Source organism: Camellia sinensis, chromosome 9 (assembly GCF_055761805.1).
Source record: "Camellia sinensis isolate YWXY chromosome 9, ASM5576180v1, whole genome shotgun sequence".
In the NCBI taxonomy this organism is placed as follows: domain Eukaryota; kingdom Viridiplantae; phylum Streptophyta; class Magnoliopsida; order Ericales; family Theaceae; genus Camellia; species Camellia sinensis.
The window spans coordinates 32363818-32435906 of record NC_138969.1 but is presented as its reverse complement, the minus strand read 5'-3'; the positions used below and the strand labels follow the sequence as shown (position 1 = coordinate 32435906).

The 72089-nt window shown below is 38.6% G+C and overlaps 1 long non-coding RNA gene across 1 annotated transcript; it reads right to left on the bottom strand.

Annotated features, from left to right (window-relative positions):
- Positions 1-39063: 39063 nt before the first annotated feature.
- On the bottom strand, positions 39064-48084 carry LOC114307474 (uncharacterized). The gene is made up of 5 exons (XR_014339521.1): positions 47965-48084; positions 47118-47207; positions 45096-45276; positions 43741-43814; positions 39064-39270 (listed from the first exon to the last, which is right to left on the bottom strand). It is a non-coding gene; the product is annotated as an uncharacterized LOC114307474 (long non-coding RNA).
- Positions 48085-72089: the final 24005 nt, after the last annotated feature.

Below are 72089 nucleotides of genomic sequence, written 5' to 3'. Positions count from 1 at the left end.
AATCACATTTTATTTTATAAAATGAATTATTTATGGAATATAAAACTAAATCATCTATTTTATAAAACAAAATATAATTTATTCATATGTATGCAGTTGCCTGACTAAATTAATTTTTAACACGAATAACTTCTGCTATGAGGGTCTTTGAGATAAATGGCTCAAATCAATGTCCAAATTGAGGCCCATAAAAAAGATATGGAGAAATATGGAGGGGAGTTCCTCTTAAAAGAAGTCCCACAAATTACAAAAACAAAAAAACTGTTTGCACCTATACCAATCCAAAATCCAAATATAGTACACATATTATGCGATATGTTTCATCATTATTTTAAATACGATAGTTCTTATATCTTGTTTGTTGTGTGAATTCATTTACGTCCTATTATTTTATAGATTTAGTAAATCCTAGATGTACTATTGTGTGAATTTGTATACATACGATGAAAAAAGGTGATAAACTTTATGTGGCCCATGTGTACTTTTTTTTTTTTTTTTTTAGGAACAATTTTCCATCTAAATTATAGCAAGTGGGAATAAATTAGATTAAGGACAGATGCAGGATTCTGAAATTGGGGGCCGAGTGTATATGCAATCAAAAAAATTGAAATGAGCATGTGATATACAGTATCAATTTCTACCCAAATATCACAAAAATATATAATTAGATATTTTCATTCATCGTATATAATTACAAAATATTATAAAAATACAATTGGATATGTTCTAGTAAATCCATATTAATTTTCAAAAAAGCAACTAGTTGCTTTACATATCTACTTAGGCATCTAAAGTTATGCTCGACGTTCTTTCATAATATAAAAAACATCTATGAGGGAATCTACATCAAAATCTCGAGCAATGTCTTTCTCAACATATGTTAACAAGTAGCTTGAAATAAAATCATCCTCCATCCTGTTCCGCAATCTAGTCTTTACAATTTTCATGGCTGAAAATGCACGTTCTGTTGTCACCGTAGAAACTGGTAAAGTTAGAACAAGACGAATTAATCTATCGATAAGAGGATAAATTGTTGACTTCCTTGTTGTTACCAACATTTGGCACAAGTCAGAAATTATCAACAACTACTGAAACTCGTAGTTTTGCAATTGGAATTTCAGATGTATTTTTTCTTTCTCTGTAAAGTCATTAGGATAAAATTGATTTGCAAGCTTGCATATGTCTTCAATTTTGAACGAACTGTAATCATCCCTAAGATTTAAAGCAGAGCTAAGAATAAGCAAATCCATCACATCTTCTTTGAATCTGTTGTTCAATTCTTGTAATTGAGAATCACATATAATTGTAAAAATATCAACCTGAAAATGATGCTCAATAGTAATGTGATCTCTTTGGTGACTGTGGAGAAGTGGTTTGGAAATACTCTTCGGATCCTGGGAGACGCTAGTGATCCTCGACTAGTCACCTGAAAAGATACAAACACTCCAGTCGGGGGTGCCGGAATTAGCACTCCGACGGACAAGTTAGTTCAGACACTCAAGGTAGCTTCTTTACTAAGTTTTGTGAAGTGATTCTTACAAACCTTTCTATAACCGTTGTTCCTGTATTTATACCTATTCTTTTTGATCCTCAAGGCCAGGACCTACTTTTTAATCATTGTCCTTTCTTTTATTCAGCCCTAAGGACTTACACTTATTCGGCACATATATTATATTCGGCTCTCCACTCTCGTAGGATATAGCCGATTAATATCAGTCTTCCAATGGTACGCACCATCTGATTTTTCCATGTATTCAGCCCCCACAATTGCCCCCCGAACTCCCCATTGACGGAAGTTAATCGGCGTGTTTGGTCTTGAATTGGAAAGGTTAAAATAGGTCAGGCGGCTTCGCGTACCCCAATATAGATGTTAGGATGCGCACACCTTTTCGTTCATCATTACGCTTTCCCACCTCAATCGTGCATCTCGCATTTATTGTGATTTGAAATTTCAGTCCTTTCGAATGCACAGTTCGTCGAGTATTCAAGACTCTTGGACCACCAGCAGATATCCCTTCTGTGACTCGCATTCTCTGCAACTCTTCTCCGTCTACCCTCGTCTCCCTTGCTCCTCGTAAGTCTTCTTCTCTTTTCTTTGCAATCTTACTTTTTGTTTATTATTTTCATTTTGGTGAACCCTTTATTCCCCGTGAAAATGGCCAAACACTTGAAAGACCTCCTTTCTGAGGGTCGTGTCTCTGGATTCCAGCGACACTTTTCCATCCCTGACGATGTTCATCTATCTCTAGTGACGGACAACACTCTGGATATGGAGAGAGAGGGTCAAAATTCAATCGTCTTTCCTCTCATATCCATTGTAGAGGGCGGGGTCCATTTTCCCCTACATCCATTCCTTAGGGTCGTCCTCCCCTATTGGGGTCTGATTCTTCTCAGCCCAACGTGAACTTTTTTTGAATCGTAATGGGATTGTAAAGTTAAACCAGCGCCTCAGGATCGATCTTGGGATTTCGGCCATTCGGCGTTGCTATGCTTTAGCCAAATCTTCCGGTCGGCTTGGGCGGTACTTTCTTAGGGCCAAGGATACTGACCATCATTTGGTAACCATGCTCGCCAGTTTTGGCAAGCGTGTGGATGACGCAATGGTCAATATCTGAGGGAACTGGGAATTTGGCGAAGGTGAGGATCTCATAGACCCTATTCCCAGACGGAGGGGTGAACCAGGTTGCCGTGTGTCTCCTTGTGTTTACTGAACTTTTCTTTTACTCGGCTTTCCCCCTGTGTTTAACCCTTTGCCTTTGCAGGCAGTAATTTGAAGAAGATTCTAGTTTCTACCGATGACGTGGTCCTTGCGCAGGTTGCGACTGCACTCGGATACTTCGGCCGTCCAAACTTACAGAAGCAAGGGAGAGCGGCCCACATACTTCTTCGATACGAGCCTACTTACACTACTTTTTCAGTTGCTGACAATATTCCAATTCCATCCGGCGATCGACAGCTTGCGACTCTTATCTTCCCTAGCTTCAAGAGTCTCAGACAAGTTGGTCTCGAACCCTCTGACTCGGGGCAAGACGTCGAGCCGGTGGTAGAGGTAGTCGCCGAACTAGACAGAGAATTCACTGAGGAGGCCGAAGAGGTTGACGAGGCCCTAAACTCCGCGTTTGAGGCAGCCAGACGTAGTCAGCCTACCTCGCCGTCCACTTCGAGTCGGGCGGAGTTTTCTTTTGGAGATATTTTTGGAGGTTTGGGTGACTTACCCGGTGATTTTTTTGAAGGTATGGCTGGGAAAAGCCTCACGCAGATGGCTTAAAAGAAAAATGCCAAGCGTATGGCCGCCCGAAAAAAGGCCGAGGCCGTCCATTCTGGACCTGCCTTGGTTAAGTCTTCCGAACCCGTTATTGAAGAGACGGCTAAGATTGTTGCGGCCGAAACAACGAAAGAGGTTGAATAACCGGTCATTGATGAACGGTTGATTCCGGAAGAGCGGGGCAAGAAGCGTAGCGCTGAGGGAGAGGCCGGTCCAGAAGATAGTCTTGCCGACAAAATGCCTCGCTTAGAAGAATCGGACGTGGTTGTTCCTTTTATTGTTCAGCTAAAGATTAGAGACACGCCGATTCCTTCTGACGCATCCATCATTACCAACCCGGCGGTAGCCTTGAGCCTGACGGCGTCAGTCTCCCTACCAGCTGATAAGGCATCCTTTCATGCCGTGCCGGATTTGGTGGCCATAGCCCTATCTGCGCAGTCGGCCCTTTTGGTAGGTGAACTTTGACTTGTTTTGATTTTGGTTGCCTATGGCATCTAACAACCCAACTCGTTTTAAAGACGGTTGGCAGGATCGCCGACTTGGGCCGCGGCCTACACGATATCCTTGAGAGAATTGACTATTTGCAGTCAGAAGTGGTCGATCAAAAAAGCAGGGCCGAGTTTGAGATGATGAGGGCCGCTGTGGAGGCTACGCGAGCCGAAGCCGAAGTGGAAAGGGCTCGGGCTGCCGATCAGCACCATTCTGATGCCGAAGATAGGGCGAACGCGAGCAAAGAATCGCTTAGGCTAGCCGAGGAGGCGCTTAACAGGATGGAGACTAAGTTAGCAAAGTTGAAGGCAGCCAAGAAAAAGGCAGAATCTAAGGCTTCTGCCGCATTCAAAGCAGGAAAAGGCGTCACCTTCAAAGAATACGTAGATGAAGTCCCCAAGTTTGAGAATCGGGGGTTCAAACACTGGTGGTTCAAGGCCCTTGATGCCGCTGGGGTTACATTGATCTTGCCAATTCCTTATAAGCAGGTGGACGTTGAGCCACTTGAGTCTAACCCCGAGGATTGATCTGGGAGTCATTCGAATTTTATGAAATACTTTCTCTTTTAATGTATGTTTCTGTTTTTAGGACTTTTGTTGGTTCCGAGTAGTTTTCATGTATAAATTGGCTACTGTTTGCGCTCAATTTATTAATGAAAATTATCTTCTTGTTTCACTACTGATGCGCAGTTTGTGATGTTATGTTGGTGTAGAATGTTTGCCTTTCACTACTTTAGTTAGAATGACTACTCTGTTGACCTTTTTATGATTGAATATCATGGCAATCTTATCATTCGTATGCCAAATAGTCATTGGTATTATACTGAAACGAGTTATGGGCTGGCTGGGGCATTTAATCCAAATAGATTGATTAATCTGCCCTTGCCCCAGGCGGTGCATGATCATTCGAGCGCCGGAGGAGGCGAACTTAGTTTTGTTGTCGATTCATGGGCCGTTTGGGGCACTTAAGCTGAATGTATTGATAAATCTATCACGCCCTTGCCCTAGGCGGCGCATGATAATTTTGAAGTCAATTCATGAGCCAACTGGGTATTATGCTGAAACGGGTTATGGGCCGACTGGGGAATTTAATCCGAATAGATTGATTAATCTGCCCTTGCCCCAGCCGGTGCATGATCATTCGGGCGCCGGAGGAGGCGAACTTAGTTTTGTTGTCGATTCATGGGCCGGCTGGGGCACTTAAGCCAAATGTATTGATAAATCTATCACGCCCTTGCCCCAGGCGACACATGATAATTCGGGCACCAGCGGGTCTATCCAGTCAGCGCTGGGTGATTGAGGTTTTCACAATTAATGAAATTGCCTCGAGGGTGCTGCCTCTGTAAAGGATAAATGATTAAGGGTACAACTTTTATGAATACAGTAAACAACTGACTCCAGCTTTTGAAGGTATTGTGCGAATGTCAAACAGACTTTTCTTTAACAGCAGAGGGGAAGCAAGGACGCTAGCTGTGCTGGGTGGAGACATGCATCAAGGTAGTGACCCTTCGCGCACAGGGAGTAAGAGTTCTAGGGATCAAGAGAGGCGTCAGTCTCCTCGACGTCAAAGCAGGTCGCCCAGACGGGACAAGCAGTCGTAGGGCAGATCTTCTCAACCTCGAGTCGAGAAGGGATCTGACTTGAATCCGTGCCCATTAAGCTTTGCGGTATTTGTGGGGAATAGACCCATGACAGAGGCGGACTCGATCGTTCGGGGCCCAAATGTAGCGGTCGAGTTTGCTCGACAAATTTTTCCTCTTGAGGTTCAGCAATCGATGGTAGGTCGTCAGGACTATGAAGTATTTCGTGAAGGTATTCACGGGGCGGTGAAGGGGCTTTACACTGCCTATGAAATCGGCGTGCGGTTGTGCGCCACCCGCTGAGAAATAGAGAAGAAAGAGGAACGTATTCGAAGTTTGGAGTCTCGCACGGAGGCGGCTGAGCGCGAGTTAAGGAAGACCAAGGTGGCGCAGGCATAACCCGCTGGGCACGAAAACCAATCGTGGAAGAAAGGGTTACCAGTCGGCTCATCAGTTCCGCGCTTGCCGATCATGAGACGACGAGTATGTTCGCAATGGAGAACGTGAAGGGGAGGGCCTATGAGAAAGGTTTTCATGACGGCCAAAAAGTTGGAATCGAAATGACCAAGGAAAAACTTGCCGAAGAAGTTTACCGATGTGAAAATCGTGGATTTAGGCATGGTTGGATCAAGGCATCTCAAGCCGTAGAAGCTCTTCGAGCGTCGGGCATTGATTCGGCATCGCCACTCTACCACAGTAAACATTTTCCGTTTTCTGCTTTTGAAGTCGAGAAGAGTGAGGATAAGGGTGATGCCGTATAAGTATACTTATTGTAAGGTTGAAACACAGATCGTGTTCAAAACTATGTAATACATTGCTTGTTTTATCGAATAAAAAACGTTCTATGATAAATGTTTTGTTGCAGTTCGTATTTGGTATGTATGCGTATCGTTTTACTGTATATGTTTGAATGAATGTATAAACATTGATCGGCAGGGTCGACCCATACGTGATAGCCGTTTATCCCTGAATGAGGCTATTGTAACTTGAGGAAGCCGAAAGCCAATTTCGTATTTGGTATGTATGCGTTTCGTTTTACTGTATTTGTTTGAATGAATGTATAAACGTTGATCGGCAGGGTCGACCCATACGTGATAGTCGTTTATCCCTGAATGAGGCCATTGTAACTTGAGGAAGCCGAAAGCTAGTGGGTATAGTGGCTGCAGCAAATTCAACTCAGCTCGGGGCCTAGATTTTCGGCCAGTGCACGTGCTTCAAAAAGTCGTTTGGATAACTATGCCGTGGTGAATGTCAACCGACGTTTTTCTCATAGAGTTTAGTGTTAGTGAAATCGCCTCGGGATTCGGACCTCGAGATCGCTACTAGTATTGAAAATAAAAGGAGTGGGCGCTTCGCGTAGATAAACAATCACTCATGTGTGGTGGGATAAGTGGGGATGTTAGTTAGAGAGATTGGAGTTCAGCCAATCTTGGTGTTGCCATGGAGCGCGGCAGAGGACCCATCCGTATGGGAAGTAGGGCGTCCAAAAGTTGGCATGAATCTTCAAGTCGTCGAAGCAGATCACCCCGAAAGGAAAGGCAACGACCGCTGGGTTTTTATCCTTGTCCTGGATCTTTGCCTTGACATTGTCAATGGTATCAGGGGAGGACTTGGGCACAGTTGGCTCAAGGCATTGCAAACTGCAGAGGACTTCCGGGTGACGGGAGTTGATTCGGCTCTGCCGCTTTACCAATGCGTCTTCCCCCTTTTTTAGCTTTTGAGTTTGGAAATGGGTATTGTAATGCTCAAATGCAAGTTGCATTTATGAAACAACTGTGTGATCAAATAAAAATTGTAATGCTCAAATGCGGGTTGCGTTTATGTAACAACTGTTTGATCGAATAAAAAGCTTTATTTCGAACATTTGCGTCTTTTTTTGAATTTTTTATATGCTTAGTTAAGCACCTTATTTGTGTCTTATTCTGAATTTTCTATATGCTCAATTAAGCACCTTATTTCTGATGTTGGCGAGTTTTGTTTTGTTCGTGCCAAAGGGTACTCCGAATCCGGAGGCTAAATCGGCACTTAGGTGCCATGCACCAACGGGGGCTCTGAATCCGGAGTCTTAGTCGGCCCTAAGGTGTCATGCACCCAAGGGGGCTCCGAATCCGGAGACTTAGTTTGGCCAATTGTGATATCCACGAAGGGCGCTCTAAATCCGGAGACTTAGTCGGCCTTAAGGTGTCATGCACCAAAGGGGGGGGCTCCGAATCCGGAAACTTAGTTTCGCCAATCATGATATCTACGAAGGGCGCTCCGAATCTGGAGACTTTAATCGGCCCTAAGGTGTCATGCACCCAAGGGGGCTCCGAATCCGGAGACTTGGTTTGGCCAATCGTGATATCCACGAAGGGCGCTCCGAATCCGGAGACTTTAATCGGCCCTAAGGTGTCATGCACCCAAGGAGGCTTCGAATCCGGAGACTTAGTCGGCCCTAAGGTGTCATGCACCCAAGGGGGGCTCCGAATTCGGAGACATAGTTTGGCCAATCATGATATCCACGAAGGGCGCTCCGCATCCGGAGACTTTAATCGGCCCTAAGGTGTCATGCACCCAAGGGGGCTCCGAATCCGGAGACTTGGTTTGGCCAATCGTGATATCCACGAAGGGCGCTCCGAATCCGGAGACTTTAATCGGCCCTAAGGTGTCATGCACCCAAGGGGGCTTCGAATCCAGAGACTTAGTCGGCCCTAAGGTGTCATGCACCCAAGGGGGGCTCCGAATCTGGAGACTTGGTTTGGCCAATCATGATATCCACGAAGGTCGCTCCGAATCTGGAGACTTTAATCGGCCCTAAGGTGTTATGCACCCAAGGGGGCTCCGAATCCGGAGACTTAGTCGGCCCTAAGTTGTCATGCATCCAAGGGGGCTCCGAATCCGCGGACTTGGTTTGGCCAATCGTGATATCCACCAAGGGCGCTCTGAATCCGGAGACCTTAATCGGCCCTAAGGTGACATGCACCCAAGGGGCCTCCGAATCCAGAGACTTGGTTTGGCCAATCGTGATATCCACGAAGGGTGCTCCGAATCCAGAGACTTTAATTGGCCCTATGGTGTCATGCACCCAAGGGGGCTTCGAATCCGAAGACTTGGTTTGGCCAATCGTGATATCCACGAAGGGCGTTCCGAATCCGGAGACTTTAATTGGCCCTAAGGTGTCATGCACCCAAGGGGCTCCAAATCTGGAGACTTTAATTGGCCCTAAGGTGTCATGCACCCAAGGGGGCTCCAAATCCGGAGACTTGGTTTGGCCAATCGTGATATCCACGAAGGGCGCTCCGAATCTGGAGACATTAATCGCCCCTAAGGTGTCATGCACCAAAGGGGGGGCCTCCGAATCCGGAGACTTAGTTTGGCCAATTGTGATATCCACGAAAGTCGCTCCGAATCCGGAGACTTTAATCGGCCGTAAGTTGTCATGCACCCCAGGGGGCTCCGAATCTAGAGACTTAGTCAGCCTTAAGGTGTCATGCACCCAAGGGGGGCTTCGAATCCGAAGATTTAGTTTGGCCAATCGTGATATCCATGAAGGGCGCTCCGAATTCAGAGACTTTAATCAACCCTAAGGTGTAATGCACCCAAGGGAGCTCCGAATTCGGAGACTTTAATCGGCCCTAAGGTGTCATGCACCCAAAGGGGCTCCGAATCTGGAGACTTGGTTTGGCCAACCGTGATATCCACGAAGGGCGCTCCGAATCCGGAGACTTTAATCAGCCCTAAGGTGTCATGCACCCACGGTGGTTCCGAATCTAGAGACTTAGTCGGCCCTAAGGTGTCATGCACCAAAGGGGGGGGCTTCGAATATGGAGACTTAGTTTGGCCAATTGTGATATCCACAAAGGGCGCTCCGAATCCGGAGACTTTAATCAGTCCTAAGGTGTCATGCATCCAAGGGGGCTCGGAATCCGGAGACTTGGTTTGGCCAATCGTGATATCCACGAAGGGTGCTCCGAATCCAAAGACTTTAATCGGCCCTAAGGTGTCATGCACCCAAGGGGGCTCCGAATCCGGAGAGTTAGTCTGGCCAATCGGGATATCCATGAAGGGTGCTCCGAATCCGGAGACTTTAATCGGCCTTAAGGTGTCATGCACCCAAGGGGGCTCCGAATCCGGAGACTTGGTTTGGCTAATCATGATATCCACGAAGGGCGCTCTGAATCCGGAGACTTTAATCGGCCCTAAGGTGTCATGCACCCACGGGGGCTCCGAATCCGGAGACTTAGTCAGCCTTAAGGTGTCATGCACCAAAAGGGAAGGGCTCCGAATCCAGAGACTTAGTTTGGCCAATCGTGATATCCACGATGGGCGCTCTGAATCCGGAGACTTTAATCGGCCCTAAGGTACCATGCACCCAAGAGGGCTCCAAATCCGGAGACTTTAATCGGCCCTAAGGTGTCATACACCCAAGGGAGCTTCGAATCCGGAGACTTGATTTGGCCAATCATGATATCCACGAAGGGCGCTCCGTATCCGGAGACTTTAATCGGCCCTAAGGTATCATGCACCCAAGGGGGCTCCGAATCCGGAGACTTAGTCAGCCCTAAGGTGTCATGCACCCAAGGGGGGCTCCGAATCCAGAGACTTAGTTTGGCCAATTGTGATATCCACGAAGGGCGCTCCGAATCCGGAGACTTTAATCGGCCCTAAGGTGTCATGCAGCCAAGGGGGCTCCGAATCCGGAGACCTAGTCGGCCCTAAGGTGTCATGCACCCAAGGGGGGCTCCGAATCCGGAGACTTGGTTTGGCCAATCATGATATTCACGAAGGGCGCTCAAAATCCGGAGACTTCAATCGGCCCTAAGGTGTCATGCACCCAAGGGGGCTCCGAATCCGGAGACTTGGTTTGGCCAATCATGATATCCACGAATGGCGCTCCGAATCCAGAGACTTTAATCGGCCCTAAGGTATCATGCACCCAAAGGGCTCCGAATCCGGAGACTTTAATCGGCCCTAAGGTGTCATGCACCCAAAGGGGCTCCGAATCCGGACACTTAGTTTGGCCAATTGTGATATCCATGAAGGGCGCTCCGAATCCGGAGACTTTAATCGACCCTAAGGTGTCATGCACCAAAGGGGGGGGCTCTGAATCCGAAGACATAGTTTGGCCAATCGTGATATCCACGAAGGGCGCTCCGAATCCGGAGACTTTAGTCGGCCCTATGGTGTCATGCACCCATGGGGGCTTTGAGAAATTAATGGAGCCACGAAGAAAAATGGTTTGCATCGCAGAAGTGATATGTATACAAGTATCAAAGCCCACAGGTCGGGTCAGTGATAGGGTTTTCGTTAAATCTCTGCTTGTGCCGATTAGGGGGAGCCACAGATCTCTTCAATGCCATGGGCTGTCGGGAAGCGCACAAGCTGATGATAAGTGCTTGGAACGGCCTTTATAATATGTATCCAGGTTCGCCCCATGATGACATTATACGGGGAAGGGACCTTTACGACCAGGAATTCTACTTCGACCGTTCTGGAGCCCGCTCGAACAGGTAGTATGATCTTCCCTAACGGGTATTCAGGATTCATATTAAAGCCAAACAATGGGTGAGGCGCCGGAGACAGATCTGATTTGTTGAGGCCGAGTTTGATGAAAGTTTGGTAATATATAACCTCTGAAGTACTCCCCGAGTCTACGAGAATGCGTTCAATGATGAACCGATTTATGTGTAATTTAATGACCAACGAATCGATGTGGGAAGCTGTTATGCCGCTAAGATCGGAGTCATTGTAAGTAATTGTCGGAGCTTCTTTGGGCCATTCAGTCAGAATACATTACTTTTGGGGGATTGGATGCGACTGAATTGTGTGCACGGTTAGGGGTGCAGGCAGGCTGTAGATCATACGGATCACGCCAAGTGGAGGTGAGTCTTGCCTCAAGGCCAGTGCCTTGGTTGGCTTTCCCTTTCTTACATATTGTTACAGTCGGTCGTCTTGCACCAGTTCTTCAAGGTGATCTTTTAATGCGTAACAACTTTTTGTTTCGTGGCCGTGATCTTTGTGATATTCACACCGCCTATCCCTTCTTCGCGTGTCGGGCGGCCCCACCATCTTTGACGGCCATTTGAAGAATGGAAGGTGTTGGACTTTGGTCATTATTGCAGTGATTGGTTCGGACAACTCTGTGTACTTCTTGTCGACACGCCTCGAACGCCTACTGTCGACTTGCAGTTGTTCATTCGTCCGGTGGGAGCATTGATCACTTGATCGGCGAGTATCCCACCTTTTGTCTTGTTTAGCGTATTGCCGAGGCTTTGGGCTAGGAGGTGGCGCGGAACTTATTGGTTGAACAATTTCAGGGGGGGCCGTTTTGTTGGACATTTGGCCGGCTTTTATTCTCAAGGCATCATCTTCCACTTTGCAATACTCTTCAACTTTCTTCATCAATGCCCAGACTGTTTTGGGGGGGTCTTCTAGTCAGGGAACTGCGAAAAGGACTGTCAGGATGTAGTCCCATTTTGAAGGTGGTGATGGCCATGGAGTCGTTGCAAGCGTCGTCGACGAGGTTGAAGCACTCCCAATAGCGCGCCGAATACGCTCTGATTCTCCTGGCTAAATCTGCATAGCCCAGAGAGAGTTGGCCTGTTTCGGCTGCACCTCGTTGGTGATGAACCTGGCCCTGAAGGATTTCTGTAATTGATGGAAGCTTTTGATCGAGGCTGGCTCCAACTTGTAATACCACCTGACCGCTAATGGCCTCAGGCTGCTGGGGAATATTCGGCACATGAGGGCTTTGTTGTCTGCATGCAATGTCATGGCCTGCTTGTAGTGACGGATATGATCAGTGGGGTCTGATTTTCCATCGTAGAGAGTGAATGACGGAGCTTTGAACTTCTTGGGCAGGGTCGCCCTTGCAATCCGTCGGACAAAAGGATCGTGCTAGTCCTCTTCGTCTGAACTGCTCCTCTTGCGCTTGTTCCTTGTATGTAGACTCTTTTCGAAGGAGCTGGAAGTTTCAGATCATCCCTTCTTGTTAAGCTTCATGGTTAATGAGTTGGAGTCGCTATCGGTATCCTTTGGTCGGGCTCGAGGTCGTTGTCCACCGGCCCTCGGAGGTCGTTCGGGATACATGGCTTCTCTCGATTTTGTGACTTCGAGGGCCAAATCTTGATGGAGACGTTCATTTTCAACGATCATGTTCTCCAGCCTTTGTTCATTCTGCTTTGCTTGTTCGATGATCGCCTGCATTGTCTCTTGCGCTGAGGTTGTTGGTGAGTTGAAGTTCAAGGCACGTCTTGCAGCGATGGTTTCTTTTCCGAGCATATTTGCTGGAGTGAGGTCATCTCCCTGTGCGGTCTCGTCAATGGCTACCGGAGGATCTTCAGTCACGCCTGCCATGGATATATTTGAGTATTCCCACAGACGGCGCCGATTGTGAAGAAGTGGTTTAGAAATGCTCTTCGGATCCTGGGAGACGCTAGCGATCCTCGGCTAGTCACCTGAAAAGATACAAACACTCTGGTCGGGGGTGCCGAAATTAGCACTCCGACAGACAAGTTAGTTCAGACACTCAGGGTAGCTTCTTTACTAAGTTTTGTAAAGTGATTCTTACATACCTTTCTATAACCGTTGTTCCTGTATTTATACCTGTTCTTTTTTATCCTTGGGGCCAGGGCCTACTTTTTAATCATTGTCCTTTCTTTTATTCGGCCCTAAGGACTTACACTTATTCGGCACATATATTATATTCGGCTCCCCACTCTCGTAGGATATAGCCGATTAATATCAGTCTTCCAATGGTATGCACCATCTGATTTTTCCATGTATTCGGCCCCCACAGTGACAAGCACGACCTCTACCAGATGTGTAACGAGCACTCATATCAGGAATATCTATGTCATATTTTTCACAAAATAGTTGAACATTCTGCAACAAAGGAATCCATCCATCTTCTCTATAATTTTGAACAAGTGCTTTTGTAGTTGACACTAGATGCATTGCATTCAATATATCTTGGAATTTACGTTGCAAAGCTTGGCAAAGATCATCAGTAGTCCCATAATATCTCTCATCAGATGTAAGATAAACGCAACTCAAAAGATGTAATCTTATCATAAACTCCATCTGCATCTGCACGTTGAGTAGAGGTGGCTCCATCATTGATAACATTACTTAAGACTGAACAAGTTGCACTAAACATATTTATCAAACTGAAAATAGATCCCAAGTAAGAACCCCATCAAGTATCTCCAGGTCGTTTCAATGTCCCAACTTAATTTTTTCCTTTACCAGTTTCAACTTCATCAATGGCAAGTTTTGCTGCAATTTCTTCAGCTTGTGCATCTTTTAACTGATCATGCCTTTTACAAGAAGAGCCACCCCACTGTGAGAGCTAGATAAGAAAAAAATTGGGCAATAGGTATAACCTCTTTTGTTGCCGCTACCAATGCTAATTGGAGTCGATGAGCAAAGCAATGAACATAATACGCAAAATGACAATTATGAAGAAATAAGGCATGTAACCCAGTCCACTTTCCACACATATTACTAGCACTATCATATCCTTGACTACAATATTTTGTACACTGAGATTATGACGAGATAGGACAATACATATTTCTTCTTTCAAAGTTGCTGATGTTGTATCCGATACATGAACTATGTCAAAAAAACGCTTCTTCATAAAACCATCTTTATCAACAAATCTTAGAACAATGGCCATTTGTTCCCTCTTTGATTCATCTCGAGCTTCATCCACTATAATGCAAAATTTTTCTTCATCAACCTCCTCGCGAATGAATCTTTGTATTTTGTCAAAGAAGATACTAAGAATCTCTTTTTGAATTCGATGCAAGTAGTATGAAGCATTTTGAGGAGCTTTGTGTAACACAGCATCTGCATCATCCGCATTATAAGATGCCAAGAGCTTTATCAATTCAATAACATTCCCTCGATTATTAGAATCATGACTTTCATCACGACCTCTAAATGCACAAGCCTGAAATGTAAGCCATTTGACAACATCTATTGTAGTCTTCAACCGTAAACAGTTTTTTGCAACTTGTTGAGAAGTTTGTTTCTCAACTATCTTCTTAATGTGTTGCGCGTGATTTGTTAAATCATGGCAAGATTTGACAACAATTCTGTGCGATGAATTAGGACCCTTTCCTATATGAGTTAAGAAAGCACAATTTTTTTCACTATTGACTTTCTTCCATGAAGAAAATCCATCAGAAATGAAAGCGCTAGAAGTAGTGCATCCATTCGATTTTGTAAAAAGATTGCAAGGAAGACAAAAGGCACAATGTTTGGTTGGAGAATATTCTAGCCAATCTGGAAATAACTTGTACCAAGAAGTTAGAAAAGGACGCCCATTCCTCTCTTCAAAAGGTTGGTTGTCAGGTTGGTATGGTCCAAATTTGATATAAGCTTGTTGAATCTCATCACGTTGAGATATCAAATAATCCCAAATTTGTGGTCATAGTCCTGGATCCCTTACCAAAGAAGATGTATCAACTTCTTTGGATTCTATTCTAGGCACTTTACAAGGACATTATTCAGGAATTTAAGCTTCAACATTATCAGTGGAAGGTTTTGTAGTTGCATTAACTTCTATATCTTGAGAGCCTCTTTTCTTAAAGAAAGAATCAATTTTTTTGTTCACCATAATTCACCTAACATTCAACTCAATTTTATTTAAGAACCTGAAAATTATTAAACAATTTTTGTTACTCACTAGGTAAGAAGCACACTAACAATATAATCCAATCTAATAAAGGACATGTCAATTTCAATGCGTAAACAATAAAAATCTTTAGAGTAATAGAATTTCTAACCCTAACGAGGTAAATAGCATCCAAATTGAAGTGAATTGCAACAAAATTTGGGATATTTAAGCCTATTCATCTCTGAGAAATTAAAGATATTTATTATTATTATTATTATTATTATTATTATTATTATTATTATTATTATTATTATTATTTAAGCCTACAGTAAATGCTTGGTTTTGCAACCAAAGCAAGAGAAGATTTCGATTTCATTTTCATTAGTTTTCCTCCAGTTTCTTAGTAACCAAACTGAGTGTATCCCGATTCTTGTTGTTTCCAGAAATGAGATTAATCATTTAAAAAAAAATCAGACAACAAATGAGCGAATAAATTTGAAAAAAAAAATGGAAAAGATTAGTATTACCTAGAAGTGAAAAAGGAACCAGAGGACGCGAGGTCTGATTCACTGTATTGCCTCCATTTGTTGTTTCAATGTGAGCCTGCGAGGTCTGCGAGTTCGTTTCCAAGCTTTCATATCATTTACACACACACACGCACACACACAGAGAGTAACGTGGATAAGGGGGCTTAAACAATTAGGTTAATAAGAATTTGGAGACATTTTCAAGCGTGGGGCAGGTTACACGTGAGTAGTATATATTTATATATTTTTTATTTGGTTATAACCAAACAATTAAAAATTTTGGGCCCTAATCATACAAAAAAGACTTTAATGTATTAACAAATAAATTTTCAATTATTTTAACATTACTAAATTTAAAATAAAAGGTAATCATACATAAAAAATAAATTATTATTATTATTTTTAGTATTTATCAAAAAAATAATTAAAATTTTAAATTTTAAAGTAGAAAATTTTGGGGGTGGTGGTTCTTAAAATTTTTGCAAAAACTTTGGGGTGATGAACTTATATAATTTAAAAATATTTGTAATTTTAATACTATATCTAAGGGATTTTTTCAAAACTTTGGCGGGGCGGTCCCCCCCCCCTCCCCCCTCGGCGCCCGGTTCATCCCTGAATTAGATTGTATTTTAGGAGTGATGGCCAGTATATTGGTATCTCAACAAACCACTAAAATTCAACAATATTATATTCATTTAATTTATTACCTCTAAATAATCTTTAATGATGTGACATTAAAATTAGACATTACATAATAGAATATTTGACAAAAGGTGGCGCTTATGCCACGCATGGAAAGTATGGAGCCACGCACATTTATTGTATAGTAGCTTGAAATGACTCTCTTATCCTCATATGACATCAGCTATAATTTGACTACTCATTTTTTACACAATTTTCCTAAACTGCCCCTTTGTAAGACTTTTTGTTTGCCCAATTACCCAGAATTTCTATCAGTCATTCACTTTTCCTTTCATCCCAATTTGACATGACAATGAATTTTTGACTCAAGAAAATTAGTCTCTCTCTCACCTCTCATGTATATATACTCTAATATCTATCTGTATTTAAATATTTAGAATTGATTTAGTTTATTATTATTATTTATTTTATGTGAGTTTTAGAATTTTCTATGAAGATATATGAATGAACTATATAATTTTTACGCTTACATGATTTATGATTTTTATTTTCTTTGGGGGGTTCATGAGATGATTAACAGTAAAATGAAAAATAAAAAAAATAAATAAGCATTCACTTTGTTTGGTTCCTTTTTTTCAAAAATATTTTTCAGAAAATTCTATTTTTTTGTTTTCCGTATTTTTTATTTTTACTGAATTTTTAAAATATTTTAAGCAATTTTTTTTACTTTTTAGACATACCTAACATAAATATACTTAAAAGGTAAAAAATGTTGTGAAAAAAATATTTTAAAAATTCACTAAATACCAAAAATACAAAAAAAAATACGAAAATCCAGTACATTTTTTGTATTTTTATGTATTTATTAATTTTTTAAATATTTTTTCACAAATTTTTTACTTTTTAGACACATCTAAGTAAGGTGCATCTAAAAAAGTAAAAAAAAAATGTTTAAAATTTTAAAAATATTCTCCAAAAAAAACACGAAAACCAAAAAACTCAGTTTTCAAAAAACTTAATCTAAAAAGCTCAAACCAAACACACTGATTAATTTGAGCTTACCTTTTAACTCTAAGGTAGTGTTTGGTTCAATGAAAGGAAGGTGGATTGAAGTGGAATTATCATTCTTTAGCATCCTTATGAAGTGACTATTCACTTGCAATAGTGAATGATGATTCTATTTGTATAATGTATTTTCTATTTTTTTAGTTAACCGAACATAGGAATGAATATTGATGATCATTATCTTTTTCATTTCATTATAATAAATCAAACATATCGTAAATAGTTGATTTTTAATTATTTATTTATAGAATTATTTTTAATCAATTTTATAACATGAATATGTGACAATTGGTTGTGTATTTCTTTATAATGTAGATCTCGTAAGGAAGAATCATGAATATTGAACAATCAATTGACTGTGTCAATGAAAGGTTATGTGATCAAATTGAACAAGATGGAATAAACATACAAAGTCAGGGAAGGGAAGAAAATGGGCAAATGAGATACTTGGAAATATTGGTTGGAAATTTCAATTTCGTGAAGCGCTCCTTGATACCGTCTGAGAATTTTTCTCAATTCAAGGGTATGCAATATCTATTAAAAACTCCAAAAAAGATAAATATGTGACCATTGGTTGTGATAGAGGTGGTTGTTACCAAAATAAGTGGCATGTTCCATGGAGCATCGACAAAGGCAAACGGCTACTCGCCTTATTAATTGTCCCTTTGAAATTCAAAGTAAGAGACAAAGTGATGGGTTTTGGGTGCTTGAAGTAAAAAATGGCTCACATAATCACGAGCCTTCTAATGACATGTCCGGACATCCTTCTTGTCATCGTTTATCCAAAGAAGAAGTTTTGAGCATTGAAGATATGACTAGATCAGGGATGTCACCGAGCCAAATTGTTTCTTCACTTAGACAAAGGAATCCGAAGCTTCAAGCGGTATCAAGGACTATACACAACATGAAGGCTAAACTTCACAAAGATAACTTGGCAGGGCAAACCATGATTTTTTTTTTTTTTTTTTTTTGATCAGCAAAAAAACTTTATTGATGAAAAGCACAATACATGCAAAATTTTAAATCAGCAAATCGGGGAAGTGCACTAGGCATCATAGCTAACCTCAACAATCCCAACTAGGTTGGCACCGTAAAGGAAGCACAATCATATGCTAGCACTAGACCCAAGATTGGTGAGAAACCAATCAAAAGCAACCAAAGCAAGAAAAAAAAAAAAAAAAAAAAAAACAGAACAATAAAGAACAAATGCAGTAACACCAATCAAAAGCAACCAGGCAACCAATGCAGCAGCATCAACAGCAGATTAGTAATACCAAACCATATCATTAATACCTTAACTTTCTTCTTAAACTTACCTCCGTCCCACCAATGTATTAGAGAAACAACAGATCCACAACAGAGCACAGCAGCAGACAGATCTCAGATCAACCCCATCAGTTCATAATGCAGAACTTCACATGCTACAAATTGAACACAATATCATTGATTGGGTAACAAAAAGAAAGGTAAGAGACTCTGAACCACAGTGCAATCCTTATTTTAATAAGTTCACAGAACTTTTGTAAATCCACCTGTGTGCCATTAAAAAGATCTTCATTTCTCTGCCTCCATATGGACCATAGCACCGCCAATGGAATGATCTTCCAGATTACCTTCTCCCTTTTGTTGCATCTATAAGACACTGACCCCGGTTGCACCCAAGATACTCTTCACCACTTAATAACATTGGACCAAATTCTCCAACTAAAAGGGCAACGCAGCAGCACATGAGTGACAGTTTCCAATTCATTCCAGCAGAAGATACAGTTAACATTTGAAGCATCACTAAGGACGCCAATTTTTTCCAGATAATAGGATGTCTTAATCCTCCATTTCCATGCTAACCACCCAAAAAATTGCACCTTCGGTGGAGCCACATTCTTCCAAATGAAATCCCCTAAGTTTGCAGGCACAACAGATGGTAATTCATTTCACTTATAGGCAGAGGCTACAGTAAACACACCAGACTTATCTGTATTCCATCTCAATCTATCCAACACTCCTTCCCTGGGGACAGGAGCATTTTGTAATAACTCCTTCAACCTCTTCAACTCTTCTAGTTCCCATTGAAACAATGGTCTTCTGAAGGCCTAATCCCACTCTTCATTCCCATTTCTCCTGCTATTAACCACTGCCACTAATTCACCTTGATCAAGGGACACAGAGAATAATTTAGGAAATGCAGTTTTTAAGCACTCATTACCAACCCAAATATCAAGCCAGAATTTTGCGGCCCTGCTATCACCAATAATAATCTTTGTGTTGGTCTTAAAAAACTCTAGCAACTCAAGGCAATTGCCAGTAACCCCCAATATATCTCTCCAAACCATATACAGCCTTGAACCTCTAGCATGTATTGGCCACCAACCCCTTCTAATCTCTGGGTACTTGTTGCAAATCCCTAGTTTCCAGAGAGAGCCTGTAGACGTCCCCGAACGCCCCGGGAGGATGAGTCCCGTTCTGTTCATTTTGGGTCACTACAGTTCGGACTCTCAAATTGTCACGGTTCTAAATCTGAACCAAAGAGTCCAAATCCGACAAATCGTTTTGAGAAAACAGATTTTGAAAGAAGTGCCAAACATGGACTGCTTTGCCAGATACAGAGTCGCCACCTAAATATTTTATTTTGGAAAAATTTAGGAAACCCTGACTCGTTTGCCTAAGGCCACGTGTCCGTCATCACCAAAGTTGCCTCGGCTCGGGAACTTGGGTACGATTGGAGAAGGTCACTTCGTGAGCACCCCCGCTCGCCCGATCAAAGATCGGCCTCTACTAACCATGATATCTAGTTTTTGAAAACATTATTCGTTCTTATTCCGGTTATTAGCCTAGATTTACTATGTGAGGCGCACAACATACAAGTATAGACTGGATCGCCTGAATTGGAACAAAACATTTCATGTTTGTTTATTTGAAAGTGGTTTGCTACTCGCAAGTAGGCTTAAAATGCAGATTTTGCCACCCTCAGGTGGGCTTAGAAAACATGGTTTTGCCACTATCTAGTGGGCTTAAAACTCACAATTGATGAATTGTTCCAATCCAAATAACCCAACCTTCACCCACAAGCATTCAGGCAGATATATCACATAAGCAATTAGCCTCATGGTAAGCATGCTATCATGGCAGTCACTCACACGCATGCAAGGATGCTAAAGCATAAAACTTACCGAGTACTTCAAGCCAAAACAGAAGCTAATTAGAAATCCATGCATGATCCTAATTATACGGAAATGCCTAATGTAACACATGCAAAAGTGCAACTATAGCAGGCTCGGCTATTCTAGACATGGCATATGAAATGCTACAGCTAACATGTATTCAACTTGGATTTGAAAATACAATGCAGTTAGTATGATGCGCCGAGCCCGGTACATGCAAGACAGATGAAATGAATGCAAACATGTTATCATACTGTATGCTAATTGAAACATGCCCTAATCTAACCATCATAAGCGGATAAATAAAAGGGAGAAAGACGTGGGGTTGGAAGACATACATCACACACACGCACACTTATTACAGTTGCGCCCTCACTCGGAGGGTCCGAATAAATAATATACAGTCCCAAATAAATAATTACAGTCCAAATATGTACAAAACCCTAATTAATTAACAAATTAAATTGGGAAAGCAATAAATTGGCATGCAAGCCAAGGACTGCCTCAAATCTGCTCCGGATGATGAATGATGCATGCTCGGGTTGCCTTGTGCGGAGAATCCCTCGCGATGCCCCGGTTTGCCTCTGTTTGCAATTATTCTCGGAATGCGTGCCAAGCTCCGGAAGACTGCTGATTTCTGATTTGCTGCAACAGAGAGCAACAAAGGGGCATGGCAAAGTATTTTCACATATGTATGCATGACTACTCTTCAAGGAGTGTAGTCCCCGATCCTCGTGCCACCAATCACACATATCGATGCATGATGGCCGAAGAGTCGAATTGCACGACTCGATATGAAATGAATGCACATATAAACACAACAAGACCTAAACTTCATCATGGATAATCCGGAGTGTCGGTGACTGGGAATTGAGACACGTTCCGTCACTCGAAGTACGAAACGTCCCTCGTTTCCTATGCTCGGGCTAACTCCTATCCCAAACACAATGCAATATGCATGACATGCATGAATGCCATTCTAACATGCAACCTAGCATACACAATGCTATGAAATGGCATACACGATGCACGAGGTGACATTGCATACACAATGCGCTAACATACGACCTAGCATACACAATGCTATGAAATGAAATGGCATACACAATGCACAATAGACTTACATCAACATGAGTGGACCTCAGCCACACTCACATCAGTAGCCATGAGATGAAAATGAGACTCTCGAAGTACGCGCACGCATGCACGCAAACCGAGGATCGAACCTTAGCATAACATGCAACTCTAACAAGGCATGGCAAGGCATGGAATATGGTATGCAAACATGCAAATTTCAGCGCTGAAATATGCTACAAAACAGCCCCGAAACATGGAAACATGGCACCCGATGCATGGAATGAACCCCGAAATTCGAAACTAGGCACATGGAATGACTTACAGCTATACAAAGCATGCATTATTTGATCATGAATCATGAAGACAGATGCAAGAAAGTCCCAAAACATGCATATTTTCAGTTTATAACAAGCCTCAAAAATGAATGCAAATAGGGCTAATCTATCATGCAAAAATGGCCCTAAAAGAGAGATTAAACACAAAGGGACAGCATCTGGCCCCAAATGACAAAGATCCCTTCAACAAAGTTGGAGAGGGGATCAAAAAAAGGCACTTTACAGTTTACATCAAGCCACGAAAATAATCAAAAATAAGGCCAAACTATCATGCAAGAAAAGGCCTAAAAGAGGGGTAAAGAGACGAGTGGCAACTTCTATTCTCAAACAGAGGACAGCCCTTCAACAATGTTGAAGAGGGGCTCAAAAAAAGTTATTTTACAGTTTATGGAAAGATCCAAAACAGCTCACAAATAGGCCTAAAATACTATGCAAAAATTGGCCTAAAAGAGAGATAAAGAAGCAAGTGATAGCAGGAGGCCTCAAACAGAGGAGAGCCCTTCAAAAATGTTGAAGAGGGGCTCAAAACAAGATATTTTACAGTTTATGGAAAAGTCCAAAACAACTCAGAAATAGGCCTAAAATACTATCCAAAAATAAGGCCTAAAAGAGAGTTAAAGAGGCAAGTGATAGAAGGAGGCCTCAAACAGAGGAAGACCCTTAATAAAACATGAAAAGGGGCTCAAAATAAGGCACTTTAAAGTTTGGCTCAAAGCCCACAAATGCTTACAAACAGGGCTAACATATTATGCAAGAAAAGGGCCAAAAGAGAGATAAAAGGGAAAGGGACAGCAGATGGCCTCAAACTGAGAAAAATCCTTAATCAAACATGAATATTAGCTCAAAATAAGACTATTTCTAGTTTAGGCCGAAGCCCAAAAATTCTTACAAGTAAGGCTTAGATACAAAGCAAGATAAGGCACAAAAGAGGGAAAATGGGACTCACCCTTGTAGAACCAAACTTCAACAGCCTTTGGACCAGGTTTGTGAGCTCTCAACCTCTGGAAATCAGCTTCAAATTGCTGGAATGGAGGATGAAGGCCTTATGCTATGGATTGATGTAGAAATGGTGTAGGAGCAAGGTGGTTTTGAAGGTTGGAATAGAGAGAGAGAGAGACTTCAATGCAAGAGCTCCAATGGATTTTTCTAACCCTTGAAAATGCAGCTGAGGGGCTGGTTATATAGGCAAAGGAGGGGAGGAAAAAAGGGGGGGAAATGAATTCAAATTTCCCCCCAAAAGGGCACCCCCCCCGAATACAGGATCTGGGGGGAAAAAGAGGTCACAGTTGGAAGGAACAGGGAGTGGGGGTCATGGCCGGCCAGGTTTTGGGGGTTCAGGTGGTCGGCCGGCCACCTCCCATGGCCGGCCAACCAAGGGTCAAAAGGGTCGAGCAAAATTACTGGTCGGCCACCTCAAAAAGGTGGCCTCCCATGTGTACACAACACAACTATGTGGTTGAAACCCAGAAAAAGTGAACCAGGAGAGAGAAAAGACCATTTCTTAGAGGGGGTCAAAAGGGTCAGGAACAATTACTGGTCGGCCACCAAATATTGGTGGCCTCCCTGGTGTGTACAACACAAATATGGGGTTTAGGGTTCAAGAAAGTGGCTCCAGGGTGGTCAACATTGGCTTTCAAGTGAGGAAAACGGGCGTCGGAGAGCGATGAAGAAATAAAATTGGTTTTTTTGAACAATTGCTGGTCTCCCACTGTCCTACAAGCTTCCTAACTATGAAAATAAGGTCTCCACCAAAAATAAACCAAAACGGATGCAAAACGGAGGTTCGGGGACTGAAACGCGCGACCCGAGGCCCCGAAAATGGGCTGTTAAGCACCGGAGGTGGCGTTTGACTACGAAGTTGGTCTCTCGGACCCCAGTGTCCCCCAAAGGGAGTAAATAAGGTGTATACCAAAAACCGGAGCAAAGGAGGTGGTTAGGTGGTCCCGAACCAAGGCACACAGCCGTCGGCTCTGAAAAACCAGAAACTGGGCTCCAAACCGGAAAAATGGCCTACGACCACAAAACGTAGCCTACGGCCACTGAGAGATGATCTACGAGACCTCTCCCTCCCTTCGGGAAGAGAAAACAGGACCTGGTTCGCAAACCGAGGCAAAGCACGAAAGAACCTGAAAGTCCGGAGGCAAGGCTTGCAGCCGGGACTTTGCAACTTCTGAACGAGCACAATATGCAATATCACCAAGCGCTCAATCGGTGACGTCTGAGTCTTAAGGTCGGTCAAAAATGGGGTGTCTACAGTTGCCCCTCTTTGACAGAACTCGAAAGTCATGCGTGACGGGAGTGAATGTCAAAGCCCAGAGACGACCCATTTTTGAAAAGGCCGAAGACTTAGACAAACAGGCAAGATAACAAAGATGTGCCCGCAAGCAGTGGGCAAGATGCAAAATGATATGCACAAAGCCGGACGTAACTCATGATTATGCAAAGCAGCAAGCATATACAAATCTAACTACATTTCATGCAGTAAGGATAATGTAAATAAAGCTGTAACGAAGCAAATATTCACAATAAATGCGACAGTTTTAAGCGAGAGGGCAAATCAAACTACATTTCATGCAGTTATGATACAATCTTAGCGAACGTGTGTGATAGATGCACAAAAGTGAAGAGAGCGTGCTGGATACACTATATGAATAAAGTGTGATTGATACACTAAGTGAAGGAAAGTGTGATAGATTCACAAAGCGAAACGAGTGTGATGGATACACTAAGCAAACACGTGATAGATACACTAAGCGAACGTGTGTGATGGATACACAAAGTGAACGCGTGATAGATACACAAAATGAGCATAATGTGAAGCAAGTGTGATGAATACACTATATGAAGCAAAGTGTGATAGACACTAAAAGTGAATACAAAGTGTGATAGATGCACTATGTAAAGCAAAGTATGATGGATATACAAAAAGTGAACACAAAGTGTTATAGATGCACTAAGTGAACAGAGTGTGATTGATACACTGAAGGTGAACACAAAGTGTGATAGATGCACTATGTGAACAAAGTGTGATTGATACACTAAAAGTGAACACAAAGTGTGATAGATGCACTATGTGAACAGAGTGTGATTGATACACTGAAGGTGAACACAAAGTGTGATAGATGCACTATGTGAACAAAGTGTGATTGATACACTAAAAATGAACACAAAGTGTGATAGATGCACTATGTGAACAGAGTGTGATAGATATACTGAAAATGAACACAAAGTGTGATAGATGCACTATGTGAAGCAAAGTATGATTGATATACTAAATGTGAACACGGAGTGTGATAGATGCACTTAGTGAACAAAGTATGATAGATATACTGAAAATGAACACAAAGTGTGATAGATGCACTATGTAAACAGAGTATGATTGATATACTGAAAATGAACACAAAGTGTGATAGATGCACTATGTGAACAGAGTATGATAGATATACTGAAAATGAACACAAAGTGTGATAGATGCACTATGTGAACAGAGTATGATTGATATACTGAAAATGAACACAAAGTGTGATAGATACACTATGTGAACAGAGTATGATAGATATACTAAATGTGAACACGGAGTGTGATAGATGCACTTAGTGAACAGAGTATGACAGATATACTGAAAATGAACACAGAGTGTGATAGATGCACTATGTGAATAGAGTATGATTGATATACTGAAAATGAACACAAAGTGTGATAGATGCACTATGTGAACAGAGTATGATAGATATACTGAAAATGAACACAAAGTGTGATAGATGCACTATGTGAACAGAGTATGATTGATCTACTGAAAATGAACACAAAGTGTGATAGATACACTATGTGAACAGAGTATGATAGATATACTAAATATGAACACGGAGTGTGATAGATGCACTTAGTGAACAGAGTATGACAGATATACTGAAAATGAACACAGAGTGTGATAGATGCACTATGTGAATAGAGTATGATTGATATACTGAAAATGAACACAAAGTGTGATAGATGCACTATGTGAACAGAGTATGATAGATATACTGAAAATGAACACAAAGTGTGATAGATGCACTATGTGAACAAAGTATGATTGATATACTGAAAATGAACACAAAGTGTGATAGATGCACTATGTGAACAGAGTATGATTGATATACTGAAAATGAACACAAAGTGTGATAGATGCACTAAGTGAACAAAGTATGATAGATGAAGTGTGATGGATACACTAAAGGTAATGAAGTGTGATGGATACACTAAAGTAAACGACGTGAATATGTGCATGATAGATACACAAAATGAGGATGTGTGTGATAGATACACTAAGTGAATGAAGTGTGATTGATACACTAATAAATGATCTTAAACGGAACTTCTTTGAATGAACCGTACATACAATATCGTGCATGAATGAGAAAGAAACTTGATAGGTACAATGCATGATGCTTAAGGAAAGTAATAAATGGACAAAACAACGCTTTAGAAAGCACCTCATGAGGTGAGTGGCGGTGAACCGTTCTATTCCGATGGGGATCTTCCCCTGTGCTCTTCGAACACTTACCTTCAACTTACAGTACAAAGGCTCTGAAATACTGACAAGGGTTCTTCATGTAGAACACTTTGGACGCTGCCTTTCTTCCTGATCATATTCACAACTTTCCCTATTCTCCAACGGGGTGACAGACTAGGTTGGTTCAGTATCCAGAATTGAGGTGCATACACGCTATCTCAACCTATGGGGCTTCCATACAGATTTTAAGCCGAGGACACGCCCCTGGGTATTTAAACCAGACTTTAGTCCCGGAAATCCCGAACCTTTATGTTCTAGGCATCAGCCATTCGAACTCTAGTTTCCACCATCGCAGTTGGTCTCCTAGGAACTCATTGCAAACACAGCCGAGATGTCCCTGGCATGAAACGGTACTCGAGGAGAGCATTTCTGATTGCCATTTTGGCTTGAAGCAGACTTGATCTTGTGCTTGAGGTAGAGGCACACTCATATTTCAGAGCAATGGCAAGACCTGAAGAGGCACACACGGAATGTAGTCTTGGAACTTACTGAAGTTGAAACAAACTCAGATACCCGACATTTCCTCTTTTCTTTTGCTTTGTAGTCTGGAACCCATATAGCTTCAAATAGGTCCTAGTTTTACTATTCTGACATGACCTGGTTGAACCCTGCGATTTTATGAAGGAACAAATACTATTTTGCACAAATGTGGAGAATGACACAGCACTCTGAGCACAAAACGATTTTATTTTGAAATCGAAATTGAAAATGAATTCTCAACTGGGTATTGAGTCTACGACTGGACACAGCGCATCACAACTCAACAAAGGGAAACAAAGGTAAACAACCTAAACACATCGAGACACGCTCGGAACGACTCAAAGCAAGAATCGAGACGAACAAAACAAAAGACACGACACACAGACGTGATACAAAGACGAGAGACCTCTCAGTGCACGAGGAGCCAGTTTCTCCGGGTATTATTTCCCACCTTTTCTAATTCATGATTCTCACATCACTCGGCCCTCAGGCTCTGTTTTTCTGAAAAAGCCATTTTCTCACTTTTTCTCTCAGCTCACATCTCTCTATTCTTCAATCTATCATTTTTTGTCCCTCCCCTGGGTGGTTAATGGATAAACAAAAAGGTGTGGGCTCTTGCCCATAGCATTCTGCTAGATTCTTCTTCTTGTTCATAACAGTGAGTTTCTTCCACAGAAGGGCTGCGCTACAATTGGGTGTGTAGCAAATCTGCAACTGACATCGGTTGACGATGTTCTGCTGGGGAGTTTGGACGTGATCAGATCTGTCCAAATAAGGGAGTGGAATATCTTGTCCCATTCCGGTTCGTGCTTCGCATTTGGCTTGATACCTCGTTGCTTGGAGGATGAGAGAGCTCTCAGTCCTTTGTTGACAGTTTCAGCTGTGCCCTTTCTAGCAGGGAAAGTGCCTTTCTTGGCAAGTATGGTGCCCTTTCTGGCAAAGGCATTGGCAACGGGGAAAAGACAGGAAGCCTGACTCAACTATGCCCCTAGTTCATCATTTTGACCAATTTTTTTCTTTTGGTTTTCGACTAAAACAATTTTGACCGACATAAGAGTTAGATTAACATGCTTGTTTGATTTTCTGATTTGAAATCATGCAAGTTAGGTTATGAGCACTGAAAATTTTCCTTTTTTGGGTTCAAGAAAAAGGTCCAGTTTTGGAAAAATGGAATAGTTTTCGAGAGAAACTCAGTCAACCTTAGTAAAAATTTTCAAAAACTGTTTTTGCAAACGGCCACTGCTCAATGAGCATAGAACCCACTCTCGAGATGCACAACCTCAGATTCGAAGGAAAATTGCCCCTTACTTGAAGAGAGTTGCATGGCAACGGAAAGTTGTCCCTTGTTTGAACGGCGCCACGGCGCATTGAATGGCAACGGAAAGTTGCCCCTTGTTTGAATAACGCCACAGCGCGTGGTATGGCAACGGAAAGTTGCCTCTTGTCTGAATGGCACTGCAACGCATTGCAATCAACCCTCAGGGTGATGATCACAACCGAATTCTCGGATACAGAGAAGACAAAGATGACCAGAACCATCACATGGACACAGTCGGATTTGAAGTGTTTTACGGCTGGACTTCAGAATTAAGTTGCCTACGTATCCCAAAGACAGGAATCAAGCCTTACGTAGTTCGGGGTAAGGTACACTCGGGTATTTAACCTTCACTTTTTTGGGCTCTAACTTTTGCCAAGGCGCCCGTTGCGGGTTTTCGACCTTGCGAGCTTTGTTCTTTCTTTTCCTTTTCAATTCTTTTTCTTTTCTTTTCTTCATTTTTTTTATCTTTTCTTTTCTTTTATCTTTCTCCTTTTTTGTATCTTTTCCTTTTTTTTTTCTTTTCTTTTTTTTTTTTTTTTGCTCTAACTTTTGCCTGGGTTGCCCTTCCGGGTTTTCGGCCCAGCGAGCCTCTCAAAGGGTAAAAATGTGACAAGTCCATGCCAAATGGTTTTGAGATCCTAAAGTCATCTAAGTCTAGGAAAATGACTGCTGTATTGATTCGCTGAAGGACCCATCTTCAGCTCTTCGAGCACATCAGACATTTTTGCCCCTAGTTAGAGGGGTGCTTCTATTTTAGCTTTACAAGCTTCTTCTGATGAGATTTGATCTTCTTGATCTGACTTTGGTGCCTCTTGCTCGAGGGCTGCTTCCAATCTGGCCACACAGGCCTCCCTTGATGGTCGATCGTTGAACACTTCGAATTGTGGTTCAAGGTTTTAAAGCAAGGACTTAAGTCTTGAGGCTGAGAGCGATCCTAAGCTGCACAATCTCAAGAGCGATTCCACACAGGTCTTCGTAAGATCGCGCAAAACATTTTGTTTTTGAAAGTTTTTAAAGAAGTGACAAATCGCTCGCACTGAAGATAGTGTGGAACCAGTCTGAATCAAGCCAGGGTCCTTCTCAGTATTCACGTCGACAAGCATGATTTCAGTCATTAAAGGCTTAGCACGCCTCTCTTTCTCTCAATTTGATCAAAGTTTTGCAAATCCCGAGAAATTCCTTCCTCTTTGTTTTCACCGTAGTGTTCAAAAGAAGTTTTGAAAAACTTAGGTCAATGCAATAATTTCAAGGCACAAGAGAGCAGGTGGAATGCACTGCCGTTTCATTCAAACCTTCTGGCACAACTGGCGCAAGGCAGAAGCAAACACAAGAGTGTGAAAATCACTGCTGTTTTATTCAAATCTGTTGGCAGAACTGGCTCCCTGGCAGAAACAGACTCAAAAGAAAATAAAAGGACAAACACAAAACAAAATAGTGATATCCGAAGAAACACCCCCGGAATCACCCGACTCTAACAAAACAGGACTGACTCGATATAACAAGGCAGATCCTTAATCAAAAGACCGACTTAGAACAAAGAGACAGACTCAAAATAAAACCACAGAACTGACTCAACAACCAAGTCAGAAGCAACAAAAACCAGTATTCACAAATGCTCAAAATAGTGCGTGTCACACGCCACATCTGAAGTAAACTGAGTGCCAGCCGCAGTTGGTTCATTCCCCGATCACATAATCACATTATCCCCCGCAAGTTCACTGATCAAGTGCCGATAGACTTTGCAGGACCTGGTGCGGCAATGACCCCGTTGTCAAACAGATCTTGTACATCATGGCGCAGACGAAAGCAACTGTCGGTATCATGACCGGTTTGTTGATGGTAGGCACAGTATTTAGTCTGATCATGCTTTGCAGGGATAGGATCGGGTAAGGGCCGTTGTTCCAATGGTTTCAGATGTCCTTTCCAGATTAAGACCTCTAGAGCCTTTAACAAAGGCATATAAAGTGGGGTGAAAACCCTCTTGACTCGAGGTGGATATTTGGTTTCTTGTGAGCTACTTCTAGACGCACCGGTGAATGGGGTAGCTATTTTTGATGTGGAGGTGGTAACCATGCCCACTTCAGAAGATCTTGCAGCTGCATCACCACTGGTGGTCGCATTTGAACTGCGAGAAAATGCCCTCATGGGCTGCTCTTTCTCCTGGTCAAGAGGGCCCTGCTTCATAGCGTCCTCGATCTGTACTCCCATCTCATGTAAGTCTAAAAAGGTAGGGACGGGGAGAACAATCATTTTCTGTATAAGCTTGGGCTAGAGATTGCGCACAATCATCCGAATTTGATCTTTGTCAGTGGGCCTAAGGGTCATCATCGAGGCCTTGGCCCTCCAGCGGGCTATGAAATCAGAAAAACTCTCCTTAGGCTCTTGCCTTGTTGTCTCAAGATCACGGGTTGTGACCTCGATTTGCGTGTTATAGGAGTACTGCGCAACGAAGGCCTCGGCCATCTCATCCCAGTTCCGTTTGACATCGTCTTCTAATTTTGCATACCAGATAGCGGCCACACCCGACAGGGTCCAGCCGAATAATGAAAGTTTCTGCAGCCTGGTGAGGCCCATCGGCCTTAGTATGTCCGAAAACAACCGGAGGTGCACTATGGGATCGCCAGATCCATCAAATCAATCGATGTGTGGCATCTTAAATCTGTCCGGCAGCGTCACAACTGCGTCGGCATACCCGTCCTCGATGTCCGAGATGGACTTGACACCCTGAGATTTCTTGAACAGCTTTTCAAGCTTGCTCACCTTTAATGCTGTAGGGTCCACCTCGGACTCAAAAGGAGAATCCGGCAGGTTGGTGGGTGTTTTGGATAATTGGGGTAGGATTGGGGGCGGAGCCGGTCCCATCGGAATGTCCATACCTTCCTGGACGTTTGGTGTCTCCCCAGGTGCTGGAGCTCCTGGTGGGGGAGGAGCCTGATGCGAAGCAGATGCTCCGTTTTGCTGTTGCAACCTGGTGATTAGCTCAGCCTGCTGGGCCATGATTACAGCCTGCTGTTTGGTAAATTCCATCTGGCAGGCAGCATCTTGCTGCATGAGTTTCATACTTTCTTGGAGTTGACGCATCATTTCCTCCATCCCTGCCATGTTCTGTTGTTCCGGCTGACTGACTGGTGAGGTGACTAAAAACTGATAAAAACTGAGGCCTCAGCCTGACTATTCACTGGTGGGGTGGATAAGGGCCACTGATCTGGTAACTGCTGAACCGGTGATCTGTGCCTAACTGGCCCCTTTTACCCTGTCTCTGGCGGAGGAACACTGATTTGCCCTTGAACTGAATCTCTGACCTGACAAAGTCTATCAGCACAAGTCCGATGAACCTCAGAGGATATCAGAGCCTTCTGAAGCTATGGTTCCAAGACTACCCTAGCAAAAGAGAAAACATGCAGCATCTCAGCCTGATTTCACCTGAACAGATATGAGCATAGTTGAATGAGTGTGCTCTCTACTGAATTCTGCCCAAAATTCTGCCGGTGAACTGATACCCTCAGGTAAAACTGATTCCCAAATACTGATGCCCGCAGGCCTGATACCCAGACTTGCAAACTGTTACATGCAACCCCTGTAGAGACACACTCTGACAGCACATAACAGATAATTGAGAGCCAAAACACCCCTATGTTGGGGTAAGGTTTTCCTGTCCTATTTTGTCAGGAGCTAGGGTTTCACTACGCACGCAGCGGTTTCAAACAACCTAAATCGGGTAAGCAACATGTCCTAGCTTGGAATGGTCACTATGGATTCCGAATATGCACTAGGTCGAATGGTCAAAAAGGGCACCCCGATAAAACCGGGATTTGTGTTCCCATACTGGCAGAGCCCATAACCGGTCAGCCTTATGGTCATGCCTTGACAAGACAAGCCTCCGGCAAACCGTTCAGATATAGCAGATGGCAAACACGGTATCCTAGGCACACCAATGCACATGCAATGCAAAGAAACACACAAGTGTAGTCAAAACAAGATATCATGAGTTCGAGTCAAGTTCTATAAATCCCCAGCAGAGTCGCCAGAAACTGTAGACGTCCCCGAACGCCCCGGGAGAATGAGTCCTATTCTGTTCATTTGGGGTCACTACAGTTCGGACTCTTAAATTGTCACGGTTCTAAATCTGAACCAAAGAGTCCAAATCCGGCAAATTGTTTTGAGAAAACAGATTTTGAAAGAAGTGCCAAACATGGACTGCTTTGCCAGATACAGAGTCGCCACCTAAATATTTTATTTTGGGAAAATTTAGGAAACCCTGACTCGTTTGCCTAAGGCCACGTGTCCGTCATCACCAAAGTTGCCTCGGCTCGGGAACTTGGGTACGATTGGGGAAGGTCACTTTGTGAGCACCCCCGCTCGCCCGATCAAAGATTGGCCTCTACTAACCATGATATCTAGTTTTTGAAAACATTATGCGTTCTTATTCCGGTTATTAGCCTAGATTTACTATGTGATGCGCACAGCATACAAGTATAGACTGGATCACCTGAATTGGAACAAAACATTTCATGTTTGTTTATTTGAAAGTGGTTTGCTACTCGCAAGTAGGCTTAAAATGCAGATTTTGCCACCCTCGGGTGGGCTTAGAAAACATGATTTTGCCATTATCTAGTGGGCTTAAAACTCACAATTGATGAATTGTTCCAATCTAAATAACCCAACCTTCACCCACAAGCATTCAGGCAGATATATCACATAAGCAATTAGCCTCATGGTAAGCATGCTATCATGGCAGTCACTCACACGCATGCAAGGATGTTAAAGCATAAAACTTACCGAGTACTCCAAGCCAAAATAGAAGCTAATTAGAAATCCATGCATGATCCTAATTATACAAAAATGCCTAATGCAACACATGCAAAAGTGCAACTATAGCAGGCTCGGCTATTCTAGACATGGCATATGAAATGCTACAGCTAACATGTATTCAACTTGGATTTGAAAATACAATACAGTTAGTATGATGCGCCGAGCCCGGTGCATGCAAGACAGATGAAATGAATGCAAACATGCTATCATACTGTATGCTAATTGAAACATGTCCTAATCTAACCATCATAAGCGGATAAATAAAAGGGAGAAAGACGTGGGGTTGGAAGACATACATCACACACACGCACACTTATTACAGTTGTGCCCTCACTCGGAGGGTCCGAATAAATAATATACAGTCCCAAATAAATAATTACAGTCCAAATATGTACAAAACCCTAATTAATTAACAAATTAAATTGGGAAAGCAATAAATTGGCATGCAAGCCAGGGACTGCCTCAAATCTGCTCCGGATGATGAATGATGCATGCTCGGGTTGCCTTGTGTGGAGAATCCCTCGTGATGCTCCGGTTTGCCTCTGTTTACAATTATTCTCGGAATACGTGCCAAGCTCCGGAAGGCTGCTGATTTCTGATTTGCTGCAACAGAGAGCAACAAAGGGGCATGGCAAAGTATTTTCACATATGTATGCATGATGGCCGAGGAGTCGAATTGCACGACTCGATATGAAATGAATGCACATATAAACACAACAAGACCTAAACTTCATCATGGATAATCCGGAGTGTCGGTGACTGGGAATTAAGACACGTTCCGTCACTCGAAGTACGAAACGTCCCCGTTTCCTGTGCTCGGGCTAACTCTTATCCCAAACACAATGCAATATGCATGACATGCATGAATGTCATTCTAACATGCAACCTAGCATACACAATGCTATGAAATGGCATACACGATGTACGAGGTGACATTGCATACACAATGCGCTAACATACGACTTAACATACACAATGCTATGAAATGAAATGGCATACACAATGCACAATGGACTTACACCAACATGAGTGGACCTCAGCCACACTCACATCAGTAGCCATGAGATGAAAATGAGACTCTCGAAGTACGCGCACGCATGCACGCAAACCGAGGACCGAACCTTAGCATAACATGCAACTCTAACAAGTCATGGCAAGGCATGGAATATGGTATGCAAACATGCGAATTTCAGCCCTGAAATATGCTATAAAACAGCCCCGAAACATGGAAACATGGCACCCGATGCATGGAATGAACCCCGAAATTCGAAACTAGGCACATGGAATGACTTACAGCTATACAAAGCATGCATTATTTGATCATGAAGCATGAAGACAGATGCAAGACAGTCCCAAAACATGCATATTTTCAGTTTATAACAAGCCTCAAAAATGAATGCAAATAGGGCTAATCTATCATGCAAAAATGGCCCTAAAAGAGAGATTAAACACAAGGGGACAGCAGCTGGCCCCAAATGACAAAGATCCCTTCAACAAAGTTGGAGAGGGGCTCAAAAAAAAGCACTTTACAGTTTACATCAAGCCACGAAAATAATCAAAAATAAGGCCAAACTATCATGGAAGAAAAGGCCTAAAAGAGGGGTAAAGAGACGAGTGGCAACTTCTGTTCTCAAACAGAGGACAACCCTTCAACAATGTTGAATAGGGGCTCAAAACAAGTTATTTTACAGTTTATGGAAAGATCCAAAACAGCTCACAAATAGGCCTAAAATACTATGCAAAAATTGGCCTAAAAGAGAGATAAAGAAGCAAGTGATAGCAGGAGGCCTCAAATAGAGGAGAGACCTTCAACAATGTTGAAGAGGGGCTCAAAACAAGATATTTTATAGTTTATGGAAAAGTCCAAAACAACTCAGAAACAGGCCTAAAATACTATACAAAAATAAGGCCTAAAAGAGAGTTAAAGAGGCAAGTGATAGAAGGAGGCCTCAAACAGAGGAATACCCTTAATCAAACATGAGAAGGGGATCAAAATAAGGCACTTTCCAGTTTGGATCGAAGCCCAAAAATGCTTACAAACAGGGCTAACATATTATGCAAGAAAAGGGCCAAAAGAGAGATAAAAGGGAAAGGGACTGAAGATGGCCTCAAACTGAGAAAAACCCTTAATCAAACATGAATATTTGCTCAAAATAAGACTATTTCTAGTTTAGGCCGATGCCCAAAAATGCTTACAAGTAAGGCTTAGATACAATGCAAGATAAGGCACAAAAGAGGGAAAATGGGACTCACCCTTGTAGAACCAAACTTCAACAGCCTTTGGACCAGGTTTGTGAGCTCTCAACCTCTGGAAATCAGCTTCAAATTGCTGGAGTGGAGGATGGAGGCCTTATGCTATGGGTTGATGTAGAAATGGTGTAGGAGCAAGGTGGTTTTGAAGGTTGGAATAGAGAGAAAGAGAGACTTCAATGCAAGAGCTCCAATGGATTTTTCTAACCCTTGAAAATGCAGCTGAGGGGCTGGTTATATAGGCAAAGGAGGGGAGGAAAAAAGGGGGGGAAATGAATTCAAATTTCCCCCCAAAAGGGCACCCCCCCGGATACAGGATCTGGGGGGAAAAAGAGGTCACAGTTGGAAGGAGCAGGGAGTGGGGGTCATGGCCGGCCAGGTTTTGGGGGTTCAGGTGGTCGGCCGGCCACCTCCTATGGCCGACCAACCAAGGGTCAAAGGGGTCGAGCAAAATTACTGGTCGGCCACCTCAAAAAGGTGGCCTCCCATGTGTGCACAACACAACTATGTGGTTGAAACCCAGAAAAAGTGAACCAGGAGAGAGAAAAGACCATTTCTTAGAGGGGGTCAAAAGGGTCAGGAACAATTACTGGTCGGCCACCAAATATTGGTGGCCTCCCTGGTGTGTACAACACAAATATGGGGTTTAGGGTTCAAGAAAGTGGCTCCAGGGTGGTCAACATTGGCTTTCAAGTGAGGAAAACGGGCGTCGGAGAGCGATGAAGAAATAAAATTGGTTTTTTTGAACAATTGCTGGCCTCCCACTATCCTACAAGCTTCCTAACTATGAAAATAAGGTCTCCACCAAAAATAAACCAAAACGGATGCAAAACGGAGGTTCGGGGACCGAAACGCGCGACCCGAGGCCCCGAAAATGGGCTGTTAAGCACCGGAGGTGGCGTTTGACTACGAAGTTGGTCTCTCGGACCCCAGTGTCCCCCAAAGGGAGTAAATAAGGTGTATACCAAAAACCGGAGCAAACGGAGGTGGTTAGGTGGTCCCGAACCGAGGCACACTGCCGTCGGCTCTAAAAAACCGGAAACCGGGCTCCAAACGGGAAAAATGACCTACGACCACAAAATGTAGCCTACGGCCACTGAGAGATGATCTACGAGACCTCTCCCTCCCTTCAGGAAGAGAAAACAGGACCTGGTTCGCAAACCGAGGCAAAGCACGAAAGAGCCCGGAAGTTCGGAGGCAAGGCTTGCAGCCAGGACTTTGAAACTTCTGAACGAGCGCAATATGCAATATCACCAAGCGCTCAATCGGTGACGTTTGAGTCTTAAGGTCGGTCAAAAATGGGGTGTCTACAGAGCCATTTTCACACCCAAATCTCCACCACCATTTCAAAAGAAGACAGTCATTCATGATTCTCACATTTCTAATGCCTAGGTCCCCATTACATTTTCTTTGAGTGATTTCCCCCCATTAGACCAAATGGATTTTCCTTCTAAGTTCATCACCCCCCAGAGGAATCTAGACTGTATTTTATCAATCTCCTTTGCAATCCCTTCAGGCATTTTAAACAAAGCTAAGTAGAAGACTGGTAATGATGATAGCACATACTTGATCATTGTCAACCTACCAGCAAAAGATAAAAGCCTTCTTTTCCAAGAAGCTAACTTCGATTTGAAATTGTCAATAACAGGTTGCCAAGTCCTTCTTCTCCTTGGATTAGCACCTAGTGGCATCCCCAAATATTTCAATGGTAAACTGTGATGCAGACAGTTTAAGATGGTAACAAAATCTTTAGTGAACTCTTTATTTATTCCAATTCCACACACCACACTCTTATGATAGTTAATCTTCAACCCAGACAATATTTCAAAGCACCTTAATATTCTTTTGATATTAAGCACCCCCTACCTTTTTGCCTCACAAAACAATATTGTGTCATCAGCGAACTGTAAGTGGGTAATAATAAGATCATTTGGACCAACTATTACACCCTTAATCAAATCAGATTGGACAACTCTGTGCAGGGTGAACCATGATACAAGCATTGTTTGAAGAACTTCGTCGAGGTGATTTTACTTTTAATGTTACACATAATCAAGATGGTCATTTGACACATCTATGTTTTGCACACCCTTCTTCAATCATGTTGACAAGGAGTTACTCAAATGTTTTTGTGATGGATTGCACTTATAAGACTAACAAATACAAGATGCCACTTCTTGACATAATTAGTGTTTCAAGTTTCAACACTTCATTTTACTCTTGTTTTGCTTTTTTGGATAAAGAGGGAGAAGAAGATTATGTTTGGGCTTTAAAAATGTTTAGTAAGATATTGGGTCCCATTGGTCATCCTTCTGTCATTGTATCTGATAGGGAATTGGCATTAATGAATGCTATACAAGTTGTCTTTCCAACAACTAAGAATTTTTATGTGTGTGGCACACTGAGAAAAATATTTTGGCAAATTGCAAGTCTTACTTTGAAGCTCGAGAAGAATGGAGCACATTTTTGTGTACTTGAAGACAAGTTATAAACTCTCAAGATGAAGCGACATATGAGGAAGCTTGGAAGTTTTTTGAGCTATTGCATAAAGAGAAGAAAAAAGTTTTATGTTATATTCAAAAGACGTGGTTTCCATTTAAAGAACGGTTTGTGAATGCATGGACTAAAAAGTTTGCTCATTTTGGAAATCGGGTTTCTTCAAGGGCTGAAGGTGCACATGGAAAACTCAAGAAATATTTACAAGTTTCAACTGATAATCTTCTCGAGTGAAGAACAAGATATGCCTTGCAATTGAAAATGAATATAAAGAGATAAAGGCACAACTCTCAAGTGAAAGGATCCGGATACCTCACAAATGCAATACTTATTTCTTCAAGGACCTTATCACTAATGTGTCAGCATTTGCCACTACAACAAAAATCATATTTGGCGACCCACAAATTTCGTCGCCAAAAGTACAAATTTCGTCACCAAAAGAATCGGCAACAAAGTATACAATTGGTTGCCAAAGTCCTGTCACTAAAAGTATTGGCGACAAAATCAGAAATTGTCACCGTATGTAGACATTTAGCGACAAGCAAAATTAGTCGCCAAAAATCATATATTTTGTCACTATAAAATTACAATTTGTTACTAAAAGGTTAAAATTTGGATAGGCTATGTAGTTTTAGCAACAAATAAATGCGTCACCGAAAGTACTATTTAACGACAAAATTAATTTAGTCGCTAAAAATCACGTTTTTAGCGATGTGTAAGTTTTGGTTGCTAAAAGTTCCTGGAATAACCACTAACTTTTAGCGACAAAAACAATATGTTGTCGCCAAATATATTAACAGCGACAAAAACACCACCTGTTACTAAATATTCACTACACATTTTGATTTTAATAATTTTCCTGTTCAAAATAATCCAAAACACCTGTTTTCCACTACTACAAAAACCACATTTTATAGCATTCGATGAATGCTATCAAAAGTAAGCAATAGCATTCCTTGGAATGCTCTGTTTGCCCATGTTATTAAAAGTGTATCATTTTTAATAACATTTATCGAATGTTATCGTTGAACGCTATCGTAAATATATTATAACAATTTTTGAATGTTATGAAATAGTTAAAAGTTACTAAAAATACCAAAGGATAACATTTTGTTAATGCTATGAAATTATTTTAATAGCAATCTAGTAATGTTACAATTTACCATATCATAACTAACTAAGAATGTTATAATAAAGCATGCCAACAAACTTTTTGATAACATTTTTTTAATGCTACAATGACCTCATTATGATAGTAATTTTAAATGCTATCATATAGTATTTATAAATATAATAAAAATCCATTCCAACACCAATATTGGAAACCTAAATCATGTAAATGCAACAAACACATTTTCATCCATCACATACAAAACAATATCATCATTGAAAAATAACTCATCACCACAAATTTCAAGAAATAATAAAATTGTCATAACATTGTCTTAATAAAGTACCAAAACACAATCTCTCACTACGTTCAGAAAAATAAAAACAAAAACTTAAAGACATAATGTCGGTATGTACAAGACATAATAACACATTCAAATTCCTTTTCTGCACCCACAAACTTCCAAGCTGATTTCTATTGGTTCCATCTTCTTTCTAAACCTAATAACTGTAAAACAATAATCAACACATCATAGTAAGTATAATCAGTTTAAAAATAGAGTGTATATCAGTAAAAAGGAAAAATAAAAATAAAATTATATCAATAAACAACGTATTTATACCTAATGCGTATATCGCTACTCTCTTTTCTTTTCAAAAGCATGTAAGGAAAGTGACACAGTAAATGCAAAGAAGAATTGCCATTAAGAATTTTTTTTTTTTAAATTTTCAAAATGAATGTTTATTTATTTTTTTGTTTTTTTTGGTCAAGAAAAAAAGGAATTTTATTGATGAAATTAACATACAGAAACCATGCCAATACATCAATAAAGGGAGGCGAGAGCAAAAAGCATCATAGCATTACTTCTTAATCCCAACTAAGTTGGCACTAAGAAGAACACCTAATCATATGCTAGCTCAAGCGAAAAAGTTAGTGAGGGACCAACAAACAAAGAAACAAAAATTCAAAAAAAAAAAAATAACTTGGCCCAAAAAAAGCAAACCAACTAACAAAAAGTTGAAGTATTTACTAACATAAACATGTTGCTGTGCATAATTTGTTGATCACGTATGCTTTAGCTACTCATAAATGCTTTACATACTTTTGTTGGTTTGTCAGTAGAGGCATAACTTGTCACCTTGCCACACATATTTTGGATTATACATGCTTAGCACAGAAGTCATATACCATTTGCTAGAATGCTTATCTAAAGGATAAAAATACTATTGACATTGCTCTTTAAAGGCTAATGGCTTACTTGGCTACATATGTATGCCACCATAACCTGTTAAAAGTATGCGAAGTTGTATTGCTTCCATTATTCCTGCAAATGATTGGATTAACTTTTGAACTTTGGTTCTACTACTGTCACCGTCATATCATAACTGGTTTGCATATACCAATAGTGTCATTCAGTTCCTTGATATGTACTAATCACTTACTTCATGTAAAGTACACCGAAGCTGTATGGCATTCCGTCCATTTAATTACAGATTTTTCATGGTATAACTAAGGTCATTTGTACACTATAAAAATATTATGGCCTCCCAATATAACTAGTTACTTAGTTGCAAAGGTAAAGCATGAGCCTGATCTCTAAGAGGCAAACCACCATAGTGCCACACCCTAGCATTGACCTCAAGAAACATGGCACTATATAGATCTCCAGTGGAAACCAAATCAATCAGCACCAACAGCAACAAAACAAGCAGCAAATTAAAAAGCCACTAGGACAAAAACAAGCAGCAGTAGCAACCAAATCAGATGCAACCCAATCCACTAGCAGCAACCAAATCAGATGCTAGGTAAAAAGAACACCCAATCCACTAGCAGCAGTAACCAAATCAAATGCTAGGTACAAATCATTCATCTCCTACGACCCTAAGCAAAACCCAAATCAGATGCTTGAGATTATAATTGTGGGGTATTGTTTTTTTACTACATCTTCATCATCGTGGTTATCTTTTTAGTATTTGCATTATGTCATTGCCTTAGATTGATTTTTTTGTTTTGATTCTCTGTTTCTTTGTGATGTATTTTGTGGATATATCAGCTTTCTATAGATAAAGAATTATACTCTGTTAATGATTTAATATGTGTTTGCTATTGGTTATTGCAATTTATGTGCAAGAAAGAAGTCTTTTTGTTGTTTGCCAAGTTTAGTATTGAACTCCACTGAGCATAGGACTCTATGGGACTTTTTTTTTTTTATTAACAAAAAAAGAAGCTATATTGATGAAGAAAAGCAATAAAATGCCAAACTAACAACAATAAAGCCGGGCACCCAAGATTGGTGAGAAACCAACCAAAGCAACCAAAGGAAGAAGTAAACATAAAAAAATAACAAAGCAACACCAGTTCCACTAGCAGCAACAGCAATACAAAATAGCAACCTGCAGTTAACCTCCCTTGTGTGACACCTCTGTACACACAGCAATAGGCAACTATACAACAATAATACTTTTCTCAGGAGCTCTCCAACCAAACCCAATACTGCTACTGCTGCTCACCAAGGCCAGAAACAGGGCAATAATCAGGATCAATGACACAAAGCAGCAGCTGCTCACCCACATAGCTAGAACAGAACAGAATAAGAATCAGACCATCCCAATAGATTTATGTACCAGACCACTGAAGCTGCTGCTGTAAGCCTACTAACCCAGGCATCTTCTAACCTGATGCAGGTTATGTACCAGATCATTGACAGAAACTTGATTGATTTTAGTCTGGAAATGCTTTATATGCTTTTTGCTTTGAATTTGTTTGATTGATTTTGCAATGTAATAAAAATACATATAATAAATACAGGGGATAGACTCAAACTTTTTGGTGTTACTCAATCCTCTGAGTGTGTCTTTTGTAATGGTCCTTGTGAGGACCATAACCATCTATTTTTTTATTGTCCCTTCTCTAGTAGAGTTTGGGATTGTATTAAAGGCGAGCTTAATGTTGAATGGCCTAGCCTTCTCTGGCCTGAAACTATCCAATTAGTTTCCGAATCAGCTGGAGGTAAATCCATCAGTGCAATTATAACTAGATTTGCCTTTACTTGTACTGTGTACCAGTTGTGGATTGTCAAAAATAATATAATATTTAGAAAAGAGCAAATTCGTGTAGAGTTTGTTATCAAATGCATTGTAGATATGGTTAGATTTCATATGATGTCTATTACTAATCTTAAAATGCATCCTAGTGACAGCTGGTTCTTGAGCTCTTGGAGACTTCCCACACCATTCTGAAAACTCCAGCATTTGGAATGAGAGATGGGAGTTCACTAATATGTGGGTTGAGTGATGGTAGCACAAATTGAGTGTTTTTCTCAAGTTTGCTCATTTTGTAGGTACATGAATAAGCAAGACATGCAGTCTGTGAGTGAGGGAAACCAAAATCAGTGGGTTGAGAGTTTTGTGAGAAAGACAAAAATTCTTACCAAAATTTCACTAGCCATATTGAGTGTTGATCTATTTTTGTCTACTGTTACTTACATTTTGTGCAGGTACCAGGAGATGAAGACCTCGAGTGTTGTGAGATTCTAAATTGTAGGTTGAGAGAAGTGAGCTCATATATTGTGTGGTGCTATATTGAATTGTTTGTTTCTGTGATTAGCTATCCAAAGTATAGGTGTTATTCATACAACCATCTGCAATGGACAAGATCTACCAACTTGAGGAAGCATGATCACAAGCATAGTGGTTGCAGGAAAGTATGGAAACACTGTGAAGGAGCTTTTTTACCCTTTGCTGGTTTCATTAAATCTTGGAATTATGGTGATAGGCTGCATGGCCGCTGCTGTACTAGATCATGGGAGCATGGTGATTTACATAGAGGCTGCTGGAAAGTGTGGCAACATCATGTAGGACAAAGTCTTCTCTTTGTTGGAGGCATTCTTCCTTGGAAGAAAGGGACAGTGTTTGTGGCTTCTGTAAGCACCTAAGGAGTGAAGAAATTTGTTGTTCTTTGAACTGTATACATCTGTTGGGTTCTTTTGGACATTTCTCTAGTTCCTTTTTGAACCTACCCTTGCGGGGTGTGCAAGGGATTTTAATCCATATGGTCTGTTTTGCTGATTATATGTTCATGGTCCACATATTCTTTTATAGGGCCCAGGAACATATCATCTTGTTCACAACATGCCGCCCTATCTGTTAAGGTTTTGCATGGTATTTTGGGTATTGTTAGGGTGTTATCTTGGAGGCTTGCTTATAGGTTTGTTGATGTTCTTTTTATATCTTGGTTTTTTTGGTTTCTCCACAGGTTTTCTTTTAGTCTGGACATGTTGCTGCCCATTTTTTGTTTTCGTTGATATATAGTTCTTTTTTTTTTATGGGGTTAGTTAGACTAAACATCAGCAACATTCAACAATCAGCCAACTATCTAAGAGAGACCAAACAACATTAAGCCTTGAGACTAATAAGGCCACAAAAATCCTCCAACAGACAGGACCATAAGCCTTGAGACTAAACCAAACAGATCAACAAAACATAACTTTTCAGCCACCAAACAGATCAGCAGCCTAGAGACTAAACCAAACAGATCAGCAGCCTTAAGACTAAACTAAACAGATCAGCAGACTAATTCCAACTCAACCCTCTAACTAATAGAGCAAAACAGAACAACAGAACAATTTTCGTGGTTGGGGACACTATCATCTATTTTCCTTCCTTATTTCCCAATTTTCTTTTCCATTTCTTCTTTTGTTTCGTCACTCATTTTTGATTCATCATCACTCCCAATACACATACCCTTCCCTGAAGTTCTTTTCTTTTCTATTTCATTGTACACTTTGTTGCATCTCACAGTATTACTTAGCTATCAGTTTTGCATGCAAATAACATTATGTTTATCCAACACCATTATATAATGCTATCTAGTGAGAGAGCAGTGATTATAACTATGTTAGATAAGAGGACTACATGATGATAAACAACCACAAAAATCCACCAAAGCAGTTACAATCTTCAAAATGAACAAAAATACCTTGCATATTACTGCAATGTTAATGCATCCGAAGGTCGAAGATCAAAGCTAACACTCTCCGTTTCATTACCCAACTGAGATTTTTTTTTTTTTAAAAAAAAAAAAAAACTTTATCAGTTAAATATTACATTCCACAAAGAATGAGATAGTTTTAACGAGCACTTGGCTCTTCTCTAACAAGAGGAAAGAAAGAAAAAGAATAAAGGGAGTAGTACTAGCATGCTAATGATCTATAGAGAATGAGATGTGTATCTAACCACAAAAACGATCAAGTTATCAATAGGCATTACAACCCATTTTCTTCCAACATATCAGGGAAACAAAACAAAAAAAAACAAAAAACTATTGAGTCATCAATAAGTATTTGAGGTATGTTTATGGGTGCAAAGGGAAATAGAAATGTTTGTGCTCCAAGCCAGCAGCAATAGGTAATGCCATCAAAACAGAAACTTCAAAACATAAACTTTGGCTGTCTTTGCCTTGCAATCATTGTCCCTCCTCCTCCTTTTGACAATTTTAGTTTACTATTAAAAATTAAAATAAAAAAGAAGTACAGAGATGCATATCAAATTATTCATGTACAAAATTATGGACTCTCACAATATTGAAATTCTAGGCTGTTTGGAATCAACCAAGCACAATAGTCCAATAGACTACACATCAAGATGCATGGATTTGAGTATCTAAACATTATGCAACATAAAGAGCTGTCTACAATTATTTTCCATAAATTGTTTTGTCATAACCTAACAGCTACTACAAGTCCTTCAAGATTAAACCAGGTAAATTTTATCCAAGGGAATAAAGATAACAAAAGACTTCTATCTGACGTCAATAAAGTTGAGAATGGCACTAATATCAGCTCCATTTGAATCTTGTATGGCTGTAAGTGCTTCAAAGATCATTGCAACTACAGGGAGTTTGGGAATGCCACTACTTTGTAATGAGTTTATGAAGTTTAACTAAACTGCTCATACTGTTGCATTAACTACAAACTGAAATCCACCTAAAAACGGCCCACAGCATAACGGGTCGTGTGAGGAAATATGGACCGAGAAAGGGCCGACAGCAGAACCTCGCAATCAGCCCAATATCACTTCCAGTGCCCGGTCCACCAGCACTCAGCAAACAGAAATGGGTCTAGGCCCAAAAAGAAAAAACTAAAAATAAGGTTACATATCTTTCAATGTACTTAACCAGATATTTTTCAAGATAATACAAGAAGAAAATGGAAATTTGAATTACAAGCTAAAATGACCATATATGGTTTTTATGAATGGTCTACTACTCAATGTGAGTTTAAAATTTTCTTCAACAAGATTGTTAAGAATGAATTTTGCCAAGATTGAACTCACTTTAAGAATGGTTAATTAATCCAATGCTATTCACGCAAACAATTGTGCAGGACTCAGAGGGAATTTCAGATCAGTTGTTGTCAAGGGTTCATTATTTGAGACTCCTTAGCTTCCCTTTGCCAACATACTTCCGAATGCCATAGATACTAGAAATGCAACTGCATTCCCCACTTGTATATACCTACAAATTAGATGGAAATAGACAAATATTAGGCACCAAGGAAACAATTTAGAGTGCTGCTATTTGCCTCAGACCTTTTTTCTTTTGGACCCTCATCTCTTAATATTGATAATTATTTGTTTATTCACCAAAAGGGTCAGTCAAGTCTTTAGAAAAAAAAAATGCAAAACGACATAGTTTCGACTTCTAATTTATTGACTCCAAACTAACAAAATTTAGAATGGCTCAAGAATTTATAGAACTTACTGATCAAAGATCAAGTTCAGAAGCTTCCTGGGTAATTAATATATTGGGGTAAAATTGAAACAAGTATTTGTGTACACTACGTGAGCTTTTACAACACAAGCACTATTTGAAGTTATCCCATGTTGAATATACAAATTACTTTTAGTGCCATAATGCTATGATGATTACATCTATGTACCATGTTTCGTTTACCATTTCGTGTGACACCACTCTATTAATTTAATAGATCTCATCAATCATGTCTATTGCTAATTCAAGGGAAGTTTGGCTGACCCTTAGTGGGGGCACTTTATTGCTTTGAGGATTTGAGAGAAAAACTAATTAAAAATTATACAGAATTATTTGAGAATGATGATCCATTTTATGTACATTGCATTGCTTATTTTAATAGATCTCATCAATCATGTCCATTGCATTGCTTATTTGAATTATCTGAGAATGATGATCCGTTTTAGAAGATGGTGTTTTGTGTAGTTGATGCTGGTTTACTATTTACTTGGGTGACATTTGTTCTTTATTGAGAATCTGATTGATAATCTAGTCAAACCTTTGGCAATTAAATTGTGCAAATGTTCATGAACAACTGTTGTTTTCTTGTCTTTCCGTGCATATTTCTTCTACAAGGCATCTCGTGACATGGATACACGATTTGGGATTAACAAAGAGCAAAGCGATTCTACTACTAAAGCATGGCTTGAGAAGATGAAAACCCTATTTATCAGAAAGGGTTGTGGATTCTCCTCACGGAGTGTTATTACAGGTGATGCATATAAAGGAGTCAATGAGATTGGACTGCCTTTTGAAATTGCTCAACAGATAACATTTGAGGAGAGAGTTACTCAATATAACATGCAGTATCTGCAGAAGCTGGTTGATGAAAAGTGTGTTTAACCTATAGGGATGGTTTGTCAACCTACTCGCTGAGGGAACGTTCAAAGGGGCATACTTTTTTAAGACCTGGTCAAGTGGTACATCGACGGATAATGGATGGGGATATTGTTTTCATCAATAGACCTCCGACAACGCATAAACATTCCCTGCAAGCTTTGTCGGTTTATGTTCACGATGACCATACAGTTAAGATCAACCCTCTTATATGTGGGCCACTTAGTGCTGATTTTGATGGTGATTATGTCCATATATTTTATCCTCAATCCCTTGCTACAAAATCAGAGGTTTTGGAACTGTTCTCTGTAGAGAAACAGTTGCTTAGTTCTCATAGTGCAACTAACGAATGTATTTTGGACTCTTTTTAACTCTAAAATTAGACATTAACCATACAGAGGGAAACATAAAACTTAAACCTTCATCTCTGCAATACAGAGTAAACTCATTCCCCATGTAGTGTACCCAACCAAAGACCAACAAGAAAATAATAAAACAAAAATAACATGTGATTTTTGGCAACGCAAAATATACATATTAGCCATAATGAGATACACAAAACTTTTGTGACTAATAAACACACACAAATTTCATCAACAAAATTGTTAGTTATATTCTAACACAAGCACAAATCACTAGTCCCACATAAATCAATTTATAAGAATCTTCTTCTAACAAGAAAACTATTATTTATATATATGTGTACATACCTTATCAGGATGAAGATAGACTTTGTCTCTGAAGAGAAGAACAACACTGGCCTCATCAAGAACACGGGTGAAAGCAGCGACTAAGTGTTCCTGAAAATCAAATAATTGTAGTATTTCAAATAATTCATGTACAATTACAGACTCTCACTGAAAACACAATAACTAAAATACATGGAGTGACAAATACTAAAAAATGATTAATTAAAGATCCTAAATTTACTATAAATACATACTTCCACAACTTCAATTTGTAGATAAACACAAAAAACAAACCCACCAAGAAAACTAAATTATATTCTCCTAAATTGTATTTGAGTCCAAAATCCTCCTAAATTATATTCTCAAAGATCCAAAAGTCAAAAAAAAATGGATCTAATAAACAAAATCACAGTAGGCCATCAATGATGCATTTTATCGAACATTTGACAGATAAGAAAAATGGGATTTGAACTCTAATGAGAGAAACCAGACATCATAACAACACCCCTAAAAAAAATTCTAAAAAGGCACTTGGCAAGAAAAAAAATCAATTAGGGCATAGAAATTGCAATTTATAGGGGAAAGAGAGACAAGCACAATTTGTCAATAGAAAAAATAAGAAGCTGAAGAAGGGGGGAGAGAGAAAGAGAGAGTCCCCCCCCCCCCTCCGACGACCCTTACCCTACGACCACGCCTAAGAAACCCATGGCCACGCCCCTCCCTGCCTCATCTACACCAAACACCTCTGCCGTTCTCGCCATTCGCTACCTAGCTCAAGCTTGACAATCGTTTGGGTATGCTATTTGGACTCTTGAAGTCTACTAATTGGATGTTGAATGAGAAGAGAAGAGAGTAGATGAGTGCGTACCGTTGATTGTCACCGTTGCTGAATCAATTTCGCCGTACCGTCGAAGTGTGCACAGAGAGAGAGATTGAAACCCTACCCTTCCCTTCCATTCCCTTTTGAATCCTCTATCTTCTCCCTCTCTTCTCGTTTTCCTCTGAATACAATGAGATGAGGCTTGGGTGTGTTTATTCAGTAAAAGGGTCGGTCCAGCCTTTAAAAAAAAAAAAAAAAATTGAAAAATGCAAAACGACGTAGTTTCGTTTGCTAATTTATTGGCGACAAAAATTCTTCTGTCGCCATAAGTACCGTTCATCTTTTCCGCGAATATTTCATTTCCGTCGCCAAAACTTTACAATTGGCGACCAAAATTTCATCGCTATATGTTCATTTGGTCGCGAAAATATTTTTGGCGCTCCCGCCCAAAAAATTAAGTTGGCGCCAAACCTTTTGGCGACTAAAAATATTAACTTGTCGCCAATAGTGTACTTTTGGTGACAAACAATTATATTGTCGCTGATTATGTAAAATTGGCGACTAATTTCAGTTTGGTTGCTAAAAAACGTCGCCAAAAATGTTTTTTGTTGTAGTGTGCCATTGGAGAGCTACTTAAATAGTAACAAATGGTACAATGCAACCAACATGCACAGGACACTTCATGGCTAATATGGGTCTTCCTTGTGTACATAAGATGATGAATTGGAAAGGTAAGGCATTACCTCTTGATGCAGTACATTCACAATGGAGGATTGATATAAGATGCTTGACTTTGTCTACTAGTGAAAAAAATGACAGGGGTGAATTCCAAAGGCTAATTCATGAGTTAGAAGATAAATATCAAGAGTGGCCTATAATTCAGAAGGACGATGCTTAGGAGAGAATTTCTCAACTTGTAAATCCATCACTTCCATTGCTTCTTAAGCCAAATGTTCAACCTCATAGATGACGTCCATCGGGGACCAAAAAAGGGAAAGAATCTAGTTCCACAAGACGGAATGCTTCAAAATTTGAGTTTGTGGAAGCAACAAGGAAGTGTAGCACTTGTAAAGGTGTAGGTCATAATAGTCGAACATGCCAAGCCAAAATGGAAGGAAGAGAGGTTAATCCAAATCATATGTTTAACCTAAATGATGATCAAAGCAACATGGATGTGGTCAATGTAACGCCCCAAATTTCTAACCCAAATGATAATACAACAATCATGGCTCTTTCAAGGAAAACTGAATATAAATCTCCAAACTTACATTACATGATACAATAGTTCTTTATGTAACAATACATTATCCAACAACAAATAAATACCCCCAAGGGTTTACAAGTTTCCAAGGCTTGAGGCTGGTTACACAAAACGGTTATTCAAACCCACACACATACAGCCCTTGGCTTACACACAAAGTCACAGCAAAATGAGAGTCTCATACTCTCAACACACATTTCTTCGCCTTTAGTTAGGCGGCATTACCACATCTTTTTCTGCACAAAAATCCCTTAGGGTGAGCATAAAGCCCAATAGAAAATCCCTAACAAAGTATATACATTTTATACAAGTCTCAAGAGATGAAATGCACATGCCATGCTATGCCCCTTTTTGAAGATAAATCACATTTTTATCTTTTGAAAACCATCATGCTCGATGATGTCATGCAATCTCAATTGTTCTATAACGCCCCCAAAATAATACAATAAAGATAACTCATAAGCGGAATGAATATGAGAAACAACACACTTTCATATATCAGAGTTCACTATTTAACAACCAGTTAAATGCCATGTAGGCTTACATCTTTTCAAGTTATTGCTTGGTTACACAAATTTAGTCTCGCTCATTACATCATAAGCCCTTGGCTTTACAAATAACAAACATACACACATAAAACATAAATAAGAAGCTCTTGCTTCCCGAAAGTCCATCCACCTTATTGTCTTGGAGGAAACACCTCACATGCACCTGAAAATTATATTCTCGTATAAGGTGAGCCAACAGCCCAGTAAAGATAATCTAACACAATATATGAAGTTTAGCAAAGGTATAAATACCACGTACATAAACAATACCGATACTAAACATTTACAAGGCCTGCATACTCATATGCCACTAAGAACAAACCTTATTTCCATTTTCCTTCAATTCATTTCAAGTTCATATATGCTACTCAATTCATGAGTTAAATTCATTATCTTTCAACAAACAAAATGAGACTACAACTCAATGGTTTCCAATTATGCAAAACACACATAAACACTTCAAATCTACCATTTTACGGATATTTCGTCTGAGGGAATCAGCACCCATATATATATTTTCTCAAATATGTCATTTTACGGATATTTCGTTCGCGGGAATCGACACCCATATATATATATATGATTTCGGGTCTTTCACCCAGGATACTCTGGCCAGCTTGCTTTTGGCAGACTCCATCCCCTTTCTCCTCCCAAATAAACATACATATACAATATATTTATAAACATAATCATATGCAATGACAACCAACATTTGATTAGCATTAAATCGCATAATCCTCATGCAATTTCTACAACAATCATAACTATTCTCCACTGATAGCCCAATACATTTATCTCTAAACAGATATTCAATCTCAAAATAAATAGTTTATTCAAAATTTACATAGGTGAGATAATACATATCCAATATCACCAATTATAACCACAACCTTCTGATTTCATATTTTCAATGTGAATTCCCAATTATTTATACAAAATAATACTTTAATCAAAATTAGGGCAAAATCTCCCTCTTTTTAAATATCAACCCAAACACCAAAATCAATTATTTTGGCACAACATGATCTTAATTCAAGCCTCATACTCATTTATCTCATATTCATCAAAACCCCTCTTTTCATTTCACACCCAAATCCTAGATTTGTCCAAACCACAACTAAAATCCCATCATCTATACACAATAGAAAATAACTAAGCTAAAAACCATATTAGAGTGTAGAAATTCCCTACCTCAAGTGTAGAAGACGAACAAGCAAGATCGAAATTCCGGAGATGATGAAACCAATCCTTACTTGGATTAACACGAAGCTCTTGAAGCCCTCTACCTTATTCTCAAAGACACTAGGGTTAAAAGCTAAATGGATTTAGATGAAACCTTAGAGAGAAGGTGACTTCTAGAGAGAGAAGCTGCTGATTTAGGGTTTGAGAGTGAAAAATGAGATCAAAATGCAGCAAAACGGCGCTGCTGTGTACTGATGTAAACCAGGCTCGCTTGAGCAAAGGAGTTCTCGCTCGAGTGACTAGACACAAAAAGGTCGCCTCGCTCGAGCGCAAGAAGCGTCGCTCGAGCGTAGAATGCAAAGCTTCAGGTCTGCCAACCAACGCAGACGCACGATCGAGCGCATGAAGCCTCGCTCGAGCAAATAAACATTTTCACAGGGCTCGCTCGAGCGCAAGAAGCCTCGCTCGAGCGAAGAGGCCAAAATTTAAACAACAACCATTTGTACCAAAAGACAACTAACATGTTCCAAACTCGCCCAACAAGTCCCAAAACTCAAATTCAAAGAATTAAAGGGAGAAAACAAGACATAGACTACAATATACAATCACGGAACCCGAGTCCGGAACACAATAAAGGTCGGGGTAAAACCGGATCGCTATATGTTCAAAACTTAACAATTTATTTCAAGGGCGGTAAATACGACTTTGGTAATCTCTAGGTCGGTGTCTGCAAGTAGACTATATGAGTACTGCCAAATTGTTATTTTTACCAGTATTAACCGGAAGGCTCAACACCTATCCGCGTAGGCTTTCGGTCTTTCACCCCAGACTCTCAGGCCAACTTATTCAATATCATCTACACCACTTATCAAGACTTACCAACGTATTTACCCCAAAACCATTCCATGAAAACTTGTTTCTCAACATTCTTTTCTCAATGCAAGTTTCCAAATCAACTTTCAAAGTTTAATGTAATCAAATGAATTGATATGCCAATAACACAATACGAATATAAATACTTTTATTTCAATTCATCATCCAAGGAATAACACAATTCCCTCTTCTTAAGTATCTTCAACAATTAGTCATTTTAAGACTATTTCAACGTTTTGAACAATAATTTCCAAAATGAACAGCAATTCTCATATTCCCTGAAATTCATCATTTATATAAATATAAATAAGAAATTTTCCAAACATCCATTTATCTTGACACACAAAATAAATATATCAATATCATTCATGGATTTTCAGTCTCTTTTTTAAAAAAAAAAAAATACCCAAATTCTAGGTTTTCTCACCAAAACTATACAACTCAAATCTTTTGAAAGAAAACTTTCCAAAATCATCTTTTCTTCAATTAACGAAGATCAAACCCATAAGATCATTTTAAAAGAACAAGAGACAAACTCACTTTCAAAATCTCTCAACTTCTTGAATCAACAATCAATTTTCAAAGCTATCGAAAGATGATTTCAAAAATCATATAGATCATGCAAAAATATATATATAACTCTAAGAAAATCCTTACCTCAAGTTTTGAAAAAGAAACGAGATGAAACTCCCAAAATCAACAGTGTCGAAACTCGATCTTCACCGCACACAACGAAGCCCTCGAGAAGTTAACCAATTTTGATGAAGAACTTATGGCAGAACTCTAATGGATCTTGAGAAATCAAAGTTTTGATCCAATTTGGCGTAGGGAAATGTAGAAAGAAGGGAGATGAAAGGGTTTTTAGAGAGAGAGAAAGATATACAAAAGTGATCTGAAATATCAGATTCACGAACTGATATAACATGGTCCGCTTAAGAGTGGAAAGCCCCGATCGAGCGGACAAGCAACTTCTAATGCATTTTGCATTTTTGCTTTGGGGGCGCTGCCCCTCAACCCAGCCAGGGCACTACCCCCTGGATCCCCGCGAGTTGACCGGGCAGCTCGATCCCCGCCAGGGCGCTGCCCCCTAGACCCCCGCGAGCTGACCAGACAGCTCGATCCCTAACATACTCAGCGAAGTGACAAAACTAGGATCGCTACAATCAACCTAAACACCATGTCTACTACAATCGATTGCTTTTGGTTGGATGATGACGTAAAAGCAAGTTTATTTCTTACTCTTAATTGACTCAATTTAAAATTATTATCTAAATTCATCGTAAATATTACATTTTCATGAGAAATTATTTAATTGTTTGAGTACTTCACTAAAATCTTTTCTATATACATATAATTCTTGTTTGTGCAGATGATGATGATAGGTATCTTGTTATGCAACTTGGACAACTGGACAAACATATGTTTTATAAGGATGAATGTTAGACATCTTTTGAAGACATTATTAGGGTTTTTTGTCTTTTGTTTTTTTGTTTTTTTGTTTTTTGTTTTTTTTGTTGTTTTTTTTTTCTGAGACAAGAAATTATCAACATTTGCAAACCATTTGAGGACTACATCTTTTAGCTTTGCAATTTCTTTTTTAAGATGTGCTTTTGATTGTTTATAAGGATGTCAATCTAGTTTGGATGGAAGTGAATTAAACATGTTACAAAAGTCAGTCTTTCTTTTTGGTATGATTCGTTGAAAATAAGTGTTGAGATATTGTTTTTTGTTTAATGGTGATTTTCCTATAAGAGTTTTTCAGGTACCATGTTAAAAGAGAATTAATTTACTAAGTGATATAATGTGTGACTATAAAATGCACCATTTTATAATTCTCATCATTACCTTCTACTAGTATAATAATACTATTTACTTAAAAAAAAATATTCTAAAAATAAAATATGTGAACTAAATTTATTTTAAGTGTGAATCATATCATGTTAAGTTTGAATATGCATATTATACCATTTATGTTCAAAACACTTATTAAAATACTTTTTTGGTGTACAAATTTCCTTGCTAGTATTGTTAATCTCCTAACATTGATTTTTTTTTTTTTTAATTTTAAAATTTTCTTTGTCAGGATATATTTAGAAAGTGATTTACAAATAAAAAGTTCACACATATGAGAATAATGGTGAGTGTTTTAATTAAAAAGAAAACAACAACAAATCATTTCATTTTGTATAAAAAAAATATATATATATATATATAAAGCTTCTGTTTGTATATTATTATCATATATATTTTTCATACCATACCAAGGTTGGACACTTCAAAAAAATTGAATGAGTTTTGATTTTTTTTTATTTTAAATGGTTATGTTGTCATGTCAAAATGAGATGAAAGGAAAAGTGAATGATTGATAGAAATTCTGGATAGTTGCACAAACAAAAAGTCACACAAAGGGGGCAATTTAGGAAAATTGTGTGAAGAATGAGTAGTCAAATTATGTCATATAATCTACTCAAAAAAAATTATGTCATATAAGGATAAGAGTGTCATTTCAAGCTACTGCGCAATTAATGTGCGCGGCTCCATACTTTCCATGTGTGGCATTAGAGCCACCTTTTGACAAATCAAAATTTAATACTTACCAGATATATCATTAGGAGTAATTTTTAAGGGTGATAAATTAGGTATCTCAAACTTTTTTAAAAAATGAATAAGTTTAGGAACCTAAACTTTCCATTCAGATTTTTTTTAGTTGTAAAGTTATGTGGTTGAAATTAAATTTATATAATGTGTGATTCATATATAAAATACATAATCTGAATCATAAAATAATAATTTTAAATAATTAAATCTAACCTCGTAATATTATTGACTAAAAATCTATACACTGCTGGAAAATTTATTTTTAGCGGCGTTTAAAAAACGCCGCTAAAAGTACGAAAAACGTCGCTAATTCTTTTTATGACGTTTAGTACCAAACGCCGATGACGCGGCCGTCGCTATAACTTTATGACGTTTGAAAAACGTCGTTATATTAGTATAGGCGGCGTTTTTTAAAACGCCGCCAAATGTCCTACTAAACGTAGTATGACGTCACTATGACATTTAGCGACGTTTTTAAAAACGCCGTCATAAACATTTATACATTTTTAAAATCTAGCCATTGAGGTGGGATTAGTGACGTTTTTTAAACGCCGCCATAGCCCTTTTTTTAATTTTACATGATTGAACAAAAAAAATACCTGTCAAACTAATAATTGATGTTTATTAAAATAATAAACTAAACTTGAAAACAAAATTAAAAATACCTTTTTTTATTTCATAATTTAATTAATATAAAATATGCTGTTGAGCTGTTTATTTATTCACATTCCAATTTGTACAAAACCATAAAGCACGTCGACATAGCAAAAAAAATCAAAATAACCTGCAAATTCCTCTTACATCTGGATATTTTACTAAATACAAAATAAAAAAATTCTAACAAGATTTCAATTTTGGGTCTGCTGAAAAAAAAAAAAAAAAAAAAAAAAAAAAAAAAAAAAGTTACAAATTTCTCTTACATCTTGAATCAGCTCTTTCCTTCAGCAAAATTATCCTTTTGACCTACAGATAAATAAATAATTGTTGCAAATTATAATCTTTTTAAAGAAAATCTAGAACAAAGCAATAAATAATTGTTGCAAATTATAATCTTTTCCGCTTATACTTGCTTTATCAGATTCAAAGTAAAGGTGAAACAGGAAGCTGGAGAAAAACCATTCCAAGGCGTTTGAAAACGTCTTTTGATTCTTGAAACGGCGCCGTTTCAATTACAGAAAAAGAAGACGTTTATAAAACGCCATTAAATATTAGAAACAATGGCGTTTTAAGAAACGCCGTTAAAAAAACGCCACCTAACATTCTATAACATTCTATCCTGACATCAATTACCGTTCCAGCAGTAGATTTTGAAGACAGGAAAGTATTGTGCTTCATTCGTGATAAGCCAAAATCACAAACCTGTAGAGACAACAATAAATTAGAGAAGTTTCAAAAAAACATCCTTAAGCATGAAAAAGTCTAGATCTGTTCAAATCAATAATCAGCCATATCATTACCAAGTGTTCTGTTCAAAACATTTAAAGCCATAACAATTCTTTCTGTAAGACACTGAAAACAAATTGAAGGAAAGATGAAAGATGAAAGAGCAAAAAACACACAGCATTCACCTTGAAGATCAACTCCATTTCTAAATAAAAATCCAGCTACTAAAGAACAACATATATCTGACAATAAATGACTTGACTGCATACACGCTGTTCTGAAAGAATTATAACAGTCCCACAGAGGAAATTGACAAATATATACTACCACTGTCCCATTTTTTTCTAAAATCAAGTGCAATTTTATGATTGGTCTAATTTACAATTTTATTGAGATTTGAGCTGAGGACTCTCAATTTTATGATTGGTCTGATTTACAATTTTATACTACAAGTATCAAGTAAATCAAGCATCTGAGTGACAATTTTATATTACAAGTATAAAGTAAATCAAGGTATTGTCAGTGAAATTTGTGCTGACTCTCAATTTTCTAATTGGTCTGAATGACAATTTTAGACTAGCTACTCTTTTCAAATTGATCTAATTATATTCTTCATATTCTTTGATGCTTGAAAAGGTGTTCAAAATTAATTTCACATACTAATGAGACAAACACAAACTGAGGATCTGAATGCTTTTTTGCATGTAAACTAAAAACATCATTCGAGGATTTATCACAAAATTTACATGATATTATAGAACTAATAAGATGAACACCAATTATGGATTTAGATGGAAAGATTTTTTTTTTCTTTCTATTTCCTTATTTTAGGTCTCCTTAATTTTCTTTTCCTTTTTATTTTTTAATATTTCATAAATGACAACAACAAAAATCCACGTACATTACCACTAGTGTATATATATATAGAGTATAGAAGTGTTGCTTACCAAACTAATGATCTTATGTTCAAGTCCTTTTCACGGCCTCAATATTTAATTTTTTATATTCTCTTAGAGAAATAAGGGACACCTGGTATAAGAAGGCGGCTTGGACGCAAAGTGACTTGTTCACTTTATATATAGTATAGATATATGAGCATACCATAAATCTTTGATCTACATGGATGAGTAGAAACAACAAATAACTAAACTTCATTATCTAATATTTATTCATCACAAATGGTCTATATTACTGATACAAAACAAATGTGAGAGATTTTAGAATGAGAAAACATATCCTTAGCAATTATTTTTCTACTCCGGGTGGAACTATTTGATATCCATACCTTATATTAAGCAGATCAAATCATTAAATCCCTCTTCAGTTCTCTTCATTAATACTCCTCTTGTACTTCATGAATCCCACTTGTGTGCATCCCCAGTCTCCCACTATTAGCATCCGCTCCGCCTCCTGATTCAGAAAAATAACACACAACTTGGTGGCACACTTCCAAGCCAAATTAGATATCGATAAATAACTAGATCAGCTAAGATTTTGACAATCAACTTAGAAAAATAACACACAACTTGGTGGCACACTTCCAAGCCAAATTAGATATCGATAAATAACTAGATCAGCTAAGGTTTAGAACAGTAAATATATGACAATAAAATCTAAGGGCCTGCTTAGTTGTCCCATCAAATGTTCATATTTTATCTTTAAACCAGTAAAAGAGAAATCCATTGCGAAAAAAGAAAAGAAAAAAGAAGTGGCAGCGTGATACCCAACCTTCTGTTGATATTTCATCAAATTAAAAGGCAATGCATATGACCATAACATGATACCCAACCTTAAGTACTCAGTACATTGCAGAATCCGAAAAGGCCGCAAAGCACCCTATTTATGAGGTGTCGAATTGCTATTTTAAGCTTTTCTTCAGGTGTATATCCTGGCAGTTGAATGACTTCCATCCTATATAATAGTGGTGGAGGAATAGGTTGCACCCTATTTGCAATCGCCACAAAAACAATCTTTGAAAGTTCAAATGGAACATTTAAATAGCTGGTAACTTCAATTAAGTAATCATTATGGATATGTTACGATTGTACTGTAATGAGTACTTCATTCATTGAACATTCACTCGCATTCTTGATTCAATTTAAAATATCTATCAAATCTATAAAAGGAGTACTGGAACATATTGAGATTGATTTTGACATAACAAGAACTTGACATATTCTACTTGTTTGCTTGTGGATAGGCTGAGAAAAGCACTAACCCATTTATTTAATTGTGTTAAAAACCTCACCAAAAGAGAGAAAGAGCAAGTCAATCTATCAAAAACTGGCACTACAAAGCTATGGCAGGAGTTTGAGACTAATACAAGAGGAAAATCATCAGATGAAATGCCTTGAAGCAGAGACTTTAATGCCCTTGCAGCTGTAGCACCATGACACATTATAAAACCAAATAGATGGAAACTTGGTTCACCCTGTAGCCACATAACAAAGTTCAATAATATAATACATGAAAAGGTCCAAGAGGCCAAGAAACTCTAGAACATATCAGAAATACCGATGTAAGATCACCGATGTAAGAACTTCGAAATGGTTCTGATGAATCACCGATGTAAGATCTTCGAAGCTCTGACTTCGATTTTGAAAGATTTCTGATGAATAACCGATGTAAGATCACCGATCCGAAACGATTTCGATTTTGAGAGAGAACTTCGAAATGGTTCTGATGAATCACCGATGTAAGATCTTCGAAGCTCTGACTTCGATTTTGAAAGATTTCTGATGAATAACCGATGTAAGATCACCGATCCGAAACGATTTCGATTTTGAGAGAGAGAGAGAGAGAGAGAGAGCGAGAGGGCGAGTGAGAGTCAGATTCAAAATAAAGGTGAAACAGGGAGAGGAGATGTAAGATCTTCGAAGCTCTGACTTCGATTTTGAAAGATTTCTGGTGAATCACCGATGTAAGATCACCGATCCGAAACGATTTCGATTTTGAGAGAGAGAGAGAGCGAGAGTGAGACTGAGAGTGAGAGTCAGAGTCAGATTCAAAATAAAGGTGAAACAGGGAGAGGGGCGTGCGGGACAAAACCATTTCAAGGCGTTGATAAACGTCTTCTATTCATGAAACGGCGCCGTTTTGATTAGAGAAAAATGCGACGCTTATAAACGCCATTAAATATTACAAACAGTAGCGTTTTTAAAAACGCCGTTAAAAATACGCCGCCAAATCTAATATTTCCTGTAGTGATAGGCACATATATAACATGTTTGTTGGTAGCTTGTGAAAAAAAATGTAGTCCTAACAACCATGGTGATTACTTTCAATAAAAATGTCAATCATATGGGTCCGTTCCCCCATCAGCTTATCAAAAATCATTTAAAAAAAATATTTATATTATTAATTTTTTTTTTTTATGTAGTATTATTTAACCTCATTAAAAAAAATTAAGGTACTCTATCATATAGTTGGCATTAATAAATGAATGATTTTTTTAGTTACATCATCTTCACTCACTCCAAGTGTATTCATAACTTAATCTGCCAAACAAATGAGGTGAGGGTGTTGTTGGGGTCTTTGGGACCAACCCTGGGTCTCACTCAAACAATAAGATTATTTATGGGAAAAAAAAAATCAAATTAATCTAATATTCATAAATATATATTTCTCTTAAAATAATTATAGATAATCTACTTTAAAAAATCCAATAAAATTAACAATTTGGATCATCAATGTGACATGGACGGATATAGAATTATCACTATGGGCAAGGATGGAACTAGGAGAATACTATGGAGGACCATGGCCCTACTGCTTTTGTGAAAAATACTGTTTGTCATAACGCTTTAAATATATATATATATATATATATATATATATATATATATATTATTTTATACATAAAATGCCCCATCCAATATAAAAATATATATATTTTACTATTCTTCCATCTTGCATTCTTTTTCTATTTTCACCAAAAAAAAACTTCTTCATCCTATTAGAGATTGTTTCTATGGTATTTAATTTTTTTTTGTCTATGTATATATATAATTTATATATCATATTGTACATACACATGTGTTTGTATATATGGTGAATTTTTTTTCAGCCCCACTAGCAATAAAATCCTAGTTTCATCCCTGACTATAGGGATACGAAAGTATGTTTAGAGATGCAAATCGTTATAATTTTAAATTATTTTTAAATTTTTTAGTATATAATATATGATATTTTTAAAAACTTTGGGGTGCAGTCACCCCCTCCACTCCCTAAATCCATCCTTGTAAGATGGGACTCATTCCCAAACAACACTATTGGACTTAAGCGAATCCTATCCCTTTTGTTAAGAATAATAAAACATTAGACAAATTACATTAACTTCTCTTGAGATTTAATGAAATTACAAAAACCTTTCTTGAAATTTTGAATTGACAGAAACTTCTCTCGAAATTTAGTTTTTAATCATGCTGACCTCAATGAAAGAAAATGATAAAATTCATCTGGTCCATGTATACATTTTTTTTATTTTTTATTTTTTTGGATACAATTTTGGGAAAATAACAACAAAGTGTAAGTTTAGGGGGGAAAAAAACTTACAAATCAGTGATAAAATTATAAATTTTAATAATTAAAATGTTGTACTTTTTATAATTCTGTATATATTTATTTTTTTACCGTTATCACTGAATTTTAATTTCCTTGTAAATTATAGCACGTGGAAATAACCACTCTATTGGTAGCTCAACAAACCAATAAAATCTATAATAAACTAAACCTAACGAGCAATTGTGAGAAAAAAGTGTACCCCTAACAAGCGATTGTGATTAGTTTGAATAAAAATATCAACCATGTGGGGAAACTGAGGTTGAGATGATATGAACTTTGATTTGTAGAATTTTCAGCATGAATTAATCTCAAATTTTGATGATGGTACACACTAATTAAAGTAGTAAAATGATTGAACTAGATAGTTCAAGCTTAAGAAACAGAACTAAGACTTTGTTTGGGATCAATTAAAAAGTTTTATATATATATTATGTTTTTATTAGTAAATTTTTTATTTTATTTTTCATATATGTTGAGTAGGATTTGAAAGTACACAACTTTTGAACAAATTTACAAAAAATTAACGAAAGATGGGGAAAAAAAAGGTTATGAAAAAAGGCAATTCACTAAATTCAGGTTTCTAAACTTCATTTTTTTTTTTTTTTCATAATACAATGGTTAGTATGTTAGTTGTAAATTACGACACATATCAACGTCTCTTCGTAAGCTTAAACCTAAAATTTTACTTATCTTGGCACCTAAGTGTTTTCTCCTTGACCGCTTAGATAATTGTCTGGAGTAAAAAAAAAAAAAAAAAAATATTCCACCGTAGTTTTAATGAACTGATTTCTTGAGACATTTTCCTTATTTAAATTTTATTGACATGAAATATGAATAGTACACGTATCAAGTGCTTCATGAACCTGTAATTTTACTTATATATGGATTATGAATTTGTAGAAAGAAATGAAATTAATCTCATAACTAGGAGTGTAAATTCGGCCCAATCCATATGGGCTCGGGCTCCTGTAAAAAATCAGGCTAGGTTGGTTTCAAAAAATCTAGGCTCAGGCCCAGGAGCAATCAAGCTTTGGGCAGTCTAGGCCCGATAGTTTTTTTATTTAAATTTTTTTTCTTATTAAAATAGTTTAAAAATGACGTTGAGTGTTGAGTGGGCAGGGCCAAAAAAAGCATGACCTAGGCCCTAACCCGGTGGGTTGGACCTCAATCTTCGATTGGCCTGATCAGGCCTTGGCCGGTTTCGAATCGGCGGGTTATTTTTACACTTGGTACTCCTAACCAACCTATTTTATTATTTTTTTATATGACAAATAATATTGTTTTTATTGATGAGGCAATGTAGTATAAGTTATAAAATTAAAAAAACATTTTAAAAAAAAAACGGTAAGAAGCATTAGAGAACCGCATCCCAACTAGATTGTACATGCACGAAGTCAAATAATTTTAAACAAAGAAAACGAAAAAGAGGATAGAATAAATAAGTACAAACAACTAGTTGAAATTCAAGTAACCAATTAGAAAAATGAAATTAATCTCATAACCAACCAGTTGAAGAACAAATAATTAGAAAGAAGAAAAAAAAAAAGTTAATTACACTTTCCACTCCTGTAATTTTATTTAAATTTTATTTTTTAAATTAAATAATTTGGCCATTATACTTTAAGTGTAATTTTAATTTGGTCATTTTGTTCAAATTAGATGTTAAAATTAACAATTTTAAAATACTTATCAAATTTTTAAAGTATACACGGTGACAAAATTAATAGAAAAGTAGATAGAATAACTAAATTTAAATTAGACTTAAAGTTTAAGAACCAAGTTATTTAAATTAAAATAATATAAACTAAAATAAGATTTAAGTTAAATTAAAGGGTGAAAACTGTAATTCATCCATAGAAAAATTATAATTAAGTGAGTTTGTCTTTTCTTGCTTTTGTCTTTTTTTTCTTTTTCTTTTTCTTTTTTTTTTTTGAATTTATTTATTTTTTCCTCTTTTTACTCTTTTGCGTTTGTCTTTTCTTGCTTTTGTCCTTTTTTTTTTTTTGAATTTATTTATTTTTTCCCTCTTTTTACTCTTTTGCATGCTACAAGGAGGGAATTGTCACATCTTTACAAAAATAAAAAAATAAAAAAAAAAAACCTGCGGTTTGACTATTTTAACAAAATAAATTTTAAAATTTTCAATTTTATCAATTAAACCTTAATATTTTGATTTATTTTTAATCTAAACCATCCGCTTATTTTTGTTAAGTAAAACTCATGAAAAAAATGGTATTTTAATTATTAAACTCAATATATGTATACATAAAATATCTAAAATGATATTTTTAATGATTGAAATATCTTTTTTTTATTAGTTTTACTTAACGAAAATAGACAAATGATTTAGATTGAAAATAAATCAAAAAATTAGGGATTAAATTAACAAAATTAAAAAATTAAGATTTATTTTATTACAAAGGTCAAACCTTTGAATTTGTTTAAAAAAAATTCCAAATTAATTTTAAGTTAAAATTCATTTATACAACTGTAGTATAACTTTTAGGTAAAGGTTCGATGCAATATATCAATCCAAGTTAGGCAACCCACCAGGACAGGGTGAATGACAACTAAGACAGAAAACATGAAACAAATTTAGGTTGGTTTAGACCATCTCTAATGATTACTTAAATCTTTTATTAAATTTAAATTTGATAAAAAATGACTCTTTCTTCTGCTCTAACGGTTTCATCAAATAGGAATCAAATCAAAATTCACTTTTTTTTTCATCAAACTAAGAACTAATGTATCTTTCATCAAATTACTGTTCATTGCCGTTGTCGAATGTTTCCCGGATATCCTCCCGGTCATCTCCCAGATGACCAATTGAAGGAAAATATTTGTAAAAAAATTACATTGGTCAGTCAATTGGCTGGTCGTCTGTCCGATTGACCGGTGATTTGATAAAACTCCAAAACTCTCCATTAGAGTACTTGATATCAAAAAAAGTTTTTACTCAAATTTAATGAAAAAATTAATACAGCGTTGGAGATACTCCTACACAAACTAAAGCCGAAATGTGATAAATATCTGTATTGGGACGAAACCAAGTTGCAAACTCCTAAAGACTTACAGAAATGGAAACACTCAATAAGTTTGTTTAGTTTGAATTTTGAGGATTTATTTTTTAGAAAATTAAAACTTTTTATTTTTCTTATTATTTTGATTTTGAATTTTTTTAATATTTTAAGTAATTTTTTAAATTTTAGATACATCTAATATAAATACATTTAAAAGGTATAATATTTGTAAAAAAAAAATAGAAAATTCACTAAAAATATGAAAATTTAGTATATTTTTCATATTTTTGTGTATTTATTGATTTTTAAATTTTTCTTTACAAATATTTTACTTTTTGGACATATCTAAATAAGGTTTGGTTAAAATTTTAAAATATTCACCAAAAATAAAAAAAAAAATACAAAAAGTAAAAAAATTAATTTTTAGAAAATTGAATCTAAAAAATTGAAACCAAATAGACTGAATGTTTGTAGGGGCATTTTTAATTGGGATTTTGGGTCATAAATAATCTAATTTTCAGATTATCTGGTCCATCAATTTTATTTATTTTTTATTTTTTTTATTTATTTATCAGTGCCCGGTTTTAAAGACTGACTAATCGATTCCATCACTTTCCAACCTCCAATCATACCTTTCCTCATAACCAAAATTTTAGAACTTTTTCATGTGTGTTGTATTAAAATTTTAAAATCTCATAACTTAAATTTTGTTATCTCGCTTTCAAGAAAAGTTATATTTTTTGATTCGGCAAGATCTTTAAAACAATGTTCATATTGAATATGAAAATTTAAAGGAAAAAAGATAGATAAATTTATATATTTACTTTGAAATTTTAAAAAAAAAAAAGATACCACACGTACGTACTTTTAAATTTTATTTTATTTTTTTAAATGAGAATACATTTCTCAAAAAAAAAAAAAAAAAAAATCTTGGTTCAAAGAAGAGTAATGATACAAATAAAAAATTCATTCGAAATTTTTAGATTAGGGCACAATTGAGACCTTTCATTTAAAAAAATAAAAAATAAATAAATTGAATTTGAACCTCATAACAAAATAAATCTTGACTTTTAATTTTATCAATTTAAATTCTAATCTATTTGGTAACGTTTACGTTTTCAGTTTATATTTACAAAAATTTTATAAACTGGTTTTTGTTTATTTTTTGTTTATTTTTAGAAAAACATAAACTACAAACGCGTTTGGTAATTGACAAAATGTTTAAAAATTTTAAAAATATAAAAAAGAGTGAGAAATAGCAAGTGGTGGCAAGTGGCGCCGGAAGACGGTGGTGGAAAGTGATGACGGTGGGTGGTGGGTAGCGGATGATGGTGGTTGGTGGCGGGTGGGTGGTGGTGGTGGTTGGTGGGTGGGTGGGTGGGTGACGGTGGTGGGTGGTAGCAAGTGGGTGGTGGTGGTGGGTGGTTGTGGCAGGTGGTGGCGGATGACCGGTGGTGTGGGTGGTGGCGGGTGGGTGGTGGTGGTGGCGGGTGGGAGGTAGTGGTGGCAGGTGGGTGGCGGGTGGTGGTAGGTGGTGGTGGGTGGGTGGTGGGTGGTGGTAGGTGGTGGTGGGTGGGTGGTGGTGGCCAGTGGTGATGGTGGGTGGATGGGTGACAGTGGCGGGCGGTGGGTGGTAGCGAGTGGGTGGTGGTGGTGGAAGGTGGGTGTGGATGGCGGGTGGTGGCGAGTAGGTGGCGGGTGATGGTGGTGGTGAGTGGGTGGGTGACAATGGCAGATGGTGGGTGGTGGTGGCAGGTGGGTGGCGGGTGGGTAGTCGATGATGGTGATGGGGGCTGTGGTGGTAGTGGTGGTGGTGAGTGGTGGATGGTGGTGGCGGGTGGGTGACAGGTGGCTGGTGGTGGCAGGTAGTGGATGGTAGTAGCAGGTGGGTGGTGAGTGGTGGTGGCAGGTGGTGGTGGTGGCGGGAGGTGGATGGTAGTGGCGGGTAATGGGTGGTGGCGGGTAGATGGCAGGTGGGTGGTAGGTGGTTGTGGTAGTGGTAGCGTTGGTGGTGGTGGCAAGTGGGTGGCGGTGGTGGTGGCGGTTAGTGGGTGGTAGTGGCCACCGGTGGTAAGTGGTAGTGGCAGGTGGTGGTGGTAGGTGGGTGGTGGGTGGTAGTGGCAGAAGACGGTGGTGGAAAATGGTGGCGGATGGTGGCTAGTGTTGGGTAGTAAAAAAAAAAACTCAAAACGGAAACACATTTTTTGAGTTTACATTTTTTGGCCAAATTTATAAACTGAGACCACTGATTTATAAATCAAAAATTTACTAAATAAGTTTTTATTTGAGTTTTTAAAATTTTTGTAAATATAAATAGAAAACTGAAAATGTAAGTGTTACCAAACAGCACCTAAACTTTTGCTTTATTTTCAATCTAAACCATTTGCTTATTTTCATTAAATAGAACCGATGAAAAAAATTATATTTTAATCATTAAACGTAACGAAAAGATATATTTTAGATATTATATATAAACTTACATTCGGTTTAATGTCTAAAATATATTTTTTTTTTTAAAACAAAAATAAGTATATGCTTTAGATTAAAAACAAATAAAAAATTTAAGGTTTAAATTGACAAAATAAAAAATTCAGAATTTATTTTGTTACAAAGATCAAAATCTTATTTATTTAATTTTTTGTGATTTCTCCTCTATTTGTGTGTGTGTGTTTGAATTTTATGTATAAATAGAATTTTTTTATCCAATAATAACCAGCATGCCTCAGTGTTTCCATATATAAATTTTTTCCTATTAGACCCACTTTAATTTTTCTTAAGTTGTGTTTAGATCATAAATTTAAGTAGAAATTTGAAAAGAAAAATTAAAAAAAAAAAAGTAGGAAAAATATACTTACATTTCATTTAATTTAATTTTCTTTTATTTTTTAAATTTTTACTCAAATTCATGGGGAGTGTTAAGACAACTCTTTTGTTGTGACTAGTCCATCATCTGATTGTCTCACTGGTCTCTTTTTTTACAGATTTCATTGGACATCAACACATGTGGGTGTTAATTTCCGACCACACAACCAAAAAGGAGAACTCAGCTGGAGAGTACCGGCAGAATAGATTAAGCCCAAACAACTTATCACAGAAAGATAAGAATCCCGCGGTAGTTCGTCCACCCGGGGGCACTTCGACGATCAAGTAAGTAAAATATCTCTCAAAGATAACCAATAGTGCTTAACTCACTAGACAAAGCATAAAAGACATACCTTTGACCCATGTGTGTGCCTCTCTTTTATAGCTAACACAATCCTAGTCCCAATAGAAGCCTAGCTCTAATGGACTTAGGATTACTGCTAATCTTGGACTCCCAGTAGGATTAGGATAAACTCTCTAAGGCCATGTTTGTTTGGGCGGACTGGATTAGCATTCCCATGACTAATAGTCCTAGGACTATAAATTTGTTGGATTATGTATCCTATCTTAACTAATAGTCAAGTTTAAAATAATTAATTCATACTTCAATTGTTTAACCAAACATCGGATTAATAATTTTATTGGACTATTAGTCCAATCCCAAGCTCATGTCTACCCAAACAAACATGACCTAAGAGTCTTATCTTTACCCAAACTGAAGTCTTCTCCCATTCTAGGACTCTTGTCCCTTATTCGGTTATCCTAGATTCCAGTATCATCGCAGATAACCTCGGCCTAGCTGAGATCAACTCGACATCATGACCAGGACACGTGGCATCTCGGCTGGCACTTTGGTGACACCTTGGCCGGCACTTCGGTAATACCTCGGCCACGTGTTGTCATTCACAAATTATGTCCCCACAACTACTCCCTAGGTTCTATTACCTCGGCATCTTGAGGTGATGGAACCTATATCATTTCTTCCTTTAATCATGACCCCAGTTTAACTTCAGCTTCTAAATTTTTCTTAAAATTTCAACAAGTGTTAAACATGACCTCGGTTTAACTTCAACTTGTAAAATTTTAAAATTTCAACAAGTGTTAAATATGTTCTCGATTTAACTTCAACTTGTAAATTTTTAAAATTTCAACAAGTGTTAAACATGAGCTCGGTTTAACTTTAACTTGTAAATTTTTCATAAATTTCAACAAGTGTTAAACATGTCTTCGGTTTAACTTCAATTTGTAAATTTTTAAAATTTCAACAAGTGTTAAACCAACCTTAGCTTGTAAATTCCAACTCCCAAGCATCATTCTCCAGCCCTTTTTGGTGCACTACTTCCAGTGTCATTGTGAGTTCTTTTAGACCTCCTTCCATTGGTCGTGTCGAAACAGAGTTCATTTCCTTGAACATCCCGATGTTCTTTGGTGCAGTCTTCTTTGGTTCGACGTGTCGCCTGGGATTCTCCCCTTTTTGATTCTCCATGCCCGGCCTCTTGTGAAGGCCAGTGAGAATACCCCTTTGCCCTGTTGTGCTGAGGGACCGCAGGAACTGTGTTCTACCCCCCTTTCTGGGCATCTTCTTTGGTTCAACGTATCTTATAGTGAGAACGCTGGCTGCATGACATTGTTCTACATCATGAAATTGACGACCGTTTGCAGATCTGCCAATTTGTCCGCCATTCCCTTCATCTTGTCGTTCCTCCACAGGTATTTATCTTTCCATACCTGGAGGTTGTCCTCGTTATAATACCCGTTCCGGTCCGATTTCTTCAGTACGCCGCCCTCCTGGCCGACGTCCTTTCCTCCGTGATTCTTATCACAAGTCTCGTCGTTGCAATTGTCTTTTTCGACGTCAAGGTTAATATGTTTCCCACTCTTAGTAGGGGTGTCGTCCCCAACCTTCTCTTTCTATCCGTCGTTGGTCATTTATTCTCCTTTTTTTCCCACAGACGACGCCAAATTGTGTGAGTGATTTTCCGACCACACTACCAATCAAACACTCAGCTGAAGAATACTGGCAGAATAGATTAAGCCCAAACAACCTGTCACAGAAAGAAGAGATTCCACGATGGTTCGTCCACCCGGGGAAACTCTGACGATCAAGCCAGTAAAATATCTCTCAAAGCCATTGTTACTTCGGCCTCGCTTCGGCGAGACGTTTCCCTTCTCTTGTTTTGTCGCCTTCGTCCCCGGCATGCTAAGGGATTGTAGGAACCGTTTTCTGCCTCCCTTTCTGGGCACCCTTATTGACTGCTGGAATCAGCGTATCTTGTAACGGGAACGGTGGCTGTATGACGTTGTTCTGCATCATGAAATTGATGACCGTTTGCAGGTCCACCAATTTGTTCGCCATTCCCTTCATCTCGTCGTCCCTCTGCAGACATCTATCTTTCAATACCTGGAGGTCGTCCTCGTTATAATACCCGCTCCGGTCCGATTTCTTCGGTACGCCGCCCTCCTAGCCGACGTCCTTTCCTTTGTGATTCTTATCACGAGTCTCTTCGTTGCAGTTGTCTTCTTCGACGTCAAGGTCAATATGTTTTCCACTCTCAGTAGGGGTGTCGTCTCCAACCTTCTTTTTCTGTCTGTCTTTGGCCATCTATTCTCCTTTCTTTCCCACAGACGACGCCAAATTGTGGGTGTTGATTTCCGACCACACAACCAAAAGGGGGAACTCAGCTGGAGAGCACCGGCAGAATAGATTAAGCTCAAACAACCTGTCACAGAAAAATAAGAATTCCGCGGTGGTTCATCCACCCAAGGGCACTCCGACGATCAAGTCAGTAAAATATCTCTCAAAGATAACCAATAGTGCTTAACTCACTAGACAAAGCATAAAAGACATACCTTAGACCCATGGGGGTGCCTCCCTTTTATAGCCAACACAATTCTAGTCCCAATAAAAGCCTAGCTCTAATGGATTTAGGATTATTGCTAATCTTGAACTCCCAGTAGAATTAGGATAAACTCTCTAAGAGTCTTATCTTTACCCAAACTGAAATCTTCTCTCATTCTAGGACTCTTATCCCTTATCCGCTTATCCCGAATTCTGGTATTTTCGCAGATAATCTCAGCCTAACCGAGATCATCTCAACATTATGACCAGGACACGTGGCACCTCGGCTGGCACGTCAATGACACCTCGGCCACGTGTTGTCATTCAAAAATTATGTCCCCACAGCACATATTTTATTTTAATAAAACACACCAAGTGTTTGAATAGATTTCCAAAAGTGATGTACACATAAAAATTCAATCTTCTAAAGTATCAACACCAAATGTTGGATAAAATTCCTCAACTAAACTGATGCCTATTTTGACAACATAGTTAAAGTTTTTTAATTTTTTTAAATTGCACCACTTCAATTTTTTTGAGTCACTACAGGAAATGTTTGTTATGACGGCGTTTATATAAGGGCATTTTCTTAAGCGTCGTCTTTTTTAATATTTAACGGCGTTTTATAAACGTCGCCTTTTTTGCTACTCAAAACGGCACCGTTTAGTTGATAGAAAATGCCTCCGAATGTGTTATAATCTCTCACACCCTCTCCCTCCCTCTTGAGACTCTCATTCTTTACTCTTCAGTCTCAGAAAGAAGATGCCTCAAAACAGATACAGATATTAGACAAAGAATAGAGGTAATCCCTTAAATCTCATAGTGATTTCAGAATGGGAATCTATCGGAATCATCTTGGTGATTTAATTTGTTTACCTATTCCATTTACATAGAAATCACTGAGAGGTAAACTTATCTACATCAAGCTTCAGAATCGATTTCATTTACTGAGAGGTAAACCTATCTGCATCAAGTCGATCTGCATCAAGCTCAGTGATTTTGATTTCGATTTCATTTTTTTTCTCTCGCTCATTTTCACTCTTCTCTGTCACCAGACTTATCTCTCTCTCTCTCTCTCCTCTGCCGATCTCATCCACACTCACCACCGCTGCTGTCTTCTCATTATCGCCTCAGATCGACAGCTACAGTGGTGGAAGAGGATGGCGGTGGTGGTGCTCGATGAAGAAAAGAACAAGAAACGAGATCTGAAGGATTTCGAACTAATTAAAGCCAGATCTGAAGGTTTCAAAGAACACCTGATCCAAATATGGGGGTTTCGAATCAGATATGTTGGTAAGCTCCTTCGATTTCTCTTTTGATTTTGAATTTCTTATTATTCCTGGAATTAGCACATAGATTCCTCCTAGAAAAAATTATGATTTCTGGGTTATTTTCGAACCTCCAATTCCGATATATTCAATATAATCGAGAACGTAATCATTGTTGTTGCTTTGGATTGTCCACAGGAGTTCAGATTGCGGCGAGAACGAATTGCAGTGACCTTGTTTTCATGTAAATTGATTCGGTGTCTCGGGTGTGAATGCGTGGAGTTGAAAGTTCCTGTAGAGGATGAGGACCAAGGTTTGAAAAATGGATGTGAATTTGAGACTGGTGGTGGTAAAGAGAGCAAGGTGAATAGTAGTAGAGATGATCAGATTGAAATGAATATCAACCAAGTGAGCAATTACAGCTATGGAGAAGCTGAGGCATTGACTGATGATATTGAAGGTAATGCAGTCATTTTGTTTTCAGAGGAAGTTTACCTTACGTTTGTATTTTTTACTTTGTTTAATTCAATTCATTTTTCTTAGTAGATTTTCCCAAGTATGGATGTTTGCACTGCTTTTGCAGTTGCGTTTAATGCAAACACCACTCAGAACTATGTTGGTTCTAGAAGTTTTATTCAAGAAACACAAGTGAGTTTTTGAACCTCTTCCTTGCATTTTTAGCTCATCATACTGCTAACAAAGAGTAGGTTTGTATATAATTATTGAAACATCCACTTATTTGTTGCTTTCTCTTGTTTGACTCCTCCCTACATCCAGTCCCTGTATTCTGTAAGATTGACCAACCAACTCGTTGTAGATACCAGAATGCAGATTGGAGGCTTCACCCTCTCCCTGATGAGATGCTCAGGTACGTGTTTGTTTGTGACCAATGATCCTTACTTTCCTAATTTCTTGCCTGCCTTTTTCATCTTGTTGTTTCTTTTGTTTTATTGTTTTTAGTTAGGAGTTTTTGTTTTTTTTTTTTTTTTTTTTGAGATGTGAAGGTACTTTGAATAAGATATGGACAAATGTCTTGTTTGGAACTCCTAATTATTTGTGAGGAAAATAAGTTGGCTATCTTTATTTCTTAAGGGTGGACAATTGAGTGGTAAAAGGTTCCATGTAATAAAAGGTTCCAAAAGTATATAAGATTATCGTACAATCCACTGACCTCGGAGAAGTTACTGCACCCTGCATTCTGCCATGCCACTTTGCCCATTGGGTTTGAGTTGACATTTTGTTTTACTGGACTTTTCCTTATGAATTACACAAGAATTCTGTTTTCTTCAACACAATGAAAATACACAAAAGAACAATCAATAAGAGGAATATAAAATTTTATTCTAGATGCTCTAGCAGTGCTTTGAATCTTGCAGTTTTCAAGGTTGGCACTCACACTCTTGCTTCTCAAACTGTGCATTGAGGAAGGATCTTGGGCAATCTTCATTGTCCCCCATGGTCTTAGAAATTAAATCTGAACCATTTTATGTGAATTGTATGTTGGAATTAAAAAAGATAGCAAGAATATTTAAGTGAGTAATGCTCTCCATTCATGTTCTAGGGTGTAAGGCATTCAATTTGACAGATTCTGCCCTCTGTATCATAGCAGTTCATGTTTGAGTATTTTTATTTGATTATTTGTGTTAGTCGTTGTGTCGTCCCTAAAGCCAACATATTGACCCTATGGATTAATTTCAAGTTTCAACAGCTCAGAAGAAATGGATTGACAAGTAACATGCGTTTTTTAGTTTTATCCAGGCCCGTGTGCCACCCAAA